The sequence below is a fragment of the Pseudorasbora parva genome, chromosome 23 (genome assembly GCF_024679245.1).
Source record: "Pseudorasbora parva isolate DD20220531a chromosome 23, ASM2467924v1, whole genome shotgun sequence".
In the NCBI taxonomy this organism is placed as follows: Eukaryota; Metazoa; Chordata; class Actinopteri; order Cypriniformes; family Gobionidae; genus Pseudorasbora; species Pseudorasbora parva.
In genome coordinates, this window is record NC_090194.1 from 16869467 (window position 1) to 16930414 (window position 60948).

At 37.4% G+C, this 60948-nt stretch overlaps 5 protein-coding genes and 2 long non-coding RNA genes across 7 annotated transcripts in view; 4 read left to right on the top strand and 3 right to left on the bottom strand.

Moving 5' to 3' along the window:
- Positions 1 to 3066, top strand: part of spp1 (secreted phosphoprotein 1) — a 5438-nt gene extending 2372 nt beyond the window's left edge. The window contains exons 5-7 of the mRNA XM_067432927.1: positions 172 to 222; positions 968 to 1255; positions 2426 to 3066. Coding sequence (XP_067289028.1) covers positions 172 to 222; positions 968 to 1255; positions 2426 to 2791 — 705 coding nt within the window. The 3' untranslated portion in view covers positions 2792 to 3066. The remainder of the gene's footprint in view (positions 1 to 171; positions 223 to 967; positions 1256 to 2425) is intronic.
- A 3164-nt stretch (positions 3067 to 6230) lies between these two features.
- On the bottom strand, positions 6231 to 7316 carry LOC137062119 (uncharacterized). Its single transcript, XR_010901206.1, has 3 exons — positions 7217 to 7316; positions 7017 to 7077; positions 6231 to 6874 (listed from the first exon to the last, which is right to left on the bottom strand). It is a non-coding gene; the product is annotated as an uncharacterized lncRNA (long non-coding RNA).
- Positions 7317 to 16708: 9392 nt separating this feature from the next.
- Positions 16709 to 17447, bottom strand: LOC137062120 (uncharacterized). The gene is made up of 3 exons (XR_010901207.1): positions 17404 to 17447; positions 17188 to 17248; positions 16709 to 17029 (listed from the first exon to the last, which is right to left on the bottom strand). It is a non-coding gene; the product is annotated as an uncharacterized lncRNA (long non-coding RNA).
- A 9823-nt stretch (positions 17448 to 27270) lies between these two features.
- Positions 27271 to 33411, top strand: wu:fk95d07 (uncharacterized). Its single transcript, XM_067432931.1, has 5 exons — positions 27271 to 27306; positions 28319 to 28376; positions 32302 to 32367; positions 33003 to 33047; positions 33139 to 33411. The coding sequence occupies exons 3-5, from the start codon at positions 32314 to 32316 to the stop codon at positions 33358 to 33360; spliced, it is 321 nt and encodes a 106-aa protein (XP_067289032.1). The 5' UTR covers positions 27271 to 27306; positions 28319 to 28376; positions 32302 to 32313; the 3' UTR covers positions 33361 to 33411.
- A 3488-nt stretch (positions 33412 to 36899) lies between these two features.
- parm1 (prostate androgen-regulated mucin-like protein 1) lies at positions 36900 to 44246 on the bottom strand. Its single transcript, XM_067432929.1, has 4 exons — positions 44085 to 44246; positions 43034 to 43642; positions 40206 to 40284; positions 36900 to 39666 (listed from the first exon to the last, which is right to left on the bottom strand). The coding sequence occupies exons 1-4, from the start codon at positions 44119 to 44121 to the stop codon at positions 39585 to 39587; spliced, it is 807 nt and encodes a 268-aa protein (XP_067289030.1). The 5' UTR covers positions 44122 to 44246; the 3' UTR covers positions 36900 to 39584.
- Positions 44247 to 49075: 4829 nt separating this feature from the next.
- cldn23.2 (claudin 23.2) lies at positions 49076 to 51637 on the top strand. The gene has a single exon (XM_067432930.1). The coding sequence runs from the start codon at positions 49247 to 49249 to the stop codon at positions 50009 to 50011; it is 765 nt and encodes a 254-aa protein (XP_067289031.1). The 5' UTR covers positions 49076 to 49246; the 3' UTR covers positions 50012 to 51637.
- Positions 51638 to 53418: 1781 nt separating this feature from the next.
- cldn23.1 (claudin 23.1) lies at positions 53419 to 55337 on the top strand. Its single transcript, XM_067432928.1, has one exon. It carries the CDS (start codon positions 53495 to 53497, stop codon positions 54314 to 54316), a length of 822 nt encoding a protein of 273 aa, XP_067289029.1. The 5' UTR covers positions 53419 to 53494; the 3' UTR covers positions 54317 to 55337.
- The last annotated feature ends 5611 nt before the right edge of the window (positions 55338 to 60948 follow it).

Below are 60948 nucleotides of genomic sequence, written 5' to 3' on the forward strand. Positions count from 1 at the left end.
GATTTATTCCATCATTTATGATGGCACTCGAATATTTGAGTGAACTATTACTTTAATGTCAAAGTACTGATATCGACTAGTGCTATTTACATTCAAGGATGTTGTAATTAGCATGTACATGAGAAATACAATACTGTTTTAATAACGGCAAGGCATTTGGTTGCATTTCAGACCACACCAGCAGATTCCAATGAAAGCACAGACAGCGCAGATGAAACTGAGGTAAATGAAGACTCATCCTCTGACCATATCACATGTCACTGCACTCCCACAATAGCCAATAAAAGACATCAGGCTCTAAAAATACCACTCTGTTGGTCTAGACGCATTGTAAGTGACCTTGCTGCGTGTCTCAATACTGTTTCTTGCATTTGCTGGAGGCAGATGAGAGATCCTAAACAGATGAGAAGAGGAGTTTTCGTTCATGTAGAACCATTGTTCTAAGTTGATCAACAATGGACAACCTTCCTGTAACTCAAACAGGAGAGCATGTTGCTAGCAACGCCAATGTTATAGGTTCAATTCCCAGAGATTTGAAGAACTAACTGATAAAATGTATGCCTTAAATGCAATTTGAGTTGCTTTGGATAAGTGTTTGTCAAGGCAAACACAGTATCGAAATTGGTAATCATAAGAAAAAAGAAAAAGCTCTTTCATTCCAGACCTGTGACCCATTTTAGGGTCTCAACTCACTCTTTGAGAGCCACTGGGGTAAACAGTATGCATGAAAGAAGCTGACATTATAAGTTTCCATTAACAAGCAATTGGTCTGTTTAGAGTAAATGCAAAAGTGCTGCGGGATGTGACAACATATTTGACGTTTAACCCACAATTATAAAAAGCAGGATTTTGTATCAGATTTCACAATGTGCTACCTAGCATGATGCTGCAAAAATATTATCCACCATTCTAGCAGTAATTTTATACTCTCAATTATATAGTCCATTAATATATATTGTCCATTTAGACTGACTCCAGTGAATCTGCGGAAACTGAGACCACCGCAGTCCCATCCACAGTAGAGCCCTCGCTGGACCCCATCATCAACACAGGCCGGGGAGACAGCATGGGCTTCCCTAGCGACTACAAAAAATCCATCGTCTATGTGGACGCAAACGACTTCGATAAACTACCTTCCCCATACAAGTCCTACAGCAGTGACAAGTTGGGCGGCTTGACATTTGTGAGCAAGAAGACTTCTGCTCATGATGATCAGAGCATCAACGATGTGGAGAAAGAGATTCAACTGCACAAGGTAAATAGAAATGGTTAATTTTTGTTTGTAAAAAGTGCCCATATGCAGGGTGGATAATAGAAAAGGAAAATGTACATGTAAAGGGATTCATGATGGAATTGATATATAACTTTTTATATTTTATATAGTATATATTTTATATTTAACTTACAAAAAAATTAAATATAACTTTAAACGTTTCTATTTAATATTTTATATATATATATATATATATATATATATATATATATATATATATATATATATATAACTTTAAAAAAAAGCTATATGCTATAAGTTAAAGGAAGTGTATGTAAGATAGTGGCCAAAACTGGTACTGCAACCACTTTTCCCTCTCCCCTACCCCCTGACTCGAGGTTGCCAGATAGACTGCAGGATCCAGCAGGAACGTTTGTAGCTGCAGCTGTGGTAACTAGAGCAGATCTGGCAACCCGAATGCCGAAACACTACTGACTTTGTGATTGGTAGATAGGTGGAGGGCGGAGCTTCAGGCCAAAACACAACATGTCAACATCAACCTCAGTTGAGGGCTACAACAACATCTTTTAAATGACAATATCCTTGCCAGACGACTGTTGTCAGTGATATATGTATTTGAAATGAATATTATTTCTTAATGTATAGTGACATGTCAGGACCATTTTATGATTAATTGAAATACATTTCTTACATACAGTTCCTTTAACAACAACAACAACAACAAATAACTACTTTTTCAAATGTTTAGCTTGACTGTTTATCAGCTTTAAATTATGTCTAGCTTGTTAAACTTTCAAAGTTGCTTCCCCAACGCTGATTTAAGTCGGCATGAAACCGAAGTTGAGCTAGTCTCTTCCCTATTGTGACATATCCGTGGGAATCTGCCTCTGGAACAAGACAAAATGTAGGAGGGGACTTGTGTCCATGGTGAATGGATTGGATGGTTGTGTTTAAACTCTCATGTAAGGGAAAGGTTTCTCCGCCCTCACGCAAGCAGTGTGTATAATCAAAGAGATGAGCAGTGAATTATGCAGCATTATTTGAACGCAAAACGTTTTTTATAATAAATGCTGCAATATTCAATAAAAACAAGGATTGATATTGATATTCATTTATGCAAAAGAAAAGAATGTTACCACAAATTAACAACGGAATAATATATAACTAATGAGAATCACTTTGGTTTCTCAGGCTCTACAGGTGCATGATACTCTTCTGGAGGAGGAGGACACCAGCACCCCAGAGGTGGAGAACATGGAGCCAAACGATCGCCTGGCAGCTCTAGGAAGCCAAGAGATCGTTCCCGCTGCGAACCAAGAGTCAGACAGCGAGGGGGCAAGTGCTGGCGACACTCCCACCGACAGCGCAAGCGCCAGTGCCAGCCAGGAGGAAAATGGCAAGGAGTCAGATAGCAGCCCGAGCAGCGAGGAGACCACAGCCACGCCTGGAGCTGCAGACAACAATGACGAGTCCTCTCAGAGCACAGAAAGCCAGGAGAGCGATTCGGATGAAGAGATCACCCAGACCACCGATGCTTCCATCATAATCGCAAAGTAAACGCAGTCAAGCACAAACCCTCAACGGGCTGTCGACACAAACGAATGCAAATGTATTAATTGTATGGTGCTTGGTGACTCACTCCACCTGATGTTAGTGTGAGTTAGACGACAAAAGGCAGAGCACAAAGACACGGTTCATACGAGTTCTTGAACTGCTGCTATGCAGTTTCATCTCTACAATGTCTTCCTGTTCATTGCACAGTTATTTACAAACTTAATGTAAATGTAATTTTATACTGCTCTATGTAATGAATGATCATTTATGAATAAATTGTGTCCTATATCAGTTATGCAGTGATTCCTAGTGCACAGAGAAGAGTACACAAGATAAAGTCATGGGTTCCACCTTATATTAGGTGTCCTTAACAACTATGTACTTACATCAGAATAAAAGTACAATTGACTTATTGTGTTCCTATAATGCTAAACACGTTTGCTTATATAGAGGTGGATACGGGTAAAGTTAGGGACAGTTGTGGTGGGATGGGTAAGTTTAAGGGTAGGGTTAGATGTAAGGGAAGTGTCAACAGTGTAATAATAAATATAAGTACAGAAATTAATTACAGATGTAATTACATGCAAGTATTTTTTTAAATGTTAGTACAATGTAAAAACATGTATCTACAGAATAAGTGTAATAGTACAATAAGTACATAGTAGTTAAGCCCATCTAATATAAAGTGGGTCCAGGTAATGACTAAATATTATCAAAGCTGCTTTAAATAATTACAGATAAAAATCTAGTTAACCATTCAACATGGACAGTTTGGTGCAATTTTATACTTCACAATTTTTGGTGGTGCTGGCTGAGGCAAAAAACCCATAGATTTAAGCCAAATAAAATATCTAAACCAGCCACCAGACACACCATATTGCCAAAAGTATTAGGACAGCCTTTCAGATCATTGAATTCAGGGGTTCCAATCACTTCCATGGCCACAGATCAATAAAATCAAGTACTTAGGCATGCAGACGCTTCTACAAACATTTGTGAAAGAATGGATCGCTCTCAGGAGCTAAATGAATTCAAGTGTGGTACCGTGATAGGTTGCCATCTGTGCAAGTCAACTCATGAAATTCCTCACTAGTAAATATTCCACGGTCAACTGTTAACAAAGTGGAAGCAATTGGGAACAACAGCAATTCAGCCACGAAGTGGTAGAACTCACCAACTTTTTGTAAAATCACAGAGCGGGGTCAGCACATGCTGAGGCACACAGTGCTCAGAACTCGCCAAATTTCTGAAAAGTCAATAGCTAGAGACCTCCAAACTTCATGTGGCCTTCAGATTATCTCAAGAACAGTGCATAGAGAACTTCATGGAATGGGTTTCCGTGGCCGAGCAGCTGCATCCAAGCCTTACATCACCAAGTACAATGCAAAGTGTCGGATGCAGTGGTGTAAAGCACGCAGCCACTGGAGCAGTGATGAACTCAACTCAATGCTTCAGCATATCAAAACATTTCGGACAATTTCATGCTCCCAACTTTTTGGGATCAGTTTGGAGATGGCCACTTCCAACATGACTGCGCACCAGTGCACAAAGCAAGGTCCATGGATGAACGAGTTTGTTGTGGAGGAACTTGACTGGTCTGAAGTCGAGTCCTGACCTAAACCAAACAGAACACCTTTGTATTTGAGTGGACGGCTTCTCAAACAAGGAAAAATGTTGAGCGGGACGTGATTTTGGGCGTGAGGAATTGATTGGATGGTTGTGGTTTGTTATTTGTGGATCTCACGGGTGATTGTCCCACCCTTACACCAGTACGTCATCAGAGAAGAGATGTCTCTGCAAGAGGGAGGGGAAGTTAGCCTGACAAGCAAGACCTTCATCAATTGAGATGTTGGGTCTGGGAGCATGCGGTTGACAGTGCTCAATCCGAAGAAGAAAGGTGCCGTCGTGTTTACAACAGTGATGGGCCGACTTTTAGCGTATCGATTCAGGATTCAGATCGCGTGTCAAACTGGCAAAATGCTGAAATCACGTGACTTTGGTGATCCGAATCATGAATCGATACACTGATTCATAACGGTTCAAATCTTTGTTTTGAAATCGACCCATCACTATATAAGTCGTTATTTAGGTTTTTTTGTGCACAAAAACTATTCTCATCGCTTCATAAAATGATTGTAGAGTCACTGTAGTGAGTTGGGCTTTGTAACGACGTCTTAGTGCCTTTTATGGGTCTTGAGAGCGGAAGTGACATTGGAGTCAATGAAGGCCTTTCTGAGACATCGCATTTCAACAAAAATATCTTCATTTGTTTTCCGAAGATGAACAAATGAGTTAGCCGCTTAGCTGAAACGTACACAATAGAAGGAATGCATTGACGTCACTTTCCCGCTGGAACACGCCCCCTCAGCCGGGGCTGAGTGGCAGGAGAGCTGCTGCGTGACTGGAGTTAATAGAGAAAAACGCGAGTTGAGCAAACGATTATCAGTTTAAACTAAAGGTTGGGCTCGATATAGTGGTCCTTACAACTTACCAAAGATTCAGTGATCCATGGATAATGACATGCAGCCAGGAATCCTGTTTTCCTGACATTTATGAGCCTGATTTCGACATGATTATTTATAACTAATCAGTCATCACATTTTTCGAGTGAATCCTGCATGTATATGCGGATGGGTCAGTGTATTGGAGTGTGTATGTGGCTGCTTGTCATGAATGGAAAACAAAAGTTTTATTCAAATTCTGAATATATTATAGCCCTATTAATAAAAAATAATTATATTGCCCAGACAGCGCGCAAAGAGTGCTCCCTTTATAATCACTTAAAGCTGTCACTCAATAAATAAACGCAATCTCACAGATTTCCACAGTGAAGCTGGTATACAATGAATCTTTTATTTTCACAATGTCTGCATTTATAGAGACATGCTTGTTAACTGAACTAAGCACCTGGACAAACACTCGAGAGTGAGTGCTGTGGTGAGTGGATTTCAAGTTCAACTCCTCTGATTGGCCAACTGCGTTGTAGATATCTACAAACATGTCTGTGATTGGCTACATTACTCACCAAGGCAAAAACACGTTGGAAATTTAATCATTCGACGTGTGCAAATACAGATACACACTGGATCTTTTGCTAGCTCTTTTTCGCTTATAATATGCTATTATTACGAATTCTTACGGAGGATTACAGAAAACAGACAAGCAGTTATGGGCAGCGTTTCCCTCTTAAAGCAGAAGCAGCAGCAGGTTGGCTGTGGTTTGAGTGAGAACATTACAAGCTATTATCATGTCCGTCTCAAGCTCGGAACAACGATGTCCATTGGGTCCCCGGAGGGCTGGCCATGTTGTTCAGGGGCGGACAACGTACAACATAGGTGGGCATAACGCCAATATCACGCAAATGTCTTAGTGATGTGTGAAAGTCAGGCATTAGGATCTGAAATACAAACGACTCGTAGGCGGTCGCTTCTTTCTTTTGGGAGACAACAACTGTATTTATTGTGCACTTTCGACTTTACAACTTTGCAGAACATTTACATTCACAAACAGCTATATTACACACTGCATGAAAGGGATATTCGAAAAGCCATAATAGGGGCACTTTAAAACCATATTAGGAACATGCAGTTTTAATCATAATTAGCTACATTTTTCATTAGTATCCAGACCTTCAATATAAATGTAAAAAAAAATGTTATACTATAATCTAATCAGTTGTACACTGTTATTTGTACATTTGTTTAGCATGGCAATACGATTAAACAGCAATATTGCAAGTTATTAGCAAATATTATCACCCCTTATACAGTCTGTGACTTCTGTCATGGTGATTGGGGGTTTTGATGTCTTGTCAGTGGTCGGAGAATTTGTTGTTCTGCTTGCTGGAGGGGCTGTCAGGGTGATTGAGGTTTTTGTTGTCTTGTAAGTGGTGGTTGGTGGATTTGTTGTTCTGCTAGTTGAAGGGAATTTGCTTGGCACAATAACTTCCTCAGAAGATTCACTCGATTTAGACTCGCTTGATTCTGATTTCTCAGACGACTTACAATGTGAATCCTCCCTGGATGGATCATTTTCCTCTGAACTGGATCTTGAGTCTGATGAATCAAATCCTCTTTGCAAAGGAAACTAAGAATTCAAAGAGTTGATTTTTTTTCATCTTTATTAATAGTACTGTATGCTTTTGAAAAAAAATCTATAAAAGTAACTTTGATGTATATATAAAAAAACGTAATGAAAATTGAAAAGAAAACATAAAACTGATTCTTACTGGTTTTGAAAAGACTGACGCAACAAAAAGCATCAGTAACAGTGCCTGTATTGATTTCATCCTAAAAACAAAAGCACCAAAAGAGATTAATGTGAAACCTCATATTTTTTATTTATAGCACATTTTGCTTGCTCGTATTCATTAATTATTCAGTTACCAATAATAAAGATAATACCAATAATTCAAAAGCCATAGCATACCTCAAGAGATGAGTGAGTTACCTCGCGCAGATGCTCTCGTCCAGCTATTGTAATGTCACAGTCTGTGTTACTCTGGCATCTGTGATACTGTGGCTTAAATACTGGATGGATGTGAGAAAACCAGGGCTTGGTCCAATGAATTCCCATGCTGATGACGTGACAATAAGTCAGCATTTGCGCAACTTCCTGTGTCTCTAACAAAACTTTCAAAACACCTTGCAAAATCCCTTCTACAATCAATGTGTAGCAATCCAAACAAGAGTGTAAATCATGCAACGCCACTGCCCACAATGCATTGTTTAGACACCACACACATTGCCTTCCACATGCTTAGCTTGTAAAAAAGAACTTTTTTATGTACAGTATTTACTGTACTGTACATCTCAACAAATGATGGCCTGTGACTTTGGACACCCTCTAGTGCTCCAAACACAACTTGAGGGAACTAGATGGATCACTGGTTTTAATACTGTTTATACACTGCAAACTCACAACCGAAATGCATACTTGTCAAATTATTTAAATATCAATTTGAATTCATTTTGAATGCCTGACATTGTATGACCTAATGTTGTGTAATATAAATCAGCATAAAACCTGATATGTAAATAAGCCAATTAATCGATAAAGCGTGGTGTGTGTGTGTTTTCTTGTTATGGTTTATAATGAATTGATTGAGGAATACTAAGAAGGTTGATGTTGATAGTGTCTAACTAAAAACATCCGCCGTCAGATTATGCGATTGTTCTGATTTATACTGTGCTTTCATATTTTATGTTGAGATAGATCGTTGTTCAGGTTTTAGATGAATGTAGTAAATTGCAAGTACAAGTGTAAATTGATGGAGATTACAGTTAAATGGCTTATTCAGATAATATGGCTATAGTATTTCACACTTATTGCAAGATCGATTGAAGAATAACGTTGAAATTTATTAGTAACTTTCACAATGGCATGCTGCCAACACTGTTCACTCTCTGCACAAGCTCAAACATATACTAGACAGAGTTACCGCTATTCAAAACATCTGCTCAAACTGAACTAAAAGGTAACAAAATAGGCTTCTGTAATTGTTACTCTAATTTCAGGAGAGTTTTATATTATAGCGTCGGTAGAAATCCATCCGTGTTAGATATAGATCTGGGTCACTAAAGACCTGAACATGTAAGAATGATTGGCGAAACAGTCATGCATTTAAGGTTTAGCATATCATTTCCCTCTGATTTTTAGGTATCTGTTAAGGGACTTACGGGTAGGGTTAGGTTTAGGGGTTCCTCGAAACTAGAGTGGACAAGTAAAATGTTCTCAAGAGCCTCAGAACTGGAGACAGAGGATTGGGAAAGGGAAAGACCCGTTTCAAGCTCGTCGGCCAGATTGATTTCCATGAATGAAAAGCAGAAGCAGGTGAGAGCAAAGCATGTTTACACATGAGAGAATGACGCAGCAGATAAATAACTCAATACCAATCTCAATAACCACCAAAAATAAAACAAACAGGCTTACTTGTAGGTCAATTACTAACACCTTGTGGGAACTGCTGTATCAAAAAACAACTAAACAGGAATAAAATGTCCTTTCAGCGATCGGCTAAGGGCTAACAGACGAAAGGTTCAGCAGGCAACGGCAGGTTCTCACGAGATTGCTCGTTCCGAAAAAGCAATGCGATGTCAAAATAAAAGCCCTCTCTTAGAGGAGCCTTTACAACAGTTACATCTTCTACCCCTCCTTATGGGCAAAGCGAAGGTGTGTGTGTAGTCTCCCTGAAAAGGGTAACATAGATATTTTAATAAACAGACACAGAACACTTGTTGCGTTTCCCTCAATCTCTGTATTATGATTGAGTTAAAAGAACCATTACATGCATATCAACATGCATAATAGGGGTGTGCATTGGCACTGCCTTCACGATTCGATTCGATTACGATTCACCAGGTAACGATTCGATTCAATTCGATTCTACGATGCATTGTGATGCATCAAAATTCTACTGCACACAAAGCAAATTTTTCATCAGTCATGAGGCAATACAAGCAGATATTAAACAACAGATTGTATTGGCTGCTATGTGTCTCCTGTATCTTTGACATAAAAGTTATTAAATAAAATAAAATGTATGACTGTTTCACCAAATATTCTTACATATTCAGGTCGTTAGCGACCCGGATCTATATTTAACATGGATAGACCTCTACCTGTCGTGATAATATATAAAACTCCTGATTTTAGAGTAACCGCTACAGAAGAATAAAATAAAACCTATTTCGTTACCTTTTGGAGCTTGGAAGGATTCAGTTTGAGCAGATGTTTAATACCATCATCATATGACCTCGTCAGAGTTTACCAGTATATTCAGCATCTGCCTCATATTCGCCATCTCCAGCATATTCTCCAAACTCATTTTCAACGTCTTCAAAATCAATATTTTGATCACTGACAGCTTCTTGACCACATCCATCATCAAGAGACAGTGACACTAACATATGATTGTGTTTAGTACTTGCTCTCTGAAGTAAATCACTAACCCATTTCAAGTTTTGCAGATTATAATTATTGTTTCGTTTTCTGTCAGAGGTAACTATGAGTGAAACGTCACTTCATCATTGGGTATCAGACATTGCCACCTTGTGGAATAAAAGGGGAATTGCACATAATCGATTATGGCACTTTGCCGCATCGATGCTGAATCGTTCATGCCCCGCATCGCGATGCATCGCCGAATCGATTATTGTTGACACCCCTAATGCATAACATTACACTTTGTTCATACCCAATGTAATCTGTATTGTATTGCTGACAAAACAATTAAAGAGTTGAGCATCAATTAGCATGAACCCTTATATCCATCCTGGTACACACAATAAACCAAATTATTTGCATCTGCATGTGTGACAAAATATCTCATAGGCAGTAAAGAAAATACGTGTTAATGTAATACTATACAATATACTCTGTACTCAAAGTGCATATTAATCTCATAACATTTCAGTTATCACAACATAACACTTCACATGTTACTAAATTAATGACACACTTGGGTTCACTTGAATATGGACGAGTCAACACGTGACCTATTGACACTCAGCTACGGTACGAATGCAAATAAAAGTAAAACTGTGGTCAAAGATAAAACTATTACAGCAAACTCGTTTCAACCGCATAATAACACTATTTTCGTCATACTACTTGTCAGACAAACCTCACTTCATATAGTAAACAATACAGTGCACGAGATGTGCTAAACGATAGCATAGTTTTCAGCTATTCACGTTCGTCATGTGCGATTCAAACTCTTCCGTCTATTTCACAATATGGGTATATAACAAGTATACGAACATCGTATATACTCAAACTCATTATGAACATCACTTTGGATATTGAGGGGCTTACCTGAAAAGGGTAACATAGATATTTTAATAAACAGACACAGAACACTTGTTGCGTTTCCCTCAATCTCTGTATTATGATTGGGGGAAGGGAACCCGTGTGGCTGTAACTAACTCTCTATGCTCACCCCGCCCCCTGGTGGAATCTTACGGTACTTGTCCTACAACAGACCACTTCAGAAGCTAAAGACAGGTCAATCATGCAACAATAATAATAACAGTAATAATAACGTATCTCTTAACCATGCCCACTACATGTGGTCTTTGTGGCCATGGAACCTGAAGAGTCCTTGGATTATAATCCCAAAACATGAATCTGTTTAAAGCAAAACAACCCTACTTTGTCAAAACAGATGTCGGAGATGGCAGAAACTTTCGTGGCTGCAAGACTGTGTATCAGCTGGGGCAATGGAGAAGCAACTATAGCAGTTCAAATGGTAAGTCTGCAGTAGGGATGCGCGGTATACCGGTACTGGAAAAATACCGGTATACATTTTATTTAAAACGGTACGATATCATGATTTGGCACATTTCGGTATATGCTGCTTTTCCGAAGTTCACCGCTAGATGGCAGCGCGCTACCCAAACTGACCCGAAACAACCGGCAAATGTGACGACAACATAGACGGACAAAATGGATAAAGCAGTCGAATCTCACTCAAGATGCCCAAAACGAATTAATAAAGAGAGGAGTAGAAGTGACATTTGTAATGACTTTGCTTATAAAACCGATGAAGAACCATCAAACCTAGCCAAGAAGCATCTGTCACTATCCTGACTTTAAGACTTCTTAAGAGATCGACAGGTCAGTGAATCATTCAAACCATCTCATTTAGACATTTATTTTCTTTTAACACTGATCAACGCACACACACAGCCTAACATAAGATCGAATATCACAATCTCCAGCGTTCGTTTAAACCAATGACATTTAGATCTCATATTTGCATGCGTACTATTGCACTATTTACATTCGCGTTAGACACAACCGCCTGTGTTTATGTGAATACCCACTAAAGACGGACATTTGTACATAATTCTGTGTATTTGACTGTTTAAGGAAACTTAATGTGTAATGTGCGAGCATGACTAAGTGACAGGCGCGTGTGTGTGTGTGGTATGAGCTCATGTCTCCTGTAACTGTTATTACGAAATGCTATAAAATCACTTGCGTGTTCAAATGATTTCCGTTCTCCATCCCGAGATGAGCGTGAAATGTTGAATCGGATTATGCAGATTGCTTTAGTGTAGTGCGATGTCTTGAAACCAGAAGCAATTTGCTAATTTTGAGAGATTTTTGCTGAAATTATTTCTCACAAGAAAGTTTTCAAATGACTGATTTGATGTGATAAGCTTTGCTGATTAATTTACTAATAGCATGCAATATACCCGCGCTAATATCAGACCTTGTGGTATCGATTTAATATCGGTACTTCGGTATTAGATTGTGGTACCGTACCGAAGCCAAAATTGTGGTATCGAGCCATCCCTAGTCTGCAGATGGCTTTGGTGGTGATCTAAGCAACTCTACCAAATACATTCATACTTCTCAAACTAGAGCAGGTAGTAATGCCGGTAGACTGCGAACAGCATTTAAATAACATAAAACCAGATCTAGTTTACTATGTCACAGATGTGGACAGCAAGAAGACATACATGGACACACACACACAAACATTGATTTCCCTTTGCTAAATAAGACCAGACTTAGTAATGTTCCTAGACCTTCCCATAGATTAAATAAAGCAGGACTGAACAGGGATACAGTGCCTGGCGTAAAAATAGGTAGAAATGGTTCGAAGCTCTGGTTGATTCTTGCTCAAGTCAAACCCTGTTCACAGGTGAATGTTTGGATGAACACAGTAGTTCAATGTGGGGCAAAGTGAGCGTTTGTTGTAATCAAGAGGGGTGTGAGAGAACACCCCAAAACCAATCTTGAGATTGAAATTGACAGCAAATGACATGTCCTCTCAGTTGGCATTGTGGAACAAGCTCCCCAGTCATTTTTAGTCAGAGATGTCAGAGAAGGAGCTAGCTGAAGCTAGGGTAGTCACAAGAACCCAAGCTAAAGAGGAAGAGAGTACTAGACATTCTTTGCAGAGCTTACATTTTGCGAAAGTTCACAAGGCTGAGAAATCGAGACGTGAGAAATGCCAAAAGAAAGTTGAGGGCACAAATATTATTGAGCAATTACCTAAACCATGTATTGATGAGGCAATATAGTGCACTTACAAAAAGTTCCCGTTTCCATGAGAGAGTGATTGTTTCAGTTAGACAATTCACTGCCATCTGGGGCAGCAAAACACATTAGCTAGAATTGCTAGCAGATTTCATTAGCCCAGACATTACATGATGTGGTAGACTTTTGCAAGTCATGTCTAAAATGTCAGTTGACAAGTCCATCGAAAAGAGGTGATAGACCACCATCATTCCCATCACTGATGTTTCTTTTACTCGTATTGCAATGGATACCATTGGTCGTTTGGAAAGTAGTGCAGGGAATATTTCTAGTAGTTGCATATTATGCTACTAGATATCCAGAAGCATTTCCACTCACAAACATTAAGACTAGACAAATTGTTAATACCCTTATCCAGCTCTTTTCATGGGTGGACATTCCCAGATTCCCAATTTTACCTTTTAACACATCAAACAGGTCTGCTCCATGTTAGACATGCACTCCATACAGACCACACTTTACCATCCGCAGACAGACAAAATGGTTAAAAGGTTTAATCAAATACTGACAGCCATCTTCACAAGTTTGTGACAGAAACAGGGACAGATTGGGACTATTTGGTACCTTTCATGCTCTTCACCTACTGATAGGTACCCCAGTCATCAACAGGCTGTTCACCCCTTGAGTTGCTTTGTGGACGGCAAATACAAGGGCCGTTGGATATCTTGAAGGAGGCCTGAGAAGCAGATCACTCCTTTGGAGTAAACAAACATCAAGGTGAGAAAAAAAAGGACTTCCTTGCAGAGATAGTACGTGTTAACATATCTGATGCACAACAGCAACAAAAACCCTGGTATGACCAGTCGTCAACAAAGAAATTATAAACCTGGGCCAGAAAGTTTTGCTGCTTCTCCCAACATCGGACAACAGGTTACTAGCCAAGTGGCAAGGGCCATAATAGGTCCTATGAAGGATGGTCCTAACAACTATGATATGTCTTTACCTAATCATCATAAAATGTCACAAGTCTTCCACATCAATATCTTAAGGCCATAGCAAGAGAGAAAGGGGTATTTGTCATTGTGTTTGAAAAAGAACTTGATGAGCAGTACTTCCCAGTATCTAATTTCACCCACTTATCCAGATGTAGATAATTTTACAGTCAAGCAACAGAAAGAACAAACAAAACAAAACAAAAAACATACCAGAAGGGCTCTTTAGAAACAATCCAGGAAGGATAAATCTGATACAACACAATACCCGTCTTTTGGCGTCAGACCCAATTAGGCAAACTCACTGCAGAATTCCAGCTCGTATGATTCCAGCATTAAAGGAGGAGGTAAAGATGATGTTGGATTTAGGAGTCTTTGTGAATGGTGCAGTCCAGTGGTACTGGTTTCAAAGAAACATGGAACACTAAGAATTTGCATCGACTTGTCAAGACTCAACTCAGTTTCTGCATTTGACCCATATCCGATGGCAAGAATTAATTGAATATCTGTGCAAGGCCAAATACCTGACAACTCTGGACTTGTGCAATGGTTACTGGCAAGTTCTCTAGGCTGAGACAGCTAAAAAAGTGACAGCTTTTCGTGTCCCCCGTGGGTTTACCATTGATGACAGTGTTGTCTTCAGTACAACCTGGAAAGAACATTCAGACCAAGTGGACTTCAAGGTACTGGTTTTGTTGCTAATGCTAAAAGTGTCACATTGCCAAGTCAGAAGTCTCTTATCTGGGCTACTGGGAGAAGGTTCCATCAGACCACAGGTACACAAGGTCATGGTTTACCCGTAACATTTCATTATACTACTCAAGTGTGTCTGTCTACATATAAAGGGTTAGTACCCTCCACAAGACGTACATTCATTAACATTAAGTTTAATTTCTTTTACTGTATATCAGGTGTTACTCGCTGAAGTGTTTAATCACAAAGAGTCTAGTTGTCTACCACTAGGCTTGGGATGGGTCTTGTAGGGCAGTGAAGCAAGTGCATTCTGGGAGTTGTTCTCAGTCTAGTAGACACCAAATTCTAAATAATTTAATAAAAAGCTTGCGTTTCCCCCAGAAATAGTGACAACAACACTCCGGCCAGACATGGTCCTGTGGTCTCCAACAACAAAGCTGGCATATGTTGTAAAATTAACAGTACCATGGGAAGATGGGGTTAAAGAGGCTTATGAAAGGAAAAAGAACAAATATTCCGACCTGGCAGCTGAAGCATCTCAGAACGGCTGGAAGAAAAAGCATCTTCCCAGTAAAGGTGGGATGCAGAGGATTTGTTGCCACATCTACCACCAGTTTACTAAAAAAAAAAAAAAAATAGGGGTGAAGGGTTGCTCTCTCCAACAGGCAATCAGGTCCATGTCAAGCGCTTCCAAAAAAAAAGCAGTAACATGGCTCTGGACCAAGCATAAAGACCCCAACTTGGCAGCAAGGTAGAGACAGATGGTAGGCTTAGGCCTGACTCAAGGAGAAGGACGACCCTGCCATGCAGAGCCCATCAAGGATATGGAGGGTATGGCATGGACGGGTTTGTACCTGGGATGCTGGGTACACCTTTTAGCCTTCTGGAGATGTTGTGGGCTTCAATCAATGAAACGTCGATGAAGCTGCCCATCTGATGACTCCAATGACATACCTTACCCTCCTTTTCACCACTCCACACCGACTGCTACTATCAATAGTTTCCAACTAAAAGGATTGAAACATAGAACTAGTTCTATTAGCTTTACTTACTAATACCCATTTTTAAATACACCTTCATCTTTCCAGAGGTGAAGTATCAAGTAACTTTCCCACCAAACAGATATTGGGGGCAACCATTTTAGCAGGGTAACCTTATTCCAACAATGCACATTTATATCAGTGACATCAAAACAATCACTTTTTTTACCTATCCAAATAAATACACTAATACCCAGTATTAAGGGAGGTGGGGAGGCTTCTCTGTTACAAGAGTCCAAAAGTAGTTTAGCATTACAGTTGGTTTTGGCTGCTCTAGCGATTTCCCTCTGAGTTTAGCCAGCAAATTAAATGTGCTGTCTCTTAAGCACTGTTTATGCACAAGTTATTTGTTAGAAATATGCAATATCTTTTTCCCTTAAATAATCTTTTACATTTATCACTTTTTATTGTGTAACGCAATATTGTAACATTACCTTAAAAGTAACTTTCCCAGCTTGCTAAGGATGGCGGTGTTAAACTTATTTTGACTGTGAATTGTGCATTTTTTATTAAGAAAAAAAGTATATAGAAGGTTCCATGTCATTAACACTAATGCTATAGTAATACTACAACTACTGATAATAATAATTTTATACTATTAGTATTTAATTAGGTTACTGAAAAAAGGTACAATAAATTTACTGAACTTGTGTATTAATATGCGGATATATGTTCAGACAAAGTACTACCTGGCACATGTTTTTTGGGGGGGTTTTGTTTGTGTTCAGGTCTTTTATTTTGTAATTCTCAACATTTTAGTTACTGGTCATGTGATTCCCTTATTCTATCATGTGATCATGTATTGTGCTTCCCCCTAGGTGTTCTGATTTGGTTTTGGTTATGTGTCCTTTGTTTTGTTCACATATTTTGTTTAATAATTTGCACATGGGTTCTTAAAGCTCGCCTATAGTGGACCTGCAATGCTACCAATAATAAACCCCATTTATTTTTTTTAAATTTAAATAAAATTGATTTTTTTTTCCTAAAATGAAAAAATATATAAATGAACAATCAATCATAATGGTGACATGCAATTTTAAAGTTTATTAGTTACATTATTCATTAGTACAAACACCTTCATTATCCCATTAACCCTAATGCATAAACATTGTTATACTGTAAACTATAATCAGTTGTACATTAGTTGTACTGTAAATTTCCATGAAAAATGATTTAAACAGCAATATTGCAAATTATTAGCAGATCATCCCTTCCACAGGTTGTGGGTTATTGGTTCGGGACATTGAGGGTTATGTTGTCCCCATGGTGGTCAGCAGATTCTTTCATTACATTGTTGTGTTGCTAGTTGGAGGGACTGTCGTGGTGGTTGGCAGATTTGTTGTTCTGCTAGTTGGAGACGCAGTCGTGGTGGTTGGCGGATTTGTTGTTCTGCTAGTTGGAGGGAATGTGCGTCGCACAATAACTTCCTCAGAAGAATCAGATTCACTTGATTTAGACTCAGACTCAGAACGTGAATTCTCCCTGGATCTGGATTCTGATGAATCAAATCCTTTGCGAAAAGGAAACTGAGGATTCAAACAGTTGAACAACAAACATTATTAATAGTAGGCTAGTGTATGCTTTCGAAAGAAACTGAAGTAGCTAAAAAGTAACTTTTATTTACATTAAAAAAAATCTAAATCAAAAATCTAGATGTGAAATAAAACATATAACTGATACTTACTCGTCTTGAAAAGACAGACGCAACAAAAAGCATCAGTAACAGTGCCTGTATTGACTTCATCCTACAAAACAAAAGCGCCAAAAGAGATTAATGTGAAACCTCTACACTCAAATTTTTTTTTACCACAGAATTCATTCATTGATTATTCAGTTACCAATAATAAAGATAGATTCAAAAGCCATAAATGTAGCATAATTCAAGAGATGAGTGAGTTACCTTGCGCAGATGCTCTCGTCCAGCTATTGTAATGTCACAGTCTGTGTTACTCTGGCATCTGTGATACTGTGGCTTAAATACTGGATGGATGTGAGAAAACCTGGGCTTGGTCCAATGAATTCCCATACAGATGACGTGACAATAAGTACATTTTTGCTACTTCCTTGTCACTACCAAAACTTTCAAAATGCCTTGCAAAATCCCTTCAACAATCTTTACTTAATCCTCTTCATCCCCAGTGGGACATAAGGCAACCCCTTATACAATCAGTTATCCAAACAAGAGTGTAAATCATGCAACGCCGCTGCCCCAATGCATTGTTTAGACTAATCACATTGTATGCTACGTGTTCAGCTTGTGAAAGGTTCAGAACTTAAGCATACTTTATGTATAATTATGTACATGATTTACTGTACTTTATATCTCAAATCCACACACAAATGATGGCCTGTGACTTTGGACACACTCCAGTTGTCCAAACACAGCTTGAGGGAACTCGATAGATCACTGGTTTTAAAACTGTATATACACTGCAAATTAACTTGTCAAATTATTAAAATATCCATTTAAATGTTTTTATTTATTTATATGAAAATAAATTCAGCATAAAACCTGATATGAAAATAACCCTATAAATGAGGTGTTTTCTGGGCCTTTGAAGTGTTTTGACATACACTGACAGTGCTTATTTCTATTGCTTATAACACTTTCATAGCTAAAATCTGAATACACTGCATTCAGCACAAACTCTGCTTCAATAATATGTGAGCAGCATGTATGTAAAAAAATATATTTTTGCGAAAATTATGTTTATGTGTGGTTGGTGAGAAAGAGAAGATTTTTTTTTACAAATCTCTCGTGTATGTGTGGCAAGTATTCACCGAGTTACGGTTCTTTTTCTGACGCGTTTCAGAATAGATAAATTCTTGGGGAAAGGTCGGGGTGCAGTGGAGCTCTATGACTGTGTCTGGTGAGGACGAGTCAAGAGGTCGACTTGGTAGCAGAAACTGATTTCACCAATTTTCCTGGAAAAACATCCATGTTGATCCTGGAACATTCCCATCAACCATTCAGATTTGAAGAAGAAGTTTGCAGTTACTTTTTTATGGATAACTTATGGGTAGGGGTAGGTTTAGGGTCAGTGATAGGGTTAAGACTTCATTTTTTGAAAATAACGTTGATTCTAGGAACAATAAAATATATGAAGCTCTTTTCCAAAACACTATAAATCCATTTGAATAGTTTTCATGAAAGTGTCTTTTTTTTACCTACACCCATACATCTTGTTAATATTTGATATATCCTGTGAAAATAGTCTATTGGCTCAGTCTGAACATGTTAAACAATGATTGTTAAATGAAACCACATTGTTGATTATAAATTAAAAGTAAAAACGTTTTTGTTTCAAAATGCTACAAATCCATTATTTTTTATATGTAGCTAGTTGGTTTATGTATAAAAAACAAAACAAAAAACAACAGCAACAAGCAACACATGTCACATGCAGCATATGACATCAGGGGTCAAGTCGATTGGCGGTAACAATCGCGTTCCAGGGGGCAGGTGGAGGGGTGGGGTGAGGTTGCCGGTAAGAATCGTGTCCCGGTGGGGGGTGGGGGTGTCGTAGATTGCCGGTAAGAATCGCGTCCCCGTGGGGGTGTCGTAGATTGCCGGTAAGAATCGCGTCCCCGTGGGGGTGTCGTAGATTGCCGGTAAGAATTGCGTCCCGGTGGGGGTGTCGTAGATTGCCGGTAAGAATCGTGTCCCGGTGGGGGTGTCGTAGATTGCCGGTAAGAATTGCGTCCCGGTGGGGGTGTCGTAGATTGCCGGTAAGAATCGTGTCCCGGTGGGGGGTGGGGGTGTCGTAGATTGCCGGTAAGAATCGTGTCCCGGTGGGGGTGTCGTAGATTGCCGGTAAGAACTGCGTCCCGGTGGGGGTGTCGTAGATTGCTGGTAAGAATCGTGTCCCGGTGGGGGGTGGGGGTGTCGTAGATTGCCGGTAAGAATCGCGTCCCGGTGGGAGGAGGCCGTGTCGTAGATTGCCAGTAAGAATCGCGTTCCGTACAGGATTCTGTTATGGCCAGGATCGCTTTTGTGGGGGCACAGCAGTGCGATCAAAAAACAAGGATATATGGCATTTAGGTTAAAAACAGGCTCGCTTAAAGCAGTTTGGAAAGAAACTGCATCTTGCAGTACATTTAAACAAACAAAAAAATATAGTGATATGGAACCAAAGATTGATGGAGCACAGAATGGGTTCAGTACACAGCAAAATGGCATGACAATTTTTTTTTATTTGGCGTTTATCGCGTTTTGGAAAAGAGCTCTTCATATTCTGACCTATAATGCGTCTAACTCTGCAAAATCAAGATATGCGGGTTGGTACACCTGCAACACCACCATGAATGTTTGTGGCCTTCAAGGATCAGCTCATCTAGCCTGCCCAGTTTTCACCATCTAGATTAGATTCAGTCTGGCGGTAGTACAAATCATTACATCCAGTAACTCCTTGCAAGTTAGTGACAAGGAAGAGCCGGGCTATCCACCTCAACTCCAGTCACATCTAGTTCCTTAAAACTAGAGCGGCTAAGCAACATGCTCTATGACGAGCCATCCATCTGCGAACTGCACAACCGTAAATGCCATGAAGCTAACGCCTTTACACCATTCGTGTGAAACGCTTTTTTTCTGAAGTTATCACCCTCCTCGAGGACTGACCAAGGGCTGACACATCACAGAGATTGTATATATTCATATATGAAACCGCACATTTCTTATATCTACATTGAGTTCTCCCACACAGACATATTGCACATATAAACACAATCAAACAGCTTCCTGAAGACAAAGAAACGGTTGCTGTGTTCTATAGGCTCCCTTTATACTATAGTCAGTTGGCGTGCCTTTGACGTCACCTGACTTTACTTGCCTAGCCAATCAAGATTGGCGTTTAGCACACATGCTTTAGACACCAGCTCACAAGGAGCCTTCCTATAGCAGCAAGCAACACTGATGCAGTGCATGTTCCAATTTCAAACAGTGACTTACCACACAGCACGTAAATAACGAAGTTGACTTTCGCGTCTTCTTACGCTCGAATATTTACATTGGCTAGGCTAAAACTTTAGTGATGATGCAGCACTGGCCAGTCAACGTCCAGTGTCATTCATGTTTAAAGTTCAAATCGATTTTTTTAAAACAAAATCTAACTCCTGATTCGTTTTGTTCTATGAGCAAGTTAAGTAATTACTAAACAAGTACACGTTTATTCTCTGGATTCTGGGCTAAATGAGTAAATATTATTACTGCATTCCTGACACGGGTCAGAGCCTCAGTCACCTCAGATACCAAATACAGACATTTCCCGTAACATAAAGACCAGAATAGATACACTGGTTTTAAGTGTATCTGGTGTTTAAGTGTATCTAAAACCACTGGCCTACATGATCGGTGGCATTTATCACATACTTCAATGAAAACAATTTAAACAGAGTTCCATTGTTCATTGTAAGATGACAATAGCATGACTGCTTATCCATAATGATAGATATGCAGATTTTACCATGGGATTTCTTGTCTTTAGTATCGCATGAGCGATTGCAACTGTTCATCTGACCAAGGCAAACAGGTTTAGCTGCTCAGACAGATACTTCACCAACCCAAAAGACGTCAACGACTGAGGATGTGAAACTATCAGATGTAATTTCCCATATGGATATCATCTGACATGGTATGGTACAATAAAAAGGTGTTTCATTGTCTAATTTTCACTCTCACACCACCCAATACACACTTTACTAACATATCCCTGATGTTCAGACAGTGGCTGCATTTACAAATTGACGCATTTTTGATGCCCAATTCCGAATGGTTGACCGCATCTGTTTTGACGGACGGCTTCCATCGTTTTTTAGTTGCCTTTAATAAAATTGGTCCATATGACTTGTGAATTATATTTCAACATCATACTTATACAGTTTACTAGAAAAGTTTGCTGTATTGTCTCCTTGGACACATTCATTCTTTAAAGCTACACTGTGATATTTTCCCCCATCTAGCGGTGAAAAGGTATATGACCATCCAGTGAATTTCTGTTCCTCTCAATTCTGATTTCGTTTTAACTCCTACAGTGGCCAATTTAGTCCAAGATTAACATGGCAATCCCCCTCTTCACATTCAACACGGTGCCATCGAATGTTAAAACGTGAAAGGTGAAGCTTGAATTTATGGATATGTCCCTCTTTACTTTACTTTTTTAGGCTTCTTTACTTTCAAGATGGAGGGGCAACATAGCGACCTGCATTCGAACCCCTCACCCGTATGTCTTTTCAATGGCATATTATAAATTTACGAGAATACTTTATTACTTGAAAGAAGTAAATATACATTAATGAGCACATATATTTTTGAAAGAACTAAGTGTTTTTAGCTAAGAGTAAACTAAAAAAGTTACACAGTGCAGCTTAAAAGTAGACATGATGTCGCATTTTGTGAACATTCCTTAAAGTTTTATTTTTAAATTCCAATGAATTATTCCATCCACATCTTAAAAGCAGTCTTGATGGTTTGCTCACAATCGGACAGGTCAAGTTCTTAAGTTTAGCTCACTGATTCAGTGATCCAGTGGAAAACTGCCTAGAGAAGGGGAAGTTCATCAATGAACAACAATTTAAGTCTTCACAAAAAGTTCTTGTATGACTTTTTCCCCACTTTTGTTTTCCAGAGAAGGGAACAACATGAGAGTGAGTAAATCAGGACTGAATTTACATTTTTAGTTGTTGCTTTAAAGAGGTCATTCATGTCCTGTTTCAAAAAACTAAACATATTTACAAATGGTTACTGAAAACCAGGTACATTTTGTCACTGGTGCACTGCAAACACTTTAGCTTCTAACTTAAAAGTAAACATCGAAATGCATAAAATACCATTCCTACGAAAAGCAAAATGCTTTCAGCCTACTTTCTCAGAAATATACTCTTATACTGACAGTATATTTGGAGTATACTTGTTCTCAATATTTTTTAGATACTTTAAAGTATAATCAAGTATTCTAAGTATACTTGGCTTGTAGTTGTGTTTACTCTTTTGATTGAGTAGCCTATTACTGGGATAGTTCACCCAAAAATGAAAATTAGCTCATGATTTACTCAGCCTCAAGTCATCCTAGGTGTATGCATATGACATTCTTCTTTCAGACAAATAAAATTTGAGAAATATTTAAAAAGTCCTGGCCAATCCAAGCTTTATAATGGCAGTGATTGTTGTCCTGTTTTTGAAATCTATAAAAGTGCCTCTGTCCGTCATATAACGTGCTCCACGCGGCTCAGGGCGGGGGGTTAATAAAGGCCTTCTGAAGCGAATCAATGCGTTTGTGTAAGAAAAATATTCATTTTTAAATCTTTGCCTTCCATATTCAACTAATGGAAAAAGTGTTGAAAGTGCCTCTGCAGTTCAAAATGCTAATGCTACCATTTATGCTCGTCAGACGTAGCACAAGCATTTTGAACTGCAAAAGGCATTTTCCAAATGTTTTCCATTAGTAGAATATAGAAGGTAATCGGCTGGAAGAGGACAGAGAAATTGTTATGAACTTCAAAAATAGAACAACATTCACTTGGCTTGGATTAGCTAGGACTATTTTAATATAACTCAAATTGTATTTGTCTGATAGGAGAATGTCATATATACCTAATGACTTGAGGGTGAGTAGATCAAGATTTTTAGGTGAACTATTCCTTTAAATGCTTTTTTTCACATAGGTTTACATACTGTCTTATAAACTTGATTTTATAAGGAAAACAGATATATGTTCCTAATTCTAAGTATCTGAATTGTTGTGTTGTCCACTGGTAGTGTATAGGTGCTTCGTAGTACGGTACATAGGAATTTACCTCAAATCTACTTTATACTGGGTTCAATGGGTTCAAAATCAATGCAGCATTGTCTCAAAAATACCTAATATATATATATATATATATATATATATATATATATATATATATATATATATATATATATATATATAAAATAGCCATAGAATAGAAAACAGAGAAAAGAGAGCAGTTTTCATGAATATAAGCATGATCAACATGACCTGGCATTTTAAACTGTGTCTTTGCTAATTCAGCAATGTTGTGTTATTAAATGAATCAGCTGTTTTGAAAAAAATCGGTTGAATAAATCATAATGATTTTGTGAATGTTACATTTTTTTAAATGTTTTAATGTTAAATGAACCTGAACATTATTTGTGCATGTGTATTTGTACCAAATTCAGATGCAACTTCTGTGCCATGAATTTTATTGTAAGTGATTTGATTAACAGCGCCATAGTGTCTTACTATTCTAATTGTATTTATTCATTAAATATAATTTCTCAGACAGTAGATATGTATATATATATATATATATATATATATATATATATATATATATATATATATATATATATATATATATATATATATATATATATATATATATATATATACATACATACATACACTACCAGTCAAAAGTTTTAAACGGTAAGATTTTTTTAATGCTTTTAAAGAAGTACTGCTCACCAAGGCTGCATTTATGTTATTAGAAATATAAAAAAAACTATAATATTGTGAAATATTACTAAAATAAAAAAATAACTGTTTTCTATTTGAATATAATTTTAAATGTAATTTATTCCTGTGATGCAAAGCTGAATTTTGAGCATCATTACTCCAGGCTTCAGTGTCACATTTCTTCAGAAATCATTCTAATATGATTTACTGCTCAAGAATAATTCATGATTATTATCAATGTTGAACAGTTTTTTTTAGGATTCTTTGATGAATAGAAATAATACCGGTATAAGGAATACCTTCATAAAGGTATTCTTGTATACTTCATAAAATTAACTTGACTAACTTATTTTTCGTTAGCGATCTTATGATATTATTTTTATACAGTGGCCCCAAAAAATATTTGGACACTTAAGACACACCTAAAACATTGTGCCATTGTGTTTTTTATTTGACAACAAGTGCCATTTATTTTAAAGACAGACAGCATCATTTTCAAAATATTTCACCATAACTAGTTTGATAGGTTTTAAGTGATAAAACAATAGAAATACTGTTGAAAATGAAGACAAAGGGTATTGTGACACTTTCTGAATGTCAAACGTCAGTGGTACGGATAATGTGACAGAAGATCTGTGAGAATTTGAAGGCTTCATATATCCAGTTTAAATCCCACCGAGACCAGCTGGTTCTGCTTGTTTAAGGAAAGTGAACCACTAGCCGCATTTGAGCTTTTGTTACCTAATGTGAAATCTTCAGTTACCATAAAGACATTTTTCTCAAACCACTGCCAAAACACACTTTATTGGTGTGAGTGGGTAGGATCAGAGACTGAAAATAATCAACTTGATTTCTCCATAGCACGTACTGTTGTGAAAGACATTTGGTGTGGTAGATGAATAGAAAAATCATAGACACATTACACGCATCAGCATCATGATCAGATTTCGTAAATATTTTTTATATTGAATTTGGAGGTACAGATGTGAATGCCACTTGTCCAGTTTGTCCGTGTGCATTCAAGTGCCTGATATTTCTGCCCTGTAAGCAGTTCATATTTAGATTTCTTTAAGGGTTAGTTCACCCAACAATTAAATTTACCCGATGGTTACTCTCCCTCAACTCATCCAAGGTGTATGACTTTCTTCTTTCAGACAAATACAATCAGAGTTATATAAAAAAATATCCAGGCTCTTCCCAGCATTCTAATTTGAAGCCCAAAAAGGTGCATCGATCCATTATAAAAGTAATCCACACGGCTTAACAGGGAGTTAATAAAGGCATTCTGAAGCGAATCGATAGCTTTTTGTAAGAAAAATATCCATATTTAACACGTTATAAAAAGTAAAATATCTAGCGAAAGGCGTTTTTCATATATTTTTCATTTTTCAATCTATTTATTCAATATAACTGATTGTTTTCGCCTGAGAGATGAATATCATATACACCTAGGATGGCTTGAGGGTGAGTAAATTATATGATATTTTTCATTTTTGGGCGAACTATCCCTTTAAAGCCTTTCAAAACAATTATATCATATATCTTTACATAGTATCATAAAAAGAAGCTGCAATGCTGGTGGTTTCAGACGACCACAGACCACAATCAAAACGAAACACTGCATTACAAAAAAACAAAAAAAAACAAGCAAAAAAAAACTACAAAAAAAAAAAACATGTTGAAACAAGTGTTCAGGCATTTTTAAAAGCTCTTTAAGAGGTCACGACTCACGAGTGAATTTTGATTCATGTTACACAACTATTTTGGTAGCACTTTATTTTGCAGTCCTGTGTTTCCAAAAAGCATTGTAAGTCTAAGATATTACCAGTATTTTATTGGGTAACTGCGCTGTAAATACATATAAGAGGATGTACTCTGAAATAACGTGTAACCACTATTTTCTCTACATTTCTGATTTCATTACAGGAGGATATGATCTTAAATTCAAGCACAGAATTAAAATCCATATTCAAGTTTCTTGACAAAAGTTAAATCTACAAACAGGAAATAATCGATTATGTAACATCTACCTGCAGAAAACATCCAGCAAACTAAAAAAGTTCTCAGAAATGTACAATGTTTTAACAATGTTTTCAAAAAGTTATCACAAAAAACATTACTTATTCATCGTTCATGGAATGTTTTTACCTGAAACATTTAGTTGGATGATCGCATAACGTTTTTGAAAAGATTTAGAATGTTCAGAGAACAATCAAAAGTACCATTCCCTTAATGTTTGCAACATTATAAAATGGAATAGTCCCTTAAAAGTGCAATATGTAAGATTTTTGCAGTAAAATAGCCAAAATCCACTAGGCCAGTGTTATATAGGCCTACTTTGTACAGTGGAGTAGGCCTACTAATAATATCCCAAATGTTTCGAATTATTTGAAAATTGTAATAAAATTGCAATTTTAAGGAACCGTCAATGGCTTCATAGAGCAGACTTTGGAACAAAATGAGAAATCAAAAGAGGACCAGTATTAATGTGGCGTTTTTTGAGATGGCGAGAGCTTCGCAACAAACTTATGCTGCGTCCCAATTCGCTTACTTATACTACGTCCTAAAAGTATGTACTCTTTTTGTGAAGAAAAAGTATATACTTTTGAGTGTGTAGCAGAAAAGTATGCAAGCTTCGTTCGGGACATACTACTTCGCCATCTTTAAAGGACTCCGTCGCTTAGTTACGTGCATCCCGTCACCGTTTATCTGCCCTGTGAATCATCGTCAGATTCGTCACAGTTCAAATCCTTCACATTCAGTTTAATCTCCTACCGTATCGGGAAGAAATGTAGCCGCTCGTTGATCTGCCATTTGTGGGTCTTTAATGCAGATACTCTCCTCATGTGTTTGCAGTTTAAATATAATGATGCATTTAAAAGTTAATGGCCAAACGTGTCATTACAAAAGTTCTCAATGCTGCTGCAGGTGAAATATAATGTGGACAACACTGAATAAATATATTTTTGTCAGGTTAAATATTGATAGTTGGTCACTCAAACCCCTTTATCTAAACTTCTCTACTTAACAGTCGAACTCGCACATCCGTCATGTTTGTAGTTTATTAACGCTTTTTATCCGCGTTTGTAGTTCTAATCGAATCCTCGTCCAACTCGCAATGGGTTGTGGGCAATATCAGCCGTTAGAGTGCCCATCGATCCATACTGTGAATTCGGACCGGAAATAGTAAACCATCCGGGAATCTTTGGAATACTCTTTTCAACATACTACGATTTGGGACATACTAATTCTATTTTCGAATACTATTTAGGATGGATAGTATGCGAATTGGGACGCAGGGTTAGACTTGACAGAGACGCCGTTCTTGTATGTGCTTTATTAAACAGGTGAGCAAATGTAGCCTACATAAACCTAACCAATACGTAGCCCAACACGATCACCAGTATGATGCTCTATGTTGATGTAGCTTAGTTATTTCTAGTCTCATACCGCCAACAAACAAACACACAACAACATTAACTTTCAACACACTCAAATGCACTTAGATAGTGTAGACCAAGTGAAACCGCATCGCGTTTCCCCATAATTTTAAAATAACTGACGTGTATTACAGTAGGCTACTTGCGGGTAGTTCAGTAGAATGAATTGTCCCCATTTCTTTATGTCCTCTCGGGACTCACGTGTGGTGCTGATATCTGTCTCTTATGTCGCATCCTGCTTCATACCACAGTCATGTTAAAAAAACATGAATGCATTCACTCCTCCATAAACATTATTAGATCGGTATGAAGACAAGTTCCATGATTCCACTCTCGTTCACTGCCATAAATCTACAACTTTGTTATTGTTTGGAAGAGGTTAGCGACCCCTAGCGGCGGAAAAAATACATAGTAGCCTACAGCATTAAAGTTTGCTTAACAAAGAGAGAGAAACACGTTTTTAAAACATTTAAAAAGACTGGACATTTTTGAACACCCAAAGAACATTTAGAAATATTGTTTTATAACCTAAAGGGATAGTTGTTCCAAACCTGTATAAATCTCTTTCTGCTGCTGTATGCAAAAAGGAAATATTACTACCACCACTACCATAGTATTCTAAACACTCAGCATTTCAGCAAAGTAGTCCGAAACACTCTAAAATTAAGCATATAGAAAGGTATATTAAGATCAGATTAAGATTATAATATGAATTATATGTTGATTGTTTTAAAGTGGTTCATAGATTCATTAGAATAATACTTATAGTCTAATTAATTGTTAAAATAGTTAATTGTCTCCATTATCAAAACCACAGCTGATCAGGAGGAATATAAAAACACAGAATTTCAATTTAATTGTTCCTACTTTAAATTTTAATTATATTAGATTTTACAATAATTTGTCTGTCTTTCTGAAGCGGTTCTCTACGAAGTTCTCACGCTGATGATCAGTGGGTTCATCTGACCTCCGCTAAGGTAAGGATAATGTGTGTACACCTGAGAACCCAGAGGGTTATAGAGAGACGGGTTATAATGCGGGAAGAAGTTATAGCCATAAGGGAAGCTGTCCAGACGACTCTGGCTGAAGGGGCTGAAGTACTCCAGTCTGGGAGAAGGATAATAGTATGTACTGGTCACAGTGTTAATGGATTTCTGAGCCAAAGGACGTCGGATGAATCTCAGACTCTGTCATAGAAAGAAATGAAAGAATAACAGTTACAGTATAAATTTTATTTCAAAAAGCAAATTTATTGTTGATAGAACATCATTTTGAGCTCATAAAACAAGCTTTTATTAGATAAAACATTAGGTGTGTGTCCCGGTTCACATGTGTAATATAATAGTGAGTTGTGTGATCAATATACTCTGATTATGCAAAAATTAATTTCTCTCAACATAAGGACAGAAGACAATAATTGGGAAAAAGTTACTCAAAAAAGTACATTTAAAAGTAATACGTTAATTTACTATTTACTTAAAAAAAGTAATCTGATATATAAATTGTAATGCATTACTCCCAACACAGGTTATTAACATAAATACATATATCTTAATGCTATAAAGGAATTTAAATATACTCACACCAACAGTTATAGGGACATCTCCTGGTTGCATGCCCTGTCCATGCTAAATATTCAAAAACAAATGATGATCAATAACCACGCACAAGAAAATATATAGCTCAAACACAATATTCAAACTCTCAAAATTGATTTTGTTGCTGACATACAGCAGAGCAGAGTGCACAGAATACAAGCCCCAGCACTAGAATCACAGTCATCATGATCGAATCTCTAAAAAAAAGACAATAATCAAAAGAAAAAAGTTTTACTTTTATATTTATCCAAGGTTTCTGACCTCATTGTTAACATACATACAATACATGCAAAGTGAAACTGAAATTAGAATAGAATAACTCACCTTTTTAAATATATTGAAAAGCCAAGTTATGGAAGAGGGTAAAAGATGATACATCAAAATGACAAGTGACTATCTTTTTGACTGCATATAAACTATTGTATCAACCAATCAGATGAGGACTATGCCATCATGTCTTTAATCAACAACAAAAAAAAATGATTAATGCTTTCATTATGTTAATTAAACTCATAATAACACCTTGGGAATGCAATTATTACTTTTAGTCCTATTACAACAGTGGTTGGTGGTCATTGGTGAGGAAACTAAAACACACACTTGGAGCTTCTGGAGCCATAAATAAGGCAGCAGTTGTCTAAACCAGATCAGATGTGGTTTCAACCATTCCTCATGATAAGATCTAAAAAGAACTCTTAATATTAACGTAAGGATGACATATCAGTTACTCAACGTGATCCGCAATGAAAATTAATGTACCACATAAAAACCGTAAATACATTTGTAAACATGTCTGTCATATTTTGGTTATATTTTGTTGCAGCAGGCATATCTGGGTTTACCAAAAGTCTGAGGTTGATTTCACACTTTTTATAGGGAAGTCCTAAGGAGCTGGTGTCGCAATTTTAATAGGTGTGTGATTATTTCATTTTAAAAAAATGTGGTCACAGTCTGATCGGGTAATGACTTGTATGTTTTTCCGAATAAAAACATGAAACGTGCATATAGCCTAGTAGGATTACACAAAACCTGATTATTTATTGCGTAAAGGTAAGTTTGCAACCTTTTCTGCAAGTTTTTGTGATCATCTGATACTGCATGTGTGCTTTTATGGTAAAAACGAAAGATAAAGATATCTATTTGCAGCGTTGTCCTTGTTTTTGCCAATAAAATCACTAGATTTTCTGATTAAAATACAATATTTCCGAGCAAAGATCTCTTTCTTCAAACATATGGAGTGATAAAGAGCCAGTCTTAGGTTAGGTGAGCAAATCATCTTTTTAATTCTGAAAAAATTCTGTTTGTTTGCTGATCTAGGGTCATCAGTTCACTGGTCCTCCATTAGCTCAGGTAGAAACAGTATCATGCCTATAGGAATATTATTTTTCTTTCTTTCTTCAAGACTTAATATTGATAAGTAGTGGATTGTGAATATTTTGTGCTGACTGGTGTCAAGCAATGTTTTTTTGTTGTTACTGTTTTTTGTATATGAAACTATGAGTTAACATCTGAACATATGTGAATAATGTATGTGATCCGAGGATGGTGTCCGAGGTGAAAACTCTCGGAGAGATGCTGACCTCTATTGGTTCAAATCTGTCATTGAAATAAAATGTTAAAATTGTTTTTTTCCCCCTGCACTGTAAAATGGGCTAGCTAGGCCTACATATTCACAAGTAGGCTAGCCTACTAAAACAATTAATATAAATGTTACCGAATGTAATACATTTGATATAATGTAACAACAGTTTTATAGTGTAATTCACACGAATAGAAAAACAAACAACAACAAAAAACAAACAAACAAATGATTTAATTTCAGACGCATCCCAGCATTTCAATGTATTTTGTAGGCTACCATCAACGCAAAAAAAAAGAAGAAGAAAAAAAGAGAATGCAATAAAATTTCCGATACACTGAAAATAAATGATTTCCGAACGAATGATTTCAGATTTGTTATGCGAACATAACATGCAGTATGTTTGAAAAGCTAATATAGGCCTATACATTTGCGACATTGATGGCAATTATATAAAGAGGGAAAACATAGACCTTGTGGTTTGGTGTCGGCCTGCTAGCTACTTTGGATATAAAGCATTTGCAAATTATTTGATTAATTAATCATGTAAGCCTATTTTTTTTATCCCTGCAAGTAAAATACAAGTGTATATAGTTTCATTAAGTGAATTAAACACACACACACACACACACACACACACACACACACACACACACACACACACACACACACACACACACACACACACACACACACACACAGGCTATAGGCTATATCCCTTGGAATGCCAAGAAGACGCTGTATAGTTACAGCGGTGGTTTTCTATAATTACTGAGGAAAGTCTTAACAAATACACCTGCAGTTTAAGAAGACATAAACAAGACCGTAATGATGTCTAGACTTGACTAGAAGTCGACGTAAGAGGTAAAATAGCTTTTACTATAAACTTTGGGCAATACTTTTAGTAAAAATGGTTACTTATCTGGCTCTGGAGAATGTGATATTATCTGAACAATTTCTGAATTACGTGTTTTGACTAGAATATTCAAGATGTCGTAATTTAATTAGTTCTGCTATGATTTCTCTGTGGTCAACTGTGTGGTAAGATCTGATTGGACTGATTTTTGATATACTACACATAAGGTATTTAAATGCATCTATTCCAACATTAAAGCAGAACTGATTGTCTCTCGCTTGATGGTAAGTTCTTTTGCCTTTATTCCTCTTCGATAGTCAGGTATTCAGGACTTTGCAACTTTGATACAGTAGGCTACATGATATCTTCAAAGGACTATTATTATGACAAGAACTAAGATAAGAACTGCATATTATCAATAACACCCAATGACTGGTTTATCAGGCATGAATGATATAGTGTTTATATGGATTCAGCAAATGGCACGTACACACTTTACTGTTTTCACAGATACCACTTTCTCCAGCTAAATGCAGATAAAACAGATATTATTTTAATTGTTAAAGTGGTAATCATATTTTCAGTTATACTACTGGACAGCTTTAGGTCATATGGTTAAAATCTTGTACACACACTTGACTAAATTTGAAGACTTCAGAATAGTCCATTCTCAAGTATGAATGTATGTTCTATTTTTTAATTATCTTTTTTTATATATATTATCTGTGAAGCACTTTGCAGATATATTCTTATTATTACCAATTATTGTTGTTTTTATTATTATTACAATTTATTTATTTATGTATTTTTAATGTGCTTTGTGCTACAAAAAATGTTTTGAAGCTTTAAAAGTGTTTTGTGCATTTTAGGGTAAAACAAAGATGAAGACAGTCATTGTAGTGTTGTCTATCCTGGGTCTTTGTCTCAGCGCTCCAGTAAGTTCCACTAAAAATTAAATAAAAATCAAATGTTAAATGGATTAAACATTTTTAAAAAATGGATTAAACATGAATTAAAAGATTAGTTCACTTCAAAAATTAAAAATGACCACATGATTTACTCACCCTCAAGCCGTGTATATATGACATTCTTCTTTCTGATGAACACAATCAGAGTTATATTAAGAAATCTCCTGATGCTTTTAAACTTTATAATGGCAGTCACGAGTTTGAAGCTCAAAAAAGGGCATCCATCCTCATAAACGTACTCTGGGGAGTTAATAAAGGCCTTTGCGTTTGTGTAAGAAAACAATATATTTTACTTTATAAAGTTTTAAACATGGATATTTATCGATTCGCTTCAGAAGGCCTTTATTAATCCCCCAGAGCCCTGCGGAGTACATTTATGAGGATGAATCCGCTTTTTTAAGCTTCAAACTCGTGAACCACGTTCACTGCCATTATAAACCTCGGAAACATCAGGATATTTATTAATATAACTCAGATTGTGTTCATCAGAAAGAAGAAAGACTTAGAATGGCTTAAGGGTGAGTAAATCATGGAGCAATTTTCATTTTAAAGTGAACTACTCCTTAAAAATAGAATCATTCTGAACAACATTCTTCATACAGGTGGAGCAAGACACAGGCGGAGACAATGAGCCAGTAACTGGTGAGGTGAGAAAATCATTTCTGCATAACAACATCCCAAAACAATGCATTTACATGTCTGTACATCTTTCTGTGAACGTTGTGTTTACTGATCTAGGGTCAGCAGCAGCATGTTGGTTCTCCACTTGCTCACACAGACCCCATCACCAGGAATATCTTCTTCCCTATTCCAACAGCTGATAACATCTTTATGAACTCTTATTTTAACTATCAAAACCCATTCTACCCGTATTACCCGTATTACCCGTACTACCCATCATCCTTCTCTGCCTACACACTGCCCCCTATTGTTATCAGTCTGCCTCAGAGAAATCCCTGAACCTGAAGCCTGAATCATTACTTAAAGATCTTCAACGGCAGATGGCACAGATGAAAGCTTTTAATTATGTATATTTCAGGCTGACACAACAAAAAAAACTTTCATTTATTAAATAATTATACCTTAAGTGTGCAATGATGTGATCTTTATCCAATGTATGTGTACAAGTGCCATAGTTTGCTTAATCCAATAATTTTGTCCATTCATATAATACACAATAAAAGGTGTAACATTGCACTGTGGTGAAATTATTGTTCTTTCTATACTATATAAATAAAATGAATAAATATAGCTGCAAGTAGCGATAGAGTCAAGTCCCTGTAAGGGCTGGAAGCATAAATCAGAGCAGGAAGAGCAAAAATAGAATGTACGTGAAAGTACAGAAGCTGGTTCAGAAGTATAGGCCTATGTGAGAATAAACCCAAAATGAAGTTGAAAACAGATGAGAACAAATACAGAATGAACAAAAACACTTTTCTACTAATCCAATAGGAAGAAAGATTAGTACAATGCTTACTAGGATAATAAAGGAATTGAAATTACACATATTTCACTCTCAGAAAAAAAAGGTACAGTGCTGTCTCTGGCGCGGTAAGGTACAAAAGTGAAAAGGTACGTCTTTGTACCTTACTCACTGTACCTTTTTCTTTCTGAGTGACAATTTTATAAAATTGTCCCATACAGGGCTCAAACCCACAACCTCTGGGTAAGGTGTGTGTCACTCATCTCATTGTACACTGGAAAGACGGCATCTGTGAGAAGCACACAAAGTTCCATAGTTCAAGTGAGAATCAAACGAAGATTTTTGCACCACGTTATATTTAAATGATTAAGTTCAGATGAGATCATTCTCAGAAAGACACATTGTCTGGAACAGAAGCAACTTTTGCAGTTCTGGCTAGTAGAGTACCTCTTGCAGTCTTGGCATGCGCCTCAAGCAAGGTTTGGGGCAGGTGGCTTAACATAGGGGTTTTCAAACATACAAAATGTGCAGGGCTGAGGGTCCAGGACAGGTTTAAAAACCACTGGCTTAACAGACTGCGCCATTCAGTTAACACTGATTTGCCAGAATGCAAATTCAGTGTAAGAATGAACACATAAAAGCGTTATTTAGCCATTATTTAGTAACTGGATTAGCATGCTACGCTAACTTATTGCTAATGTAACAATGCTAAAGAGCCACATTAGAAAGAGTGGCAGCTGGTTAGCATTTTAACCGATAAGCACAGATAAGTCTCGGGAACAATATCAAGAATCAATTCAGTCCTTTTTTGTGCGGCCTGGTCAAAAGATATCCCCTGATTTTGACCAAAATTTTGTAAGTAGGAGAAAATAAACTATTTAATTTGCTTCAATATGGAGGACAATCACGTTCGTGACAAAATTCGTCACAATCAGCATAAGAAGGATGTTTAAAATGTAATTTTTTTCACATTTTGAACCATGTTTTCAAACGTTTTAAGCATGTTTGCAACAAAACCTTATATCTCCGGAGCACCAGAGATATGAGCTTTATTAATATGTTGTGTTGTTCATCAGATCTCAGTGCAGGGCCAGTTATGGTGTAAAATAACTAATGAAATTATTGTTCCTTCTGCACTAGAGTTAAATATAGGGTTTGGTCAGGGCTAATTTTGTCCTCTTGACCCACATGAAAAAAGAAAAAGAAAAACACTTCCCCAGCTAAAATATTATTACAACTATGATTTGGATACCTGTGATTCTGTATGTAAATGTAATCATTATGTAAATTATGAAAAGGTAAGTTTAAGTTTAGGTAAAACATGTAAATATTCAAAATTAATTTAAAAATAATAGTATTACGAGGTATTGCAAATTAAGGCTAAAATAAACTCAATGCTAAGAGGTGTTGAAGCCGAGAGAATGATGGGGCTTTGTGAGCAGTTTGATATTCAATCATCACAGAAATTAGCTCTCGCTGCGTGTTAATGACAGACCCACTCATTAACAGACTATTACAAGAGCACACTGAAAAACACTCATGATAACGCTCCGTGAGCATCACACAAACACTGTGCAGCTGAATGAGAACAGCAGGAGAGCAACCTGTCTGCTCATCTCAACAGATTGCTGAAATGAGATGTGGCTTATAATGTTAAAAAAGCTAGATCATTGATCTGAAAGGGGAGAACGTGTTCAGTTTCATCTCTGCTTATCAATATTATAATGCATTGCATGAAAGGTGCAGTCAAGAACAAACAGGGCTTAGTTCTGCCAGATTTGAAGTAATTTCTTCAGATTTAGAATCACTTATTGTGTTTAATGTGTGAATGTAAGTTCAGTGCACACAATGATTGTTTGTCCTCCAGTAAAATAAGGTCAGGTTTCTGATATTCCAGATCATAGCCATATTTGAGAGGGAATAAACTTCATGGTCTTAGCATCGAAAGAACAAAATGGGAACTGGTTCATCCTTTTTTTGCAACAAATGTTCTATAAAAACAGGTGATCTTCAGAAACCTCCGGAGGACAAATTACATTTTATGAGCGGTATAGTTTTCCATTCCTTTTTTTGCTGCAAAAATTTAGGACATGAATATAGTTTGTCTAAACTCTTAAAGCTAAGTTAATTTGTTAGATATTTCTAAAACATTTCTACACTTATCAGACATAACATTATGACCTAATATTGTGTAGGTCCCCATTTTGCTGCCAAAGGAGCCCTTACCTGTTGAGGCATGGACTCCACTACAGCCCTGAAGGTGTGCTGTTTTATCTAGCACCAAGATGTTAGCAGCAGATTCTTTAAGTCCTGTAAGTTGCAAGGTGGGGCCTCCATTGATCGGACTTGTTTGTTCAAACTGTGTTCCCGAGTTCGGTTCACCACTGTTCCTTCCTTGGGCAACTTTTGCTAGATACTGACCACTGCAGACCAGGAACACCCCACCAGAGCTGCAGTTTTGGAGATGCTCTTGTCTAGCCATTAGAATTTGGCCCTTATCAAACTCAAATCCTTATGTTTGTCTATTTTTCACAAAATGTTTCCTCAAAATGAGGATAAAATGTCCACTTGCTGCCTAATATATCCCACCCACTAACAGGTGCCGTGATGAAGGGAAAATCAGTGTTATTCACCTCACCTGTCAGGGGTCATAATATGACTATTCGGTGTATGTGACTCATAATAACAAAAAACAAAAGTGCACCATATTCATGGATAGTGACAAAATATTAACTACAGGAAAAAGAATATAATACACACTCTCAGAAGAAAGGTTTAGTGCTGTCACTGGGGCGGTACCCTAGGGTACAAAAGTGAAAAGGTACCTTACTCAACCCTAAATGGTACATATCAGTAATTTAAGAGTGCATAGTAGTACCTTTTCGGTTTTGTACCTTAGGGTACCGCCTCAGTGACAGCAATGTACCTTTTTTTCTGGCAGTGCACAGGAAATCTTTTGATTTGATAAAGCATTCAAGACAAATGCAAAAAATCTATTATGTAAAATCTATTTTTATATATGAATTAAGTTTAATATAATTTTTCATACACATTGACAGTTTTACAATCAGTCGCTTCTGTTTAAGACCAGTGATTTAGACTACTGCTGTGGTGTGCCATTTTTGAAACTAGAACTTTTGCAAAAACAGGAAACAGTGGTTGCTGTTGAACAGGTAAAAAAAACTAAGAAAGGAAACAACAAGAATGGTATTAAACATAAATTCATAGATGCAAAGAAAACAACCTACCACACTACTTATTGAACCCGATTTCAAACAGACCAGAACACCAGATGTTTTGTTAATGTGCCTCCATTTGCTTGATGGCTTATTTTTAAGTCTCTAATAACAGTCCTGACTGTTTAAATGCTTAATTGCATGCTGATTGCGCATCCCTGCCATTACAATGACAAGGGGAAAAAATCTGTTATTGTTAAAGCTACTGAAATGTTAAACGGTCTTCGTGTTAAAACAGAGGCTGTCTTCAGATGAATAGTGGAGGCCACAGCTGAGGGCAGAGCTGTAATTATACTAAATGATAAGGCCACTCTTAGAGACCAATAATGAATGCAAGTGGACTGTTTGAGATGTGAGGCTTTGTTATTCATGTTTAATGTTATTAATATGGTTTATTTACACGGAAAAATATGATCATGAGATGAACAGTTAGCGCATAAAATCAGAGCAAATTAATTAGTCTGAAATACAAATGAAATACATTTCACAAACTAAAAAAATAAATTTCTAAGACATCACTTAAAGGTGCAGTGTGTGAATTTTAGCGGCATCTAGTGGTGAGGTTGTGAATTGCAATTACCCACCTTTCACCTCTCCCTTTTGAAGCAAATAGGGAAGCTACAGGGGCCGACACAGGACAAAAATGTCATTGATGGGGAGAGCAGAGTGTAGCTAGCGCTCTATACAGAAGTTTGTCCATTTAGGGCTACTGCATACTGTAAACATGACGACACAAAATGACGACTTCACTGTAAGGGGACCCGCAGTGTGTGCAGATAGAAATGGCCATTTCTGAGGTAATAAAAACATGGCGGTTCATTATGTAAGGTCTTAATACACCACTAAAAACATCATTATGTCTTCTGTCAATAGATCCTCATAAATACTACACACTGCACCTATAACAATTTCAATTTCCAGCCTTCATAGTAATACTTACAGACTTAAAAATAAAGGTTCCTTGTTGGCATGGATGGTTCCATGTTGAAACTTTAACATTCACAGAACCTTTCCATTTGACAAAAGGTTCTTTAGGTTTTTTAAATGTTCTTCACACTGATAAAACAAGGTTCTTTAAGGGTCTGTTGACACTTCAGTTCGCTTGGTCTGGACCAAAAAACAAAAAAGCTGTCTGCTTAGCTTTCACATTGGCATTTTAACACCCAACCTTAATATGTTCACAATCTGATTAGTCAGTTTTAATTACGTATATTTCACAAGTTTACACTTACATCAAATGAAATAGTAAAGATTATGCGTATTTGGTGTGCTGTCCGGGGGAGGACTGCAGCCTCAGAATTTTGGCCCAAACGATAGAGATAGTCTGGAACTAGACTGTATTGTATTATGGATTGTGTTGACGCCTTATACGAGTTTATTAAATCAAAGTGAGGAGATGGGGTGGTAGAGGGATGCTAAAATAAAAACGGTCAATGAAAGAAGGTAAATCTGCTGTATATATACACCTTTTATTGTAGATTCAATTGATTAGCTCAATGTGCTCCACCCGTGTTTAATTAGGTTTATCTGAACGTCCTCCCGAAATTTGCGGAACTTAGAGAAAATCCGAAACAATGCTGTGCTTTGGGCTAAATGCGCATGTAGTATGTGTGTAGCCTACATATGATGGTATTTTGACCAGCTGAGAACTTGTGAAGGGCTTATAAAATATGTAAAGTAGTCAAAACGGCGGCAGGAATCCCTCTGTCACACACGAACGAAGATCTGCAGCGAGGAGACGTGGTTCTGATGCCTGTACCGAAACTGTGATGGGCAACATTGCTGCTATAACGAGAAAAAACAGGTATGCTTGAGCATTCTTGCATCTTGTGATGTCATGTCCTGTTTTTGGTTCATTTATATATCTTTTGTCTTTGCTGTGTTCATATTTTAGTTAAAACACCACAGGTGTTCATTTGAAAGCGGTTCTCTGTCTGCTTGCTTGGTGCGCACCAGGGTTCAGATGACAGTTTATTTCAAGCTTGTTTTAATCAAACCAAACATGCCAAGTGTGAACACCCCCTTAAAAACTGTTCACTTCTTTGCGGAACCAAATTTGTCTCTTCTATAGCATCGTGAGAGCCCCTTTTTGGAACCATTGTTTTTAAAGGGATAGTTCACCCAGAAAGGAACATTACTCGCCCTCGAGTTGTTCCATCCAAACCTGTTTAAATTTCTTTCTTCTGCTGAACTGCTGAAGAATGTGGGTGACCAAACAGTTGATTGGCCCTACTGAGTTCAAAATTGCTTCTTCTGTGTTCAGCAGAAGAAGAAAAATCATACAGGAATGGAACAACTTGAGGGCGAGTATATGATGATAGAATTTGTATTTTTGGATGAACTATCCCTTGAATGTACATTCCAAAAAAAAATCTTGATTCTGGTCAGCATATGATCTATATTTAGACTGATGTGGCAACTTTGAGGCCAAAAATACAGAATCTGATGCCATCATATTCATTGCTAAAGAAACGCATCTAGGTTATTTCTCTGAAATGAATGTTTCTTCATGAACACTTCCCTTTTTAGCCATCAAACATTGGGTTGAGAAAATTCCCCACAGTGCTGTTCTCAGAATCATCCAAAAGGCGTCCATAAGAAGAACGTCTGCAACACACAAACAAATCGTAAATCCACTGACAGTTCATTTAGCAATAACTGCGAAAATAAAAGTATCGCCTACTATTTAATTTAACATTAAAAGTTTGAACTCATTATAATATTCACACCTAAATTAAGAAAAAACTATGAAGTATTTTGCATGAAATTTTAGACTGTGACATTTCATACAATTTAAGCACATTCCCTCCCAACTACTGTAATGCAAAATATTGTCCTTCTCATTCATAATTTGTTACAATCAGCATATATTTAACTCACTACAATAAATACTATTATGATGTATACATACTTTACAATTTAAAGTACAATTCAAGAAAATGATACATTTTATTTTTCACATTTGTTCATAATGTAATTATAAACATATTGTAATAATGAACCTTTTTTAAATGAAATGTATAACAAAACCTGATTTAACTAAAAAACTTTTTTTTATAATTTATATAAAAATTACCAGCTCTGTGGGACTGGAATGTTTTATAATAAGTTAACTACAAATAACAGCATTCTTATTCTTAACTCACCTCATTTTGATGTAGTACGCCCCAACAAGCAAGATTAAAACGATGACAAGGAAGCTAATTACAATGACAGCAACACTCCCTAAAAAGGAAAAGGAAAAGATTTAGTTTGCTCAATCATACCTGACATAATAGTCATTCATGAAAGCTATTTTAGGCATATTAAGAAAAAATCTATATTGTTTGTATTAATAATAATTCAGATCAAGTTAAACAAAATTCATGTACAGGTATACTGAAAAGAAATCTAACTACAGCGGAGTGTAATTTTCTTACACTGCATCTTATAGCATACAGTGAATGAATTTAGGTACTTCGGAGTTCGCACTTGAAAATGTGAATGTCACCACACACTTTTTTTAAAGCGATACGTCTCAAAAAGTGGTGTGAAAAAGGTTTGACAGAACAAAGTTATAGTGTTCAAAATGAAGATAAAAGGTATTGTTCCACTTTGTGGCTGTCACATGCTAGCGGATCATGACCATACTTAATGCGGTGAGCTATACCTGTGGTTACTCTCCTAGTGTGTGTGAACTTAAGGAGAACTGACTTCATACAGCCACTCAAAATCACCAGCTAAAAGTCATTAAACAAAAAAAACGTTAGTTCTGAGAAAATCTCCAGTAGTATTTGTTTGCAGATGACACTTGTTTGTTATGTGGTGCAATGACATTCAGACAGTTTAAATGTGGCTGAAGCGTCCTACTTACATGCTATGAAAAGGGTTTGGAACAATATAACTGTTACGAGAAAAGACTATAGGTTATAGTTAGCTGTTAATCGTTCAAACACTGTTATTGTATTAAATATTAACTTTGAACACACTTAACGTGTTTGGGAAATCAGTGGTTTGGGTGTGTACAAAATAATAAATCCAGTTGCTAAAACCTGTTTGTGACCGGCCTTGATCAATATCCAAGAATGTTTATATTTGGCAATATAGTTTAGGCTTGAGGAAATAAAAAAACTGATTTTATTACTTAGGCTAGAGAAGTAAGAAAATGTAATCTTACTTCACTTTAAAATAAAAAAATTGCCTTCTTTTAAGCTACATTGTAGTGATGCATTGCGCCAGTTATGTTTTTTCCGCAAGTTGAATTGTGTTCATTAGAAAGAAGAAAATCATATACACCTAGAATGGCTTGGGGGTGAGTAAAGCTTGGGACATACTCTGCAAGAACAAAGAAATTTGTTTTCTCAAAGTGGCAAGAACAAAGTTTGTTCTGGCCAGGACATTCCATACTTCACATTAACCACTTTTATTACACGGCTCTGTGAAATACTTGATTCTGATTGGTCAATCACGCATACCAGCGGTATGTTATTTCCAGATAACAACCGCTCATACGGGTACTACGAGTTATCTTGACAGGTACTACTTCTATACTTAACACTGGCGCCATCTTGTGGCTTAAACAGCCGTGGGTTACAATGGAAGACTTCAAGGCAGGTTTCCTTTATAACGTTTTTAATATAGATATTTTTCTTACACAAACGCATCGATTCAAATCAGAAGGCTCTATTAACCCATCAGAGTCGTGTGGAGCACGTTATTTGACGGACAGCTGCAGTTTTTATGGACTTCAAACTACAACAACTGCTTGGATTAACATTAGCCTGGACTTTTTAAATATAACTCCGATTGTATTTGTCTGAAAGAAGAATGTCATATACACCTATGATAACGTGAAGGTGAGTAAATCAAAGGCTTGGTTTCATTTTTGGGTGAACTAACCCTTTCAGCATTAATTTTCAACATTTAGCAAGGGCATATGGCAAATCTTCAGCAATAGATAAAGGCTTAAAGCAGGTTGGAACTGTTTTTCTTTGCGGAAGCTTTACATAAGAGCTAATAAAATATTTAATCTCAAGACAATTTGTGTCTAATAATTATTTATTTGAGACTAGTAGCCGAGTAATAAACAGGATAATGTACACCCAGCCGGTTGTTATCGCAGAATAAACCCCTTCAGAGTGATGCAAGACCGAGTCCTGATCACTCTGTCGGGGTTTATTCTGCGATAACAACCGGCTGGGTGTACATTATCCCTTACTAAATGTCTGACCAATCACACAATCGTTCTCAGACACCCACAAAAAAAGTTCTGCTCAGACGATGTCGAGAACAAGCTGCGAGAACTCCTAAACCAGGGCTGCGAGAACAAAATGACGTACTTTTCGCAGCCCTTGGAGCGAGAACTTTTTTCTCTGTTCTTGTGCAGTATGTAAAGGCCTTAAATAATGGGGTAATTTTTAGTGGTGTAACAATATACTGTATCACAATATTTTGCAATACAAAAATGGTTCACCCAAAATGAGAATTACTATATGAGAAAAAAAATCAAGTTTACAGAGTTTCAGTGTCGGTATTACATTAAACTATAATGAGGATTGAGGAATATGTCAAATTTATAATAATAAAATTAGGGGATATTTGTGAGTCCTGTGCCTATTCATTTCTAGCCATTGAGGTAATAACATTATTGCATTGATTAAAATTCTACATTTGGTGTATTGTGATATGTATCGAATTGTGACGATGGTATCGTTACACCCTAGTAATTTTAAAGTGAACTACTCCTTTAAATTTCATACAATTTAATCACTTTAGTTGTTAACCTCAATAAATAAATTTTAATTGACATGAACTAACCCGGTTATAGGAAACTATAGATAAAGTCCTATAAGGAAGTAGAATACACCCTTGACCTACTTAAGATCAGGAGCAGAAGGTCAGAAAACTAAACTTTGTGTTCATTCAACCGAAACCCTGTATTAAAGTTACAATGAAATATTGAGCACAAGTTGCAATCAAATATGCAGACAAATACCTGAGCTCAGGGCCGCTGGGTCCTTCTTTTCTTCTCCAACACTGGTGTTGTTTTGTGTTGACGATGTTACCGGATTTTTGGTTGTCGTTTTTGACTCTTTAGTAGAAGAGGGCACCGGTTTAGTTGTAGGCCTAGTAGTCGTTACCGGTGTAGTTTTTGCACTAGTAACAACCGCTGTCGTGCTCCCCAGCGTTGTTTTCACTGAGGTAAGACTCTCTGAAGAGGATGTTGTCTGAGTTCCATTCACCAAACTCGATGTGCTCGACGCGTTGGTCATATTGTTGGTGAGCTCAGTTGTTGAGGAGGTAGTATTAATATAGCTAGAGGTTATATTTGATGTTGACTGAGCTGATGTTGCTGATGTTGACTGAGCTGATGTAAAGTCGTTCGTAGTGCTCGAGGTGGATGTCACAGGTAAATCAGTTGTTGTTTCACTTGTAGGCCTACTGACGACCGTGGAGAAAGACTGGCTTGTGTTTGCCTCAGTGTCAGCAGATGCTGTGTATGTAGAAGTCAATGTCGACGATTGAGATGCTGTAGTTTCTGCTGTTGCTGTCGTTTCTGTTGTTGGTGTCGATGTGTCCGAGCTGCTTCCAAATGTCATGCAACCTTCAAGTCACAACACACAAAAACAACCAAAAAAAGTCTACATTAACTTACGCACAATAAATAATAATAACCACCTCTTGCACAATAAATACATCTTCTAAACAGAAACACTTAAGTCGCTTCATGTGCAATAATTGCACATTACAGTACGAAATTCAAATCATTACCTTTATTAATAAAACTAAAATAGCACGTATGAGCTACACATACAGTGACGTCAAATGGCAATTTTAATAGCAAGTGTTTTGAATTAATAGGTAAGCCTATTTAATATTACACTTAGCACAGGTGTCACATGTAGGCTATGCTAATTAATTACAACAGCAATATAATTAATTTAAAAATTCCGTAAAATAATTATTGGCAAATGTCTACATGTTGTTGATAACTTAATAAGTAATAAGCGAACACTATAATGTGAGAGTATCAAAAATAAACATACCTGCTAATATCACCATCGTTAAAAAGTACAGCTTCATTTTCCTTCCTCTTTCGTTTCTAACGCTGCTACTGTTTAACCGTTTCTCTTGCACTACAACACTGAGTGACAAGAAGGAAATTCACACGCACAGGTCGTGAGCGGCAGGCGGGCACGCCTCTGCTGCTCTGGGACCTCTAATGCCATGCCCATGTCAGACGAGCAAATAAACAGGCGGGCAGATGTACTTTCTTGGCAAATAAAAAGCCAGGTAGTAAATATGGAGTGTATGACACGAATTATAAACAGTTTATCGTAAAAGACCAATGACGTGCAATGGCCAAAACTCACCACTAGATGGGAGCAAATCATAGAAGATTCTCTGAGAACTCTGTGCACTTACAGTAACCCTGAAATCAATTTATATATTTTTTTAAATACCAGTGTTTATTATAAATTGTTTATACGTGGACATCACTATTTTTTAAATTCATGTGCTGCTTAGTCTTATTTCAAAATAACCTCCCCTCCCTCTTGCACCTATCTCTACTCTGATGATGACGTGATAACTGGCATGAGGGCGGGAGCCGGGAGGATAACCTGACACTTACTTGAAATCGACCAATCCATCAATTCCTGATGTATACAATCCTGCCTTACATTTTGCTCTTGTTTGAGAAGCCGTTTCACAAATTCACTATAGGCCCTGTCCCAAATGGCACCTTAAATCCTCACAGTCTTCCTCTGAGTCCGAACTTTCACGTCACACTTTCACTTCTTTAAGCTTACATGAAGAATGGGACACCTTAAGGTCTTGACGGACACCCACACGCAGCGGCCATTGTAAGTCCACAAGACCGAAAGTGTATGAAGTCTGCCATTTGGGACAGGGCCATAGAGTGGTGTAGTAGATATGGCGTCACTTTGTAGTCCAACCGGTTACCATCACACTGGTTCCCTCAATAAAAACCCAGGATTTTCCCATAGGCTGTTGGATAATCGCAAAAAACAAGCTTATGATACTTGTACGCTTTGTCCATCCAGATCATTTTCACAGATGAACACAGCTTTTATGAATTAAGAAACCTTAATGCAGTCTCCAGAAGTAAAAAGGTTAAAGTTAAACAGACACCACGGTCCCTCGACTTCAACATCATTAGCTTCCCACAACTCTTTCATTTTTTATCTAAACATTTTTTTCCCAGAACGTTTGAGTTAGAATAGTTTATAAGAGCACAATTATGAGCATAATAAGGTTAAAAATGCTGAGTTAAAACAACCCAAGTTGGGTTGAAAAATGAAAATGGACAAACCCAGAAATTGGGTTGTTTTGAATGGGTTCACTGGGTTCAAACAACCCAATTTCTAGGTTTGTCCATTTTCAACCCAACTTGGGTTGTTTTTAACCCAGTATCTTTTAGAGTGTGATGACGTTTAATCTCCTGACATCCTCCATAGTCCCATTTAGCCACTTGTTAGCAACCGCCATTATCAAAACATGTATCAGCTTAAAAAAAAATCACGAGTGGAGTAATACTGATGTATTTTTATGTCTTAGAATAAAACAAGTGTTTCTTGAGCTTGTGTTTACCACAGACCTTATTTCAGCCAATTAACCAAAACCCCATTCAAAAAACCCATTGACTTTGGGACAATGGTACCGGAAGTGCTAAAATGTTAACTTTTTGGCCTACAAAGTGATGTCATATTCACTATTCCCTATTTAGTCCACTAATATGGTTAACTTGATGGAGTGGATGAAAACAAGTGAACAAATTCGGACAGCTGTTGAACGTCCGCTGTTTTCAGACACCACTACAAATGGCTGTCCCCTCAAATAGTTCCCATAAACACCGGAGAATACCAGACAATAAACTGGAATCCGAGATTGAAGACTGAAAGAAAATGAAAATTGAGCGTAAGTATGTAGAAGGGTGGAGCCAGGCTAGCTTAGCGATAGGTTAGCTGTTAAAGGATTAGTTCACCCAAAAATGAAATTGATGTCATTAATGACTCACCCTAATGTCGTTCCACACCCGTAAGACCTCCGTTCATCTTCAGAACACAGTTTAAGATATTTTAGATTTAGTCCGAGAGCGTATGCAAGTGTATACACACTATACTGTCCATGTCCAGAAAGGGAATAAAAACATCATCAAAGTAGTCCATATGTGACATCAGTTAGTTAATTAGAATCTCTTGAAGCATCGAAAAATACATTTTGGTCCAAAAATAACAAAAATGACGACTTTATCCAGCATTGTCTTCTCTTCCGCGTTTGTGTTTAATCCTCAAATAAAGATTCAAACGGTTGTAAATCAGTGTATTGATTCATGATTCGTATCTCGTGCCAAACTGCTGAAATCAAGACCCTGGCGATCCGAATCATTGATCGATTCACTGATTCATGCACATTATAAGATATAAATGCATTAAAAGATGCACAGCTTTAGGTACAAATGACAGTTATAGACTAAAAGCGAAAACAACATGTTGTCATATCATCATTACATGTTGCTGAGACTACTTAGATAATCTTCATTCCAAACCACATTCCATGATGATCTGTGAAAATATGTGTTGAGAGTCATACAGGTGGAGCTCAGTAGGAGCAAAGGGCATGTTGACTTTGTTTTGCAACTCACAAATGCGCCATTATGGTGATGACATCAGCATCAGTAATATCAGTATTCATCTGTAATAGTCCAGAATAAGAAACCCACTGAAAAGACCATAAGGTGGTTTGCTGGTCTGAGTCGGTTTCAATGCTTAGTCTGGTTTTCAACACCGGGCTAGGCCAGATTCTTAAGCATCTTAAACAAGTATCTTATCATCTGGATCTTCAACAAGCCTAGAGCAGCAAACCAACTTATACTGAGCTGGTATTTTGGGAAGGGGAAATAAATATATCAAATTCTCTGATTTTGTCAGCACATTATTGATTTAATGTGGTGAAATAGGAAAGAATATTTATGTTTTAATCAAAGACTTTATTAACCAAAAGGCAGTGTGACAGTGAATTAAGGACGTGTTCTGTGAACAGCTGTAGTTTCAGAGTGACATTTCAAACATGCTTTCATGGTTTCGAGTGTTTCAACATATGCAAAATTATGCAACAACCTTACAAAGGACAGAATATTATAATGTGCCAAAACTGTGAAATGTTCAAAACTCTTTACAGAGCAGTGTTATTTTTTTATTTACTTTAGTCTAGTTTTTATTAATATTTTGAATTAGTGTTTATTTTACTGAAATTAATGAAAATGTTTTTTTTTGTTGTTGATGGTTTTAGTTGTAGTTAGTTATAACTATAGTTACACAGCTACAGTTTTGATGCAGCATTAAATGGGACAGTTCAGTCAAAAATGAAAATTCTGTCATTAATTACTCCCCTCATGTCGTTCCAAACCCGTAAAACTTCCATTAATCTATGGAACACAAATAAAGATTTTTTTTTATTAACTCTGAGACATTTCTGTCCTTTCATTGACAGTTGAAGTTTATAAAGATGTCGTAAAACTATATGAATTGAGCGGTTTAGTCCAAATTTTCTGAAGAGACACAACTCCTTTATATCATGAACAGATTGAATTCAGACTTTTATTCACATATAAACATTCATTAACTCGCACATCATTTGTAAATGGAAGCTCAAGCATGTTTGCTTGACGTGTGACAACCAATGAGGTTCATTCTTGTTACGCAGTCCATCTGAGCTTCCACAAGAACCAATGAGGTTCATTCTTGTTACGCAGTCCATCTGAGCTTCCACAAGAACCAATGAGGTTCATTCTCGTGTTACACTCTCAGAAAAAAAGGTACAGTGCATGCTGTCACTGGGGCAGTACGTACAAAAGTGAAAAGGTACATTTTTGTTCCTACATATTAGTACCTTAAAAGGTACATATCAGTACTTTAAGAGTGCGAATTAGTACCTTAAATTTAAATAGTAGTACCTTAAGGGTACATATTAGTACGTTTTCGGTATTGTACCTTAGGGTACCGCCCCAGTGACAGCACTGTACATTTTTTTTTCTGATAGTGTACGCAGCACGTTTGAGCTTCTGCAAGAACCAATGAGGTTCATTCTCGTTATGCAGCACATCTGAGCTTCCACAAGAACCAATGAGGTTCATTCTCGTTACGCAGCACATCTGAGCTTCCACAAGAACCAATGAGGTACATTCTCATGTGTAACACGTGCTGTGTTACACATGAGAATGTACCTCATTGGTTCTTTGAGTTTGAGTTTCCACAGTTTCTTGTTATGCAGCACATTTGAGCTTCCACAAGAACCAATGAGGTTCATTCTCATGTGTTACAAAGCACGTTTGAGTTTCCACAAGAACCAATGAGGTTCATTGGCGTGTTACGCAGAAAGTTTGAGCATCTGCAAGAACTAATGAGGAACGACAAAAGGAGTGACATGAGAAACAATACAAAGGGGAACCGACATGAGGGTATTTAATGAATTTTGTTTTTTGTTTTGTTTTTGTTTTTTGTGAACTCCTTGAAGGACAGAAAGCACCCAAAAGCTGAAATGTTAATTCTATATCTGGTTTATTTTTGGCAAGCAGATTATTTTGGGCCTATCATAGAATGTAATTCAACCTTGATTCGGCCCAAAATCAATTTGCTATCTGGGAAGTGGAAAGAAAACAAGAAAAACACGGACAGACAACGTTTTAGATGACAGAAATTTAGAAAGATTAAAGGAAAACAAAAAGGTAAAATAAAAGATAATTTTAAAAATATATAGCCTAGGCTAATTATATATATATATATATATATATATATATATATATATATATATATATATATATATATATATATATATACACATACAATACAACATATAATTGATTTAATTTTTTATTTATTTTTTCCTGTAGCCTAGTGTAAAATTAAGAAATTGACAAAGTAGGCTATTCCAATTATTTATCAACTGGTGACGTAATGCCAAGTAGGCGGGGAACTACAGGTGTGCTTAGAACAGGCGTCGAAACTTGGAGCAGTTTTGATGTAGACATGACCGACAGTCACGTGAGTTTCAACAATAGCAAGATTTTATGGGATCCTCCCACCAGAAGTTTCTGCTGCCCGTCTAATTTTCAAACACTGGAAACAAAGTAATTCATTCCCAGCAGGCTGTTTTGTGTGTTTGTGTGTGATCTCCCAAATCGATCATGCGAACTCCTGGGATTTTTATTTTCGGGATGGTGCTCGCACCTTGCGGGTGGATTCTGGAGCTGGTCTGCACCGTGGCACCAGCCTGGCGCACTATCAACACCATCCCTGGAGAATCCATCGATCTGGTCCTCCAACAAGGATTATGGGACATCTGCAAGACTTTTACATCATCCCGGGATATTACGTGCAACCAACAGGACACGCAGTACTTCAAAGCTCAGATCATACAGATCGCGCGAGGCTTGATGCTGGCGTCACTAATTCTAAATGTCATCGCCATCGGCGTGGCATCAGCCGGAGTCAGGTGCTGGACTGATAAACCGCACTGGACCTTGGCTGGGATCGGTGGTGTTCTCATCTTCATCTCGGGGGTCCTCACCATCATCCCAGTGGCTTGGTACACTCACATCATGACCTCCATCTTCTCCACATCCACTGATATTCGTGTGGGATACTGTCTGGTGCTGGGCTTCATCGGTGGGTGCATGGAGGTACTCGGAGGTTTGGTGATGTCCATCGGGTTGTGCCGGCGCTGTGATGGTCGGAAGTCGAGGACGGGCGGAGTGAAGTCCGCGCGCGATCCCCCTCCACGGCAAAGAGTCACAGCGCTCAGTGTAATCAGCGCGAGCAGCGGCAGCGCCAGCAGCGTCCCGTATTACTCTAAACACAGTGAGATGGACTTCACACGAGCAAAGGCGCAACAGCCCAGCAGACCAGTGAACACGGCGAATAAAGCACTACCTTACGACTCAGATTTGTAAAATACAAACTTTTTAACCTTTCAAGAACTGTTCTTAATTCAAGAACATGATTACGATCTCCAGTGTAACCATCGCTTCCGCGCGAAAATGCCAGAGTTTATCAATCAGCAGCTTTATCAAATCAGCCTCTGAAGAAGAAGAAAACCAGCCTAGGCTGGTCTTAGCTAGTTTCACAGGCTGGCCAAACTGGTGTTCAACTGGTCTTTTAGTTTGTCTCCCCGCTTGACCAGCCTGGTCAGCTAATAAAAAGTGTCCAAAACCCCACTATACCAGCCTGGGAGACCAGCTAAAACTAGCCAACAGTTTATCTGGCGTTTTTTTCTTCAGCAGGGATGTCAACATTTGTGATAATGGACAACAAAACCAGTCATAAGTGTCCATTTCTTAATCTGAAAGTTGAATAAATAAGCTTTCCATTAATTTATGGGTTGTTAGGACAATATCTGGCAGAGATACAACTAGGCTATTTGAAAATCTGGAATCTATCTGAGGGTGCAAAAAAAAAAAAAAAAAAATCGAAATATTCAGAAAATCTGCTTTAAAAGTTAGGGCCTATCCAAAACGACGCATATTACTACGACTAATTATTTTTTTATATAGCCTTTTTACGGCAGGACATTTACAAAATATCCTCATGGAACATGATCTTTACTTAATCTTTACTAATGATTTTTGGCATACAAGAAAAATTTATCATTTTGACCCATACAATGTTGGCTGTTGCCACAAATATACCCATGTGATTTATGACTGGTTTTGTGGGCAAGGGTCACATTTCATTAAGTTGTTTTAAATGAGAGCGACCAGTTATATTATGGAAAAATATGTAGGCCTATTTCTAAAATGGCATTGTAAAAAAAAATATATTTTCTGGTAAAACAAAATCGATACAAATTAGTCACAGTAAAATGTACAATGAAAGTAGCAGTAAAAGGAAGTGGCCCATGTTTAAATAGTTTATATTTTTATTGGCCGTTATGTTACATTTTAATTTTTTTAAGTCATGTTAAACAGGATCTTAGCGTGTGTGTTTGCACGTAAAGACCCTTTTTGTTATTGACCCTTTACTGTTATTCATCATGTGACCATCTGTTTTACCACCTGTATTATCATTGATGTTATCAGTGTATTATAAGGTCATATCAAGTGCGATGGTATTTTGGCGGAAATAATGGTTACATTAAATGTTCAACCTGTTAAGGGAAGTGAGGTTTTAAATAGCACTAACACCAATAGTTTGGTTTTATACTTTGCACTTTATAATGTAAAGCCCTTATGATTTTGTTGGCAGTACCTTGTCTTTTTGTAGCACAATGGGCTCTAATGTGTAAATACAGTAACTTATCCGGAAGCTCTTTTTTTTTAGTTAGACCAACTGCAAAAAGAAAGCAACACATTGTTCTGAAGTAAGCTAATGTTTGCGCAAGCACTGCACACGGTATAGAAGTGTATGTCTCTGGTGAAGAACAGAACCATATGTAAAATATCTTTGTGGAAGTAATATTGTAACTATTGTATTTTTATGACGAACACTGTCCCAAGAGCTTTGGCTCATACATGTGCCTGCATGAATATAATAAATGAGGAAGCTAATAATTGCTCATTTGGAACAATGACTTCACGTATCCTAATAATACATTTGATCCTCTTCTTGCATTTCCATTAATAAGTTATTTTTATGTGTGATATTTTATATAACATTTTATGGACATACAAATTGTAAATTACATGGCATTATGCCAACTTATGTTTTATGACAATAACATAAGTTGAAATTGATTCTATCATTTTTTAAAAAGACAAAAGATAGCTGAAATTATGAATTATGACTCCTCATTTTCAACCTTGTATGTCTTAATTTTGATAAGTCATAAATATGACTTAGCATGTCTTAATTGTGATTTACAAAACCATTTTCCCACTTATGTTGCAGAAATTGGCTTCCATAATATTTTCTTAATAAACATATATTTTATATCAAAAGTAATTTACTTTTACCAGCTTAAAAAAGTAAAGTAAAACCGTTGCCAAACTACGGAGCCCCTAATGGGACATGGAGAAGAAAAAAAATATGAGATGGGAGGAAAACTATTAAAGGGTTAGTTCCCCCAAAAATGAAAATTCTGTCATTAATTACCTACCCTAATGTCGTTCGACACCCGTAAGACCTCCGTTTATCTTCAGTACGCAAATTAAGATACTTTTGTTGAAATCCGATGTTTTGTTGAAAGGCCTCAATTGACACCAATGTCATTTCCTCTCTCAAGACTCATAAAAGGCACTAAAGACGTCGTTACAAAGCCCATCTCACTACAGTGGCTCTACAATAATTTTATGAAGCGACGAGAATAGTTTTTGTATGCAAAAAAACAACGAAATGACGACTTGTATAGTGATGGGTCGATTTCAAAACAAAGATTCAAACTGTTATGAATCAGCGTATTGATTCATGATTCAGATCGCATGTCAAACTGCTGAAATCACGTGACAATGGCGATCCGAATCATGAATCGATAGACTGAATCATAACTGTTCGTATCTTTGTTTTGAAATCGGCCCATCACTATAGAAGTCGTTATTTAGTTGTTGTTTTTTTGCGCACAAAAACTATTCTCGTTGCTTTCACAAATTGTTGTAGCGAGGTGCAATGGACTTTGTAACAACGTCTTTAGTGCCTTCTATGGGTCTTGAGAGATGAAGGCCTTCCTGAGCCATCGGATTTCAACAAAAATATCTTCATTTGTGTTCTGAAGATGTGTCGAGCGAGTAAATTATTAACAGAATTTTCATTTTTGGGTGAACTAACCCTTTAAGTCAATGCTTTTGTGTTTCCCCATGAAACTTTAATCACGAAAGTTTTGAGAGCTAACGCAAAATTTCTTAGGGGAACGCAAACATTTAGCGAGCGAACATAAATTATCTTGGGGGAGTGCAAATATTTGCAAGAGAACGTAAAACCATTGACCTGTTATAATTCCTCCCATCTTATGTCCCTAAAAAAAACTGGACAAAATGTATTTAATGCACAAGTATCAAACAAGTAGTTGGCCTAAATACATTCGTTTATTGTCTCTATAAAGTAACAGCATGTAAACAAAAATGAGTAGGCATATGAATATATGATAGAAATGTGAAAAATCTAATGAGAAGAGGGGATTGAAACCAATACAGGCAAACTGCTAGAACAAACAAACGTCTGGGCTTACTCATGTATATAACCAGTGTAAACAGCTTTTCTTTAACAACGTGTCCCAGTCTACCCTATTTTCCCCTTAGCCCTTGCATACTGGTATTCCAGGTATTGGCAGAAACATGGCATTCAGTGAAAACCAGTTTTGCCTGGGTTTGAACCAGACATTCAACACCACGCCCTTCAGATGCTAATCGCACAGATCCACCTCCTCCAGGTTTCAGTATGCGTCTTCTTAAGCAACAGACACACTCGACTCGCTTTAGACGTGGACAGCAGCTCGACCCTCAACCATGCGAACTCCGGGGATCTTGATATTCGGCATGGTCCTGGCCCCCTGCGGATGGATCCTGGACCTGACCAGCACGGTTGCACCCAACTGGCGCACCATAAACGCCCTAGCAAACCAACCTGTGGACATGGTGGTGGAACAAGGAATCTGGGACATCTGCAATACCTACACGACGTCTAGATCGCAACAGTGCAACCAACGCACCAATGACCAAACGTACTTTAACAACCAGATCATTCCGGTCGCTCAAGGGATGATGATTGCGTCTTTGATAGTGACCTTACTTGGTCTGGCGGTGGCAACACCTGGAGTCAGATGCTGGAAGGACAGACCAAGGTGGATCTTGGCTAGTTTAGGCGGACTCCTCATCTTCTGCTCCGGAGTCCTGGCCATCATTCCGGTTGCGTGGTACACTTATCTGCTCAACAGCCTGAACTCCACCTCGGTCAAGAGAGACCCAACGAGACCGGATGACATTCGTGTAGGATACTGCATCGTTTTGGGCTACATCGGGGGCATCATGGAGGTCCTCGGCGGTTTAGTGATGTTCATCGGGATCTGCTCCTGCTGCGGTGGACGGAACCGCGGAGAAAAGCCTCGTACCAACACGGGAAGGCCAGCGGGAAGGCCGGCGGACAGGTCGATGAATAGACCGACGCCCCTGCCAAGGGTCACAGTACCGAGAAGCTACACCAGTGAAAGCAGCGTACCTTACTCGCAGAAGTCACTGGACGACGACCTGGACTTTCCAAGAGCCAAACCCCGGGACAAGGGATTTGTCAACACATCCTACAATGGAAGACCTTACGATGCTGATCTGTAAAATGATTAGTGCATACTGTGAATATTATGCGAACGTTGACAACTGTTAAAGCCATGCTAGCTGTCCTCAACTGGAGCGTACATTTGTTACACCAGTTCTTTTACAAGTACTTTGAATGTTTACAAGTCACAGATCGTGCTTGCCAGTTGCCCTCTGAAGTTAAACAACATGAGGACTTTAATTTTAGAGTTGTAAATAGACAAAATGTAACTTCCTGTCGAAGGTTTGTAATGCGGGTTAAAATCAAATCATGCATCTTTATGTATCCTAATGATGTTATCACATTAATACTGCAGGGTTTGAGAAAAATGAATTGTGCAATATTTTCCTTTGCTGTGGAAATAGTTTAGTGAAATGGGCTATCAGGGCTTTCTGTGATGCAGCATAACTAGTAAAACTGGTTATTGCAGTTTTATCTCCACTGCAAGCATGTGGGCCACGTCTGAACTGTCATGTGATTCACGAGTCATGTGAACAATGTAGTGATAGCCATGAAGTATAATCTTCCAGAAAATCATTTTAGCATATCAATATCAGATATAAATATTTCTGTCGAAGCGTAATAAGTGCGGTTTAATGAAGGGCAGTGGTGACTTACCTTCAGTCTGGAAGCATTAAAACAGATATATCACAACAATAAGTGAGTTAATTCATTATTAACATATGCATATAAGAGCAGCAAGGTGAAAATGAGGTTAACTTGTAATAAAACCATCCAGATAAAAGAAGGAGAGTGTAAATAAGATCTTTCTGACTTTATTTTGCTGTAATTCATCAGATGATGTGATATTTACCATTGCTCTGGGTTGTGTGGTTTCTAACAGCAATACAACATCTTTTAAATCTCTTTGAAACAATTTAGATTTTTTTTGTATTAAAGAACTATTTATTAGAAAACAAACAGTGTTGTCCACGTGTATTAATAACTACCATTATAAAACTAGCCACCTAAAGAAATTAATATCAATGTGACAACACTGATTTAAAAAGATTAACTACAATTGCAGATGCTATCCTCCACGGATTGGAATAACATTGATATGATTATAATAAAGTTATTGGAAAAAGTTGCAGAGTCATTAACTCATATCTCTAATTTGTCTTTTCAATCCGGTAAAAAAGTGATACTATTATATAAAACAAAGGTCTTCACATGCCACTGCAACCTTTTTGACAGTCAATATGGATTATGGACAGATTTGGTACTAATGGAGGAACTAATTGTGGACATTGCAAAAAAAATAAGAATCATGAACTAGGAATTTTCATAGATCTAAAGAAAGCGTTTGACACCATAATTCATGACATTTTATAGAGAGGTAGAGGTGCTGGACTGGGTGAGTAACTATTTAAAATTTTTAAAATTCTACACACAAGCATAGCTTGAAGTGAAGGCCGCTATCGAAGCATCCTGGGCCTCCATAACACCTCAGCAGTGCCACAGGCTGATCGCCTCCATGCCACGCCGCATTGAAGCAGTCATTTCTGCAAAAGGATCCTCGACCAAGTATTGAGTGCATAACTGAACATAATTTGAAGGTTGACTTTTTTTGCGTTGAAAACACTTTTCTTTTATTGGTGGGATGAAATAGACATTTTTTGAGATTTTGTGTTTTCATGAGCTGTATGCCAAAATCATCAGTATTAAAACAATAAAAGACCTGAAAGCTAATTTTTTGAGAAGGACCTGAAATACATGTGTGTTTTTAGAACAAAATTTGCTGGAAACCGCACATAAAAATCAGTCAAAGCAAAATTGTCAGACCATAGCAATACTGATTAAATCAAAATTATTCTGGAGAATGAATTAATACATATTTTGTTTTAAATTACTGTATATTTGTTATACTGCTATGAATATATAATGATATCAGGCATAACATTATATAGGCATAACCTAATATTGTGTTGGTCCCCCTTTTGCTGCCAAAACAGCCCTGACCCGTCAAGCAACAGACTCCACTAGACTCCTGGTGGTGTGCTGTGGTATCTGGCACCAAGATGTTAGCAGCAGTTCATTTAAGTCCTGTAAGTTGCAAGGTGTGGCCTCCATAGATCGGACTTGTTTGTTCAGCACATCCCACAGATGCTCGATTGGATTGAGATCGGAGGCATTCGGAGGCCAAGGCAACACTTCAAACTTGTTGTGCTCCTCAAACCATTCCGGAATCATTTTTACTTTGTGGCAGGGTGGATTATCCTGCTGAAAGAGGTCGCAGCCACCAGGGAATACCGTTTCCATGAAAAGGTGTGCATGGTCTGCTGCAATGCTTAGGTAGGTGGTACGTGTAAAAGTAACATCCACATGAATGACAGGATCCAACGTCTCAAAAACAGAACAGTGCCTAAAATATCACACTGCCTCCTCCGGTATGCTTTGGTCCCATAGTGCATCCTGGTGCCATGTGTTCCCCAGGTAAGCCACACACGCGTACCCTGCCATCCACGTGATGTAAAAAAGATGTGATCCATCAGACTAGACCACCTTCTTTCATTGTTCCTTGGTACAGTTCTGATGCTCACTGTTGCTGCTTTTGGCAGTGGGCAGGGGTCAGCATGGGCACCCTGACAGGTCTGTGGGTATGCAGCAACAAACTGCAATGCACTGTGTATTTACCTTTCTATCAGAACCAGCATTAACTTCAAGAGCAATTGGAGCTACAGTAGCTTGTCTGTTTGATCAGACCACGCGCGACAGCCTTCACTCCCCACGTGCATCAATGAGCCTTGGCCACCCATGACCCTGTCGCTGGTTCACCATTGTTCCTTCCTTAAACCACTTTTGATAGATACTAACCACTGCAGACCGGGAACACCCCACAAGAGCTGCAGTTTTGGAGATGCTCTGACCCAGTCGTCTAGCATCACAATTGGGCTCTTGGCAAACTTTGTAAAACCCAAAACTTGCTATAGAAATGTATGGGACAACTTTTGTAATTTATAATCCTACTCAATATAAAATTAAACAAACAATGTTTTTTTTTTATGGCATACGTATTCATAACAGATGGAAACAATCTAAATACAGCAAACAAAATGTGAAAATTGAAAGATATAAATGTCAAAATGGAAAGAACTTATTTAATGTGGAGACATTGTTTCCATCTGTTATGAATACGTATGCCATAAAAAGCAAATATTGTTGAAGTGACTGAGAAATAGAAGGAGTCATAATTATAGAAACAATAAAATCTTTATTATAAAATACTGGACAACAAGGGTTCAATGCAGAGCTGTTGTAAAACTCTAAAAGTAAAACTAAAAACAACCATAACCATACAAATGTCATGTTTAACATAAATGTTTGAAACAGATACTCATCTGTGGCCCATAAGTCCATGAAACTAATCAGCTTTCAGTCAGTGAAACTCACCAGCCCGGCCTGAGCTAAATATAACAGCAGAAAAACAGCACTGAAATACCTGGCATGTTTCAGAAACTAGTCAATGCATGTTTAACAGGAACAATCCTTGCAGGAACACCAATCCAAAACATGTTTTGAAATCATCTAAAAGTGCTGCAAACGTAATGTATTTCACATGCAATAGTTTTCAGTCCAATGTTGAGTGTATTCAGTGCTACTTCAATACCTACGAATGTACAGCAATAACATAAATGCACAGTATTCAACTATAAATTGCACAGTACCAAACACATGTAAGTGTCATGGTGGAAAGTTGATTTACTGCACGTAAAACCACTTTATGTGTAGATTGTACTACCTGAAGAGGAAAACAAAGAGAGAAAATTTACTTTTTTGGTGACCATAGAGTTCATCCGAGTCATTGTCTGTGATAGATCAACAAACCTGTTTTATGGCATTTTGCATTAAGACGTGTTAGGTATGCGCTCCATTTCTCATCAGGGATTCTTCAGCTGCCTTTCTTCTGTTAACAAAGTGATAAAATCGGTTAACAGATGTCATCAATGCTTTAAAAGGTTGTTATCTTTTTAAAGAAGACATTTGTCAGATTAAAATAGAGAATAATGTGCACTCTAATACTGCTGTAAATTAAAGCCACATGTCTACCCAACTTTTTGTCATGTCCCAAATTTGAAGTTGATATCACAAAAACTGCCTAGAAATCTAGATGCACCCTAGTGGCAGCAAGTGTAATTTGCAGCCAGGGTCGTCTAGCAACTCTCCATTGGCTTGCAAGCTTAAAAAAAAACTCTAGTGAGGCCAATCACATCGTGTATGGAGCCGGTGGGCTGGCTTAACATAATGACGGCAGAGTTGCGATGGTTCCGCGCAAATTCCCTGCTAACAAAGAACGGCACTCTTAAAGTCATTCTTAAAGGAAGATTTGTTCAGAGTTTTGCCGACCAGATACGGCAAACGTTTAATCTATCAACTAGCTCTGCTTGTGGGAAAACACATGGGACTCTGGTTGGTTGTAGCCCTATCCTATCGTGTGCAGAGGGAATCTGAAAGACAACCGTTTATCCCGCCCCTCGGATTGAGCCCTGTCAATGGTGAGTTTCCAGACCAAACATCTTGATGTGGGTCTGGCTTGTCAGGCTACAAAAACTGAGCGTCTTGAGAGATTTCGTTTAGGTGCAGTACCATAAATAGGCACCAAGTGACAACCAGAATCCACTGTAATTTTGGTGCGTTCCAGCCTACGAATATTTCATTAATAATAGAAGTAAAATCGTATTAGTTTTGAATTCTAGGTAGAGTCTTACGTTTAATAAAAAATGTAATCAATAAAAAAAAAAAAAAAGTCACATACGGGGAAACTTTGGTCCCGTCAGCGAGGCACACAAACATGACAGTCACGCGACTCTTAGGCGGCAAGCTTTTCTTTGACTGTTTGCGTTTTTAATACTCGCAATCTTCTAACTACTCTCTGAAACACCATATTTCTTGGTACACTTGTTTTATGTGTATTTGGCACCATCTATTGTTGTGGGTGTATTATTGATAGGCAATTGGGTGGCAATAAATAAGTGCACAAAGTAACAGGTTACTACACGTAATACATGTGCTGAGTTCTTTCAACGCAGAGTTCTTTGTATTGGTTTTATACTGTATAGTAGGGCTGGGCGGTATGTAAGGCGATATATTAGTAAATTGCATTCTTTATTAAAAGGACAGCAGCATGATAAACTGCTCTCTGCCGAATTCATTTTAATCAAACAGAAAATCACTCACTGCTCTGAGGCCTGTTGCATGAAGCTAGCTGAACAAACTGAGTTTCAGAGTAGGTTTAGAGGTGACAAATCCAGATAAATCCCACCTGGTTTAGATAGATACAAAGCTTGGTATAAACTTTCTCTGTCAAATCAGGTTTAATCCAGTTTGCGGATTCTGAAGCGCGTGCACCTGAAAGTGTGACACGTGCGGCAAACAGCCAATCACAGTGTCCGTTTGATTCACTTCTCTTCTGAAGATTGAGAGATCGTTTTGAAAATTGTTATGAAATGTGTTTACAAGGCAGGAATAAACACTGCTGTTGTGGCGAGAGTTTGAGAAGGAGGCAGCTGAAAGAATATCTGACTCATGATGTGAATCAAAGAAATATACCTAATAATTATAGATTCACAAAGAGCTCAAATTAATACGCGTTGTTTAAAATAATTATGAATGCAGGTATTATATTTTTTCTATTACTATTTGGCTACTTGTCAATTAATAGAATATTTATGTGAACATATTATATGAATTCAAAGTGATTATAATTCATATAATATAAATATAATAAATAATTAGCACCAAAAGATGCACAGTTTTATTTCTAAAAGTTCTCTCATTATAAACTTCTTTAATTTGGAATGAGAGATACAGGGGGTGTGGCTTAATTGCATCTTTACTTGCAGCTGATTGGTCCAGATTGGGTTTGCAATCTCTAACCCAGAATAAAACCTGCTCCAGAGCAGGTTAGCCGTGTAGTGTTAGTTACCATAGTGATGAACACTGATAAAAACCAATCCACCTTCTTGAGCCCGAAAAACCAAAGTTTGCTCAAACTAATCTCGAACTTACCTGGATAACAACTGAAACCAGCTTTGTGCAACAGGCCACTTGACTGGATCACTTTTGTATTTTTAAGTGTTTTTTTTAAATAATAAATTTGCCTGGCACCGGCAGCATTTTTTGATCATTTTCACAATTTTCATGGACCCCAGAATATTTTGTTGTACCTGAACATACAACCACCAGATAATAAAAAAAAAAAAAAAAACGTAACCAGTGTGCAATGTCATCAGACATAGCGTAAGCATTTTGAACTGCGAGAGGCACAACACTTTTTCCGTAAGTTGAATACGAAAGGCGATCTGGTGGAAGCTAGATAATTTACTTTATAAAATTGAAAATGTGGATATTTTTCTTATCCATGAATCCTTGAGCATTGGTTTGCTTCAGAAGGCCTTTATTAACCCCCTGGAGTTGTGGGGAGCAGTAATATGATGGATAGATGCACTTTAATTGATGAACAATTCACTGCCCTTATAAAGCTCAGAACAGCCAGGATATGTTTAATATAACTGATTTTATACATCTGAAAGAATGTCATACACACTTAGGGTGAGTAAATCATGGGCTAGTTTTCATTTTTGGGTGAACTATCCCTTTAACTGCATTCTTGAATAAATTATTCACACACAAAATAAATGAACAAAAACAG

Coding starts and splice junctions, on each gene's coding strand:
- wu:fk95d07 (XM_067432931.1), top strand. CDS start 32,314: ATGAAGACAGTCATTGTAGTGTTGTCTATCCTGGGTCTTTGTCTCAGC. Junction 32,368..33,002: donor GTCTTTGTCTCAGCGCTCCA/GTAAGTTCCACT, acceptor TTCTTCATACAG/GTGGAGCAAGACACAGGCGG. Junction 33,048..33,138: donor ATGAGCCAGTAACTGGTGAG/GTGAGAAAATCA, acceptor TTACTGATCTAG/GGTCAGCAGCAGCATGTTGG.
- parm1 (XM_067432929.1), bottom strand. CDS start 44,121: ATGAAGCTGTACTTTTTAACGATGGTGATATTAGCAG. Junction 40,285..43,033: donor CCCAGCGGCCCTGAGCTCAG/GTATTTGTCTGC, acceptor TTTCCTTTTTAG/GGAGTGTTGCTGTCATTGTA. Junction 39,667..40,205: donor GCGTACTACATCAAAATGAG/GTGAGTTAAGAA, acceptor TGTGTGTTGCAG/ACGTTCTTCTTATGGACGCC.
- cldn23.2 (XM_067432930.1), top strand. CDS start 49,247: ATGCGAACTCCTGGGATTTTTATTTTCGGGATGGTGCTCGCACCTTGC.
- cldn23.1 (XM_067432928.1), top strand. CDS start 53,495: ATGCGAACTCCGGGGATCTTGATATTCGGCATGGTCCTGGCCCCCTGC.